The sequence below is a fragment of the Lygodium microphyllum genome, chromosome 23 (assembly GCF_053477565.2).
Source record: "Lygodium microphyllum isolate KBCC chromosome 23, Lygodium_microphyllum_v1.1.10, whole genome shotgun sequence".
NCBI lineage: Eukaryota > Viridiplantae > Streptophyta > Polypodiopsida > Schizaeales > Lygodiaceae > Lygodium > Lygodium microphyllum.
The window spans coordinates 132,731,655-132,803,743 of record NC_141157.1 but is presented as its reverse complement, the minus strand read 5'-3'; the positions used below and the strand labels follow the sequence as shown (position 1 = coordinate 132,803,743).

Genomic DNA, 72,089 nt, shown 5'->3' with positions numbered 1-72,089 from the left:
AGCAGGATTACTTAGCTCTAGCTCCTTTTCTTCACCTGAAACGAACTCATAAAGGCCTTTCTAACAAGGAAGTTTGTCATACAAAATTTTCATGATGGGTAATCGTTTTTGTCTAGCTTCTCAATGATGGAGTTTCCACTATTCTCTGCTATTTTCACAAAATCGATACAAAACAATAAACAAGTCTTCTACAACCTTTTACAACAAGTACATAGTAATACACCAAGCAGTATCTTTCACTAACTACTCAATAGTACATGTAATCTTGAACTTATTTGCAAATAAAACTTGTCTTTTCTTCTAGGCAATCACCTCAAAACTTACAAATTCGAAATCTATAACATGTGCACTCACTTTTAGAGTCAACACAACCAAAATCGTTGTATATCCCAAAATTGATGTCCACAACCTTGGAGGTCTAAAACGGGGCCCGAAATGGCCTTAGATGGCCAAAAAATTAGGGCAAGCCCAAAAGGCTTACTTGTAGAATATACAATGCTCTGGTTGCATAGCGAATCTCATAGCAATGTCCTACTTCTAGTGCCACCATAGGTACTATCCAAGAGAAAGAGTGGAAGAATGGGAGAGCTTCTTACCCATTGCTTCTTACTCTTTACTTCAGCCTTCAAAACTAGTCTCTCTTAGTGATACCACTATGACATCATGTCAGGAATTGCATGGTGAGGAGACTTGCTGGTGCACAAATCGGATGTTGTACGCTCGCATAGTGAATGCCGGAAGGTCCCCAAGAACAAAAGAACTCTACTTTTTGCACAAAATTCAAGGTAAAAAGCATGCACAACATGAACAAGAGATCAATTGGGTGCAATCTCCCCCCATGCCTTGTGTGAGCACTCCACAAAGCATGTACTTTATATATTAATCATCTTCAAGCTCAAATAATAGCCCAAATTACAAAATAGCAAGCTTTTGGCTTTTAAGTTTGCTTTAGCACAAAATAGAAATAAAGCTAATGGGCGGTGCCCAAAGAGTCGGGCGTACCCAATACAATGTCCAAGTACAAATAACATAATCGTGCACCTATGCGCATACAAAATAATAAATAAATATCCAACGCCTCAATAAATAGGCGCGACAAAATATAGGCGCCATGCCTAAGGTATGCGCCCATCAAAATATAAGTGATAACTCGAATACACGCTATCCTCCAATGCTTTCCTCCGCCACTTCTGCTAACTCTACACATCAACTGAAGCATTCACAATCGTTAGTAAAATAATACAATTAAACTGACAAAAGTGAATACCTAGCAGTCTTCAGCTACATAAATAAATCAACTGGTTAGAAATCAATCCTAACCTTAATTTATTACGAGTGCGTACTCTAAACTCATAAACGTTTATTAATTTAATATGCATTTTGCGGAATCGCCCGCTATGGAATCACCCATGTACACACTAAATTAATGAAACGCCCGAAAAGGATAGACGTCCCCATCAACTTCTCGCACAAAGAATCCACTTTGTATATGAGCCCCGGTCAACAAAGTTTACGGAATCCACTGTAAAACCTCACGGAATCCACCGTGAAATATGCCTCCTGGCATCATACCCTCGGGGTGGGATAGCAATTGACCTCAATTGCTATTAGCTCAATGTGGAGCTAACAAAGTGGGGAATTTCCAGTGAGGTGGTAATTCTAACTTGAATGCATTGTCATTAATTTTGTGAATAATCTTAAATGGTCCATAGAATCTAGGTGCTAATTTCACAACTGGGTGTCTATCTACACTTTGTAATCTACATTTTTCTATTCTCAACCAAACATAGTCATCAAATTTGAAATTTATTGCTTGTCTTTTCTTATTGGCTTGTTTGGTATATGATTGCTGGGCTTTGGTAATCATGTCTTTAACCTCATTAAAAATAGTAGCGTGCATACTAGCAATATCATCAGTACTCTGAATTTTATTTGATAAAGATGCAACAGGTGTAGACAATCTATAACCATAAATCACTTCAAAGGGTGCTTTCTTTGTAGATGTGTGTGGTGTATTGTTATATGCAAACTGTAATAAATGCAAATGTGTATCCCATGTCTGTGGTTTAGAAATAGTGTAAGCACGTAAAAGATCTAAAATAGTACTGTTAGTGGCTTCTATTTGTCCATTAGTTTCAGGATGAAATGCATATGAGAAATCAATTTTTGTGCCTAGGTTAGCAAACAAAGTAATCCAAAAGTTATTACAAAATCTAGAATCACGATCAGAAATAATAACTTTTGGTAATCCATGATTAGTGAAAATAGTTTTCAAAAACAATTGTGCTGCCTGTGATGCTGTTAAAGTTTTCTTACATGGAATGAAATATGCTTGTTTACTAAACCTATCTACTACTGTCCAAATCATATCATGGTTAGCTTTAGTATTAGGTAAACCAGTAATAAAATCCATAAAAATTTGTTCCCATGGTCTTGATGGAATAGATAAAGGCATAAGTAATCCATACTGTTTACCATGATGCCTCTTAACTCTTTGACAAGTCAAACATTCAGAAACAAAGTTAGATACATTAGTGTCCATATGTGGCCAATAAAAATCTTCAGTTAATGTACGTAAAGTAGATATGATACCTCTATGACCTTGATATGGAGGACAATGAATCTCATTCAAAACAAAAGATCTAAATGGAACTGTAACACATAATCTCTTTTCATAAAACATGAATCCATCATTATAAGACAGTGAATCAATAGGAATCCAGTTATTTCCAACTAATTTATTCCAATCAGCATGAAAAGTAATGTCCTGATGATAAGTATCTTTCATAGGAGTTAGAGAATCAAATGATATAACAGAAATATTATGAATGGTGGGTCTTCTACTTAATGCATCGGCCACTATATTTTCTCCTCTACCTGGTTGATATTGGATAATCGGATGAAAACTCTGAATAAATGCTGCCCATTTGATATGTCGGTCAGATATTTGGGGTTGGCTAAGTAAATGTCTAATACTTTGTTGATCAGTCTTAATCGTAAATTCAGAACCCATTAAGTAGTGTTTCCATTTTCTTAGAGTTTGTACTACAGCTAATAATTCTTTATCATATGTGGAATATTTAAGTTCGGAGGGTTTCAGTTTACAACTAGAATAGGCTATGGGATGATTATCTTACATAAGTACGGCTCCTATTCCAAATCCGCTAGCATCAGTAACTACTAAAAAGAATGGTCTATTAAAATCAGGTAGTTGTAATACAGGAGCATGGGTTAATGCATGTTTCAATAAGTCAAAGGATTTCTGTTGATTATCAGACCAATGATAAACAATACCTTTCTTTAAAAGTTTAGTCAAAGGCAAAGCAAGTAATGAAAAATTTCGCACAAATTTCCTGTAAAAACTAGCAAGACCTAGGAAAGATTGTAACTCATGCACATTTTTAGGTATAGGCCAGTTCAATATTGCTTCTATTTTCTTAGGGTCAACCTTAATACCATCTGATGATACAATATGACCTAAATATTCAATTTCTGTTTTAAAGAACTCACTCTTTTTCGGATTAGCATATAGTTGATTATCTTTTAATAACTTGAAAACCAAGGACAAATGTTCATAATGTTCTTTCTCATTTTGACTAAACACCAAAATATCATCAAAGAATACAATAACACAATGTTGATATTTCAAAAATATACGGTTCATCATTCTACTAAATGTAGCAGGTGCATTAGTCAATCCAAAAGGCATCACTAAAAATTCATAATGACCAAATTGTGTTCTAAATGCAGTCTTGAATATGTCAGACTTATCTAATCTCACCTGATGATAACCAGATTTAAGATCTATTTTACTAAATATAGCAGAACCTTGCAGTTTATCCATAAGGTCATCGACTCTAGGAATTGGATATCTATTCTTTACAGTGATCTTATTTAAAGCATGATAGTCAATGCACATACGATAAGTATTATTCTTCTTCTTTACCAACAAAACAGGTGCACCAAATGGAGAACTACTAGGTCTAATCAATCCTCTATTTAGTAATTCCTCAACTTGATTTTGAATTTCTTTTTGCTCTATCTGGTTATGCCTATATGGTGCTTTACAAGGTGGTTGTGTACCAAGAATTAAATCTATTTTGTGGTCTTCAAGACATGAAGAAGGTAAACCAGGTGGTAGATCTTCTGCAAAACAGTCTTTAAATTGTGCAAGAAATTCTTTATGCCTAGTATGCATATGTTTTTCTTTAACTTGCAGTTCACTCACCCAAATTAGATAAGATTTACTACTTTTGCGTAATGCACGTTTAGCTTGAGTATGAGAAAGCAGTGGAAAAGCATTAGATGCATGCATACCATACAATGTAATATGTTTTCCTTGAAATTGAATATTAATTGAATGCGTGGAATAATCTATATCAGGGTTATGCTGATGATACCAAGGCATACCTAAAATAATATCACTGCACTATAATGGTACAACTAGAAAATTCCTTCTTTCAATATATTCACCAATTTGAATTTCTAAATCATGCACTTCCTATGTTCCATTATACCTAGTGGCTAAGAATGCTGCTTTAATGCGATAATGCGTAGGAACAGTCTGTAACTTCAATTCTTTCACTAGCTTTGCAAAAATAAAATCATGAGTACTACCATCATCATGCAAAATAATCTTTTCCTTTCCATGCACTAAACATTTCATTGTCAATAAAGAATGTGGAGTTGACATACCTGGTAAAGTATCTGGAGTGGTAATGTAGTCCTCATCTTCCGTGAAATCAGGCATTTCTTCATGTTCGTCATCTTCCATTGCTCCAAGGTAGTTGATTTGGACAGGTGGCTTCTTCGAATGGCAATTTGCTGCTAGATGTCCAGGTTGGTGGCATTTATAACACACTATAGGTTTGGCTTTGGTTACATTGTTTGCAATGGCAGGAAGTCTAGGGATATTAGGATTTGGCTGTGGAATAGGCTTGGGGTTTTGGTTGGTATTGGATGGTAAAGCAGGTGGTTTTGCCCAAGATTTACGGAAAGATGATGAAGAAAAACGACCTTGATTAAATCTTCTAAAATTTGAGTTGAATTGCTTAGATCCATAGTTACCATTGGTTTGAAATTGATGTGGCCGCTTGTCTCTTCCTCTAAGCTTGTCTTCAGTGTCATGAGCTAAAGAAATTGCGTCTTCAAGAGTTGCAGGCTTGAACATATTAACTTCAGCGTAGTAATGCCCAAGTAATCCAGACATATACTTGCACTTGTGTGTCGCTTCAGGTACATCTTCAAGCATGCGTAACTGGAGTAATGCATTCTAAAAACGTTCGGTGTACTGAGAAATAGGCTCACGATCTCGCTGGCTGAAGAAGGTCCCATTGCTTTATGGCTTTTTCATGGAATTGTGGAGGAAGGAAATTCTGCATAAACTTCTTCTTGAAATTCTCCCAAGTAGTGGGACAATCTATACTCTTACGAACCAGGTCCACCAAAGAGATGCTCTATCCACTAAATGATTAGTGACACACTTGATTTTATCTTTTTCTACGTATGTTTTCTCATGAAAATAATCATCAAACTGACTGATGAATGCAAGAACAGTTTTTCCATCTCGAGTGCCATTGAAAGTACGGAATTTGAAATTTCTTTTACTTATCTTTGTTTCCTTGCGGATGGATTGAGCTTCGAGAGTCGCATCGATGGTACGTCAAATAAGGTCTTCAGATTGAGGTTCCTGTTTGTCGGTAGTCGATCTTTGTAAATTAGCCAATTGAACTTGTAATGCTTGCCTAGCTCGTCGTTCTTCATCCAACTGCATCATAATTAAATCTAGCTTTTGCTCCATCATAGGTTCAGGTAGATCGCCTTCAGCCATTAAATCATCCATATGTGATTCCGTCATCCTGCAAAACTTCAAAAGACCTCACACTCTCAAAATCCAATTAGCAGGATGAGCGTAGCTCAAGATCGGGTGTACAAGGCTTATATATTTTTGTGTGTGGCTTTCACAATCTTCGTCTTTGACTATTGCGGGATTTGTAATCTTTGAAAAATATGCGTTTTAATCTTCTGCGCGTGCGGAAACGGGTTCAGCAATCCTGCGTATGCGAACAATACCTTCCAATGAACAACTTTGCAGTTCGGAGTTTCTGCGTAGGAATAACCCTTTTAGGAGTTTTGGGCACAAGTCAGTTTTGATCGAGATGACTTGACAGACTTGCAGAGTTGCAAACTTACGAAACTTGATCAACTTGATAGATTCACGTGATTGTTGACTAACAGAACTTGCAAGATAAGTAATTTTGAACTTGAAGAGTTGGGGAGCCTTAGTAAACTTAGTTTACTAAGAAGCTTTTAGCTTCTTTAACAGTCGACGATTTTTAGGACATGAATATGTCCTCGGCGGAATTTTCGGTGCCCTGAACGTCCTGCCGCGCCGTTGATCAACGATTTGAAGCTTTTTTTAAGCTTCAAGTTATGCTAAGCTTTAAAACTTAAAAACTTAAGCTTGAAGCTTAAGAGAAGATATGGCTTATCTCTATGTATCCACGACTTGGAGAAGAAGATGTAGGAGTGGTCCTCCGCCGTTGCAGGCCGGTCCTTCGCGATCAAAGGCTGAAAACAGAGGTTCTTGACCCGCCAGGAATCCACTCGTATTGACCGTTCGCGATGAGATTGACCGTAGAGCTCGATCGTTCCAGGAGCTCCGCCTTCGCTCAAGATGGGTAGCGATTGGAAGCTCTCAATCTCAGCTTCGCTCTGATACCACTGGTGCGCAGATCGGATGTTGTACGCTCGCCTAGTGAATGCCGGAAGGTCCCCAAGAACAAAAGAACTCTACTTTTTGCACAAAATTCAAGGTAAAAAGCATGCACGACATGAACAAGAGACCAATTGGGTGCAATCTCCCCCCATGCCTTGTGTGAGCGCTCCACAAAGCATGTATTTTATATATTAATCATCTTCAAGCTCAAATAATAGCCTAAATTACAAAATAGCAAGCTTTTGGCTTTTGAGTTTGCTTTAGCACAAAATAGAAATAAAGCTAATGGGCGGTGCCCAAAGAGTCAGGCGTACCCAATACGATGTCCAAGTACAAATAACATAAACGTGCGCCCATGCGCATACAAAATAATAAATAAATATCCAACGCCTCAATAAATAGGCGCGACAAAATATAGACGCCATGCCTAAGGTATGCGCCCATCAAAATATAAGTGATAACTCGAATACACGCTATCCTCCAATGCTTTTCTCCGCCACTTCTGCTAACTCTACACATCAACTGAAGCATTCACAATCGTTAGTAAAATAATACAATTAAACCGACAAAAGTGAATACCTAGCAGTCTTCAGCTACATAAATAAATCAACTGGTTAGAAATCAATCCTAACCTTAATTTATTAAGAGTGCGCACTGTAAACTCATAAACGTTTATTAATTTAATATGCATTTTGCGGAATCGCCCACTATGGAATCACCCATGTACACACTAAATTAATGAAACGCCCAAAAAGGATAGGCGTCCCCATCAACTTCTCGCACAAAGAATCCACTTTGTGTATGAGCCCCGGTCAACAAAGTTTATGGAATCCACCGTAAAACCTCACGGAATCCACCGTGGCATGGAATCCACCATGAAATATGCCTCCTGGCATCACTTGCTTGAGTTGTTGCACCGAACACACACCATACACACAAGAGGAAGCTCACTCAAGAACACCAGAAGAGAGATGGATGTTTTCTTGCTAGTTTTTTCTTCTTTTTTCCCACACAAGACAATGCACACAAAGTATAGATAAGTTACAACATAAAGAAAAGTGGCTTGCAAAGTCTCAAATAGTGTATAACTGACTATACTAATCAAGTGGCACTATAACTATGCCAGCTACACATTGGTGAAACAAACTAAATATAATAAGTGATAAGTTGTGGCCATGTGAGAATTATAATGACTACAAATGTGCTAAGTAAAGACACTGGACCCATCTAATGAGGTGGTCCATCATCAATGTTCGCACATGTTGAGCTTGCCATCTCAACAAATTGAACCCTCATGATGAGAAGCTAATAGGCACAAAGGCCAACATCTCAAGGTCAACTATAGATTTTGGGAAGAAGGATGTGTACAAGAAAAGGGTGCCTTTATCGTTTCATTGTGGACTAGTCAAAGAGAGGAGACATGGATCAATGGACAAATCACTATTGACTAGGATCATATATAGCATGAGATTAATAATAATCCTATATAGCATGAGATCAATAGTGACTTTGTGACAAAGCTCCATGAAAATCATGAGCTCCTTGTTCTATCTAAACACATGTTCTATGTGTGGGAGTGTGACCACAAGAGTACTACTTGGCAAGTTGCAACAATTAAGGATAAGTTCTCAAAGACAAGAGAAGATAATGAAATCATTTATTCTATAATCATTGATCCCAAAAGAGTGGTAGAGATAGCTCTTCTTCAACTTTGCAAACATATGAATTTGCAAGTATCACAAACTTTAAATCTTTTTATGTAGAAATAATTAAAAATGTTAAGGTCATTTAAATGGTCTTATAAGCAAGTTTAATTGAAATATTCCATGAAAAAAAGGGCATTCAATAAAAGTTTTATAAAAGAACTCCCAATTTCTTAGACTTCACCCATTTAGATTCCACTCTTCAAAAGCTATCTGTTGATGTATAACATGATAGGGTTTGGACAAAAACAAGAGAAGATTCCTTTATGCGTGGAGAATCTTAACATTACAAGGTCATCTAGACAACCATCAAAAATTCCTAATTTGGAATTTTGAAAAGAGGGAGATAGTCTTCTTTTTTTTGTGGTTCCTTTGGAGGTTAATCATGCTCTTGTAGTAAGTAGCTTGTAAAATGAGATTATAAATTGTGCCAACACTTTGGTGTAAGTTGTGATTTGTATATTTGAGGTTTTCTTAATACATGTGTGAGGAAGAAATCCACAAACGTACATGGCATTAGTACCCTCTCACATTATGTTAATTTAACAAACTTGTCTATAATGTAAGACTACACAAAAACAAATCTAAAGTTTATAAGCTATTTATACATAGTATCCATTGGTTGTAAGTATATGGGTGTTATTTCTACAAGGTTCAAATATCTCGGGCTCTCAATAAGAATCTTGAGAAAGCATGGACAGAGAGGAGCTCAAAAGTTTTGAGGAGAAGCAAAATGAGGAGTTAGGTCCTCAATATAGAAAGCATATAGACAAGGCTAATTTCTACCCACAATTTGGATTTTATTATTTATATATGCTTTATGAAGAGTCGTTGGTTGTAGAATTATATTATTATTGACCCAATACTTGGTGACAAATGGAGGGAGATTGTTTGCCTTGAATTGGGGTCCTATAGTTGTGCCACTTTAGAAAAGTTAAACTTGCTAGCTTTGAATGATGCGCCCATTGATAAAATAGGTGATTTGGTTGTCTCTATTGGAGGAAAATAAAGGCAAAAAAAGCTAGAGACAAGAGAGTAGTTGTGAATCCTTTGGAGGGAAAGGAAGGGAAGGGAAACACAAAGATGTGAGTTCTTAGCAACTGTGAAAGCTTGACTTCTTTCATATGGCATTAGACGTGTTGTATGTAGGTAGTCTAATGCCACTCACTCAAAAAATAGATTCTCTTGTGTTAAATTGCATTTTATCTAGAAATATTTCATATTATTTGTTAATATTGTTCTTGTTTTGAAGAGAAAGGTAACATATGGAAATTCTGCTAGTTTTGAGTAAATGATAATCTTTAATTGCATAAGAAGAGACTTCTATATATCCCCCTACCATGCATTCTTTTGCCTAATGGAAATTGAAAAATTGTCCATGGTGTTTGGACATGGAACCTTTCTATGGATCCCAATTTTAATTGTCATACATTTGCATGAGCTCTCAATTTCATTTTACTTTTTGTTAATATAGGCAATTCTCTAGGTGCCTTTGCATGTGAAAAAGGACTAGGTTGAGAATTTGGGATGTAATCATTATTGGATCATGGAAGACCTCTTGGGCTATGCGATGTTGGTTGTTATCCTTTTTCATGTAGGAGGTCAAGAGGACTCTCTTGTGCAAGTTTTAGGACTAAAATATGTAGGAGGTCAAGAGGACTCTTTTGTGCAAGTTGCCCATTAGAAATGTTGGTTTATGGTTTCTCCACATGATAATTGGATCACTTTTTGGTCAATTAGTTATTGGCTTTTGAATCATTTCCACACTTTTCTTATGTAGACGATGAGTGTGACTCTATTTAACAATATAAAGTACTAATACTTTCAATATATAAGCATCTCTATTTAGAACTATGTTCTAGGTTCTATTTGGAATAATTTTCTAGTTTTCCATGTTATGCTTTTCAATTGATTTGAAAAAGTCACTATAATGGAGAACTTATTTCCTCATCGCATATAATTATTTATTTTCTTTCTAAATTCTATTCTAGTGAAAATGTTATGTGGCTTGTTCCTAAAATAGTCAAAGTATAACGTTTTTGGCAAGACTACTTGATTTTTTGGCCTTGCTCGAAAAATGCTACTCGCCTTTTGGAAGTACTCACTTAAAAGGAAATACAAAACCAAATCAAATAGTAGAGATATGTAAAATTGTGAGTATCAATCACAGTAAAGGTTATTGTGCTCTCTCTAAATTGGGGTTCAAAAACCTTAGATACCATAAAATAAGTGCATTTGGTTTGCCTCAACCCCTTGTAGTTTCAATCGCTAAGATAGCCATGAATTGTAGGATTTTCACTGTTTTTGGGGAATATATTCATATTGAAGGGTCTTTGCCCTATGAAAGATAGAAAATAAAAGCTCTATTTGAATAAAACACATTTAATAATATTTGGGTTGATCTTAAAAGAAGCACAAATTGCAATGATCCATATTTATAAATTAACTATATAAGAATGCAGTTGTATTTTGAAGTTTGTGCCAAAGTTTAATAGATTTCCTTTCTTAGTCGGATTTCAGTGAGATTTTGGTAGGTGTGTATAATGGTTTTCTTGATGCTTAGCTCTCTGTGATATCAACTCGATATCAATGACCAAGACTCCAATAAGTGGCCCTCTAAATCCTCCATGGAGTTGGTATATAAGGAAGTGCTTACCTTTTTACTATATGTGAAGTCCTAGATCACCTTCCAAAGGATTAATAGAAGCAATTGGCACTCTGAAGCCAATGGATGTAGGGACCACATTCATAATACCAAGATCAGAGCCTCCTTGCAAGCCTGCTTACCTTTTTACTATATGTGAAGTCCTAGATCACCTTCCAAAGGATTAATAGAAGCAATTGGCACTCTGAAGCCAATGGATGTAGGGACCACATTCATAATACCAAGATCAGGCCTTCTTGCAAGCCTCAATGGCTACAGCATACTCGGCCTTGATAGTAGAGAGGGCCGTGCATTTCTACACCCTGTACATCTAAAAGAAACAACACCTCTAGCAAAGGTGAAGACACATCTAGAGGTGGACGTCCTATTGTCTACAAGTCCTACATAATCAAATTTAGTGTACCCCACAACTCATGTATCCCTCATGATACCCTTAATGCCATCCCAATGTCATCTACTAGGTATAGCCATATAGTGTGCCATAACTCCCACTGCAAATGCAATGTCAAGACAAGTGGTTGTCATGGAATATATCAAACTGCCCATGATGGATGCATAAGGGATCCTGGCCATCTTGGCCTTCTGCTCGTCAGACTATGGACAATGTGCCTAACTAACCTTCACATGAGAAGGTAGAGGACATCCAATAGACTTACCATCTTACATATGAAATTGCTCAAGGGCTTTCTAGATATACTCCTTCTATGTGACAAAAAGGAGTCTCTTAGAGCGATCGTGTGTGATGCATATCCCAAGAATATGTGAGGCTTGTTCCATATCCTTCATCTCAAAGCTCTTCTCGAGCTGAGTTTTCAAGGTATCCAATCATGAGCACTCCCAACAACAAGTATATCATCCATATAGAGTACCGAAATCATAAGGCTACCATGACAAGCTTTCTTCTACATAAACACGGATTCATAGCAGTACGGCTATATCCCTATGAATGCATAAAATCATCAAACTTGTAGTACCAACCCTTAGGTACATATTTAAGGCCATAAAGGCTCTTTCTCAACCTGCACACTACTTGTTCCCTATCTTTTTCCTCAAAGCCCTTAGGTTGCTACATATAGATCTCAACATGCAAGTCTTCATGTAAAAAAGCCATTTTTATATCCATCTAACAAAGGTCTAGATCTAGGTGAGCGACCCATTCTAGTACCAAGCATAGGGTCATCATTTTGGCCACAAGAGAAAAGACTTCATTGAAGTTAACACCATATTCCTGCTTGAAACCCCTTGCTACCAATTTAGCCTTCTAAGCAGCAAGATGGAGCGTCTAAAGATACTTTTTAGCTTTGTATATCCACTTACATAGCAGTATCTTCTTGCCACTAGGCAGAGGAACGAAATCCTACCTATGGTTAGTCTATAACGAGTCAAACTCTAACTATATAGCCTTGTCCCATGAGTAACTATCATCTCTATGCATAGCCTCATCTCATAAGAGAGAGGCTCGCTTGCATCTATCATCATAATGTAATTTATGGAGGGTGTAAAGCGCTTAGACAGACATCTAGCTCTAGTAGAGCATCTCAAAGCAAGCTAATCCTGCACAACTGACAGGGCCCCTAGTCTATTGGAGCATTAGCTATTGCACGCTATCTAACTGGTTGTATGAGAGTAAGAGGCTTCTCTTGAAAGATCACCTTGCATACCTCAACCACCTACTCAGGCTGCTTATGCATCTTTTCCTAATGAAAAATGGCATCATGGATGCAGATAACCTTGTGAGCTGATGGATCCCATAAGTGATAGCCCATCTCACCTGCATCCCTATAACCAAGAAAGATGCATTTCATGTACTTAGGATCCAGCTTATTGCACTTGTCCTTGGGACCATGACAAAATGTCTCACAATCAAAGATGCACAAATGAGCATATGATGGGGGTTTTCCAGTCCATACCTCCTCTACAACCTGGCAATCAATAGCAGTGCACTAGGTGGACCTGTTAATCAAGTGTATGGCAGTAGTAACTGCCTCATCACAAAAGTGCTAGGGCAAGTCTACCTAGCTAAGCATATTGTGGACTCTCTTATGGATTGTCATGTTCATGTGTTCGGCAATACCATTCTAAGGAGGGGTGTAAGGGGTGGTCAACCAATGCTTAATACCCCAATCATCACAAAAATTCTAAAAAGCTTTTGAGACATACTCATCCCCATTATCTGACCTTAGGCATTTCAACATATACCCAAATTGGTTCTCAATAAGAACAAGCCAATGTTGAAAGGTAGTCAAGACATCATATGTGAGTAATCATCAATGAATGTGATAAAGTACTTCGCACTAGCTAGCGATCAACATGGTATGGGACTACATACATCTGAATGAATAAGAGCCAATAGCTCACCCATGCACTTCATGCCAAACTTCTTATACATATTGTGTGTATGCACGTCATATAAACAATGATCACAATACTCCAAACACTTATAGTCTAGGGGGTAGAGGATACTGCAAATTGGTAAGCATTTTCATTCCTTTCAAAAATATGTGTCCAATGTGACAATGCCAAAGAGATACATGCAGAACTGCAGCCACACCCAAAACATGGTCAAGTAACCTAGATACAAGCAAATGATAGAGGGTACTAGACTTAGCACCATGTGCAATAACAAGATTTCCACAAGCAATATTCCATGAGAAATCACCAAAAGAGACAACATAATCTCCATCATCCAAGGTGCTAGCAGAGATAAGGATCTTCATGAGAGCTAGCATATGATATATATAATGAAGAGTGAATATGTTGCTTGAACTAAAATGTAGCTGGACATCACCAATACCAACAATCTCTAATGCTAGGGTATTACCCAAACGGACAAATCTAGCATGCTCTGATAGGAGTGAAACCACTCTCTATGAGGGATCACATGAAAGAAAGCCCCTAAATCTATCAACAACCAACACTGAGTATATCTTGACAAAGCATTAGTTAGTTGTGAAGCATCCAAAGAAAAAGATGCCAAGATAAGATCATCAAATACATCAGGCTGCACCACATCAATCTACTCAATCTTGACAGTAGACTTCCTAGGCACAATGTTGCAATCATCATTATTGTCCTGCACTTTACCCTTTTCCTTTTCCTTACATTTTTCTTCATGCATTTTATGGCACTATGACAGAATATGACCTATTTTCCCACAATAATGACAAGTAAGAATGGACTACGACCACGAGACTTGCTGCAAGAGTATCCATGTGTCCTAGACTAAGACTTGTTAGAGTTTCTACCATGGCCACTTCCATCTTGCTAGCCTCTCACAGTTAATGCATGGGACATATGAGAAGCATCCACATTCTTTTTGTTCACCTATTCTATCAAGAGGGCGCTCTTAACATTCTGCAATTTTAGCCCATCCTTAGCATAGGGAGCCATACGAAAAGTGTCCCATGACTCAAGTAGAGTACCAAATGAAAATAAAGGATGCAAAGTATCCTTGAACTCGATCTCCTGTGAAGCTAAATGGCTGATGATGGAGTGAAACTCATTCAAGTGTATAGACATAGAAGTCCCCTCCTTCCTTTGAAGGTCCATCAACTATTTTAGCCAATACATTTGAGATGTAAGACTCTACTTATCACAAAGATTCTTAATCTGTGTCCAAAGCTCATATACAAATTGATTATAGCTACAACATTGTATTGAACCTGCTTAGAGAGTGATACAATGATTGTGGACTTTCATAGCTCATCCAATTCATCCCAATCCTCAGCCGCAATGTTTCTCGGTTTGGCATCCCCATTCTTGAGTGGTCTAACTTGCAATTTTTGCACTAACCTACCATATTTGGATCTTCCAATGGTTGTAATTCGTCCCATCTAGTTTCTCAATATTGAAGATAGCACTATTGTGAGAATCACTAGCCATAATGAGACCAAGAAAGTATAAAGAAGAGAAATATGGGCTACTATAGTATCCTGCAAATCAGCCCTAAAACCACTACTAAATCAAGTGAGAGACAGGTGATACTGCCAAAGTAATGAGTTGTACACAAACTGTAAGCAAAAGACTATCAAGTCCAGGTGACTGCCCTCAAATAGAATGCATAAAATTGAATGACAAGTTGCTGTAATAATATGTCAACAACCAATTGTGAGCAACCAAGAAGGAAGAAGCCAAGAACAACTAGCACCTAAGACTGACACAACTACACTATGATCAGAAACCATACATGCAATAGGCATACACATCATGCACATGGTGTTGAGATGGCAAGCTCAACACGTGTAGACATTGATGATGGGCCACTTGGCTAGATGAGTCTACACATCTACACTTAGCACATTAGTGGTCATTATGATACTCACATGCCCACTGACTTATCACTTATTATATTTAGTTTGTTACACCTATCTAACAGCTGGCAAAGATACAGCGCCAGTCGATTGGTGTAGTCTATTATGCACTGTTTGACTTAGTAGGCCACTTTCCTTTATGATGTATCTTATCTATACTTTGTGTACATTACATAGTGTGTGGAAGAAGAAGAAGAAATTAGCAAGAAAACATTTTGGCCTTCATCTCTCTTCTTGTGTTCTTGAGAGAGCTTCCTCTTGTGTATACAGTGTGTGTTTGGCGCAGCAGCTCAAGCAACCCCTCCACCACACGATTCTTGACATGGTATCAGAGCTGCGCCACTGAGAGAGGCTGATTTTGAAGGCTGAAGTGAAGGAGAATAAGCAAGGTTCGAGCAAGCAAGCAACAGGTAAGAAGCTCTTCCATTCTTCCACTCTCTCTCTTGGATAGTGCATATGGACGCACCAAAAGCAAGGTAGAGTGAAAATCTCAAATTGCTGTGAGATTTGGTGTGCGAGCAAAGCACTGTATATTTTGCAAATAAGCCCTGGCCATTTCAGGCCTCGTTTTAAAGCCGCAAAGTTGTGGGCAACATTTTCAAGGTACAGTGTGATTTCGGTTGTATTGACCAAAAGTGGGTGCAGGTTACAGATTTCAAATCTGTAATTTTTGAGGTGTTTTCCAGGAAGCAAACATAAGGTTCATCTGCAAAAAAGTTGTAGATTACATGTATTATTGAGCAATTAGTAAAAAAGGTTTCTTGGTGTATTGGTATGCACTTGTTGTGAAAGGCTGCAGAAGACTAGCTTGTTGTGTTGTATCCTTTTTTGTGATAATGGCAAAGAACAGTGGAAATCCCATTATTGAGAAGCTCGACAAGAATAACTACCCTTCATGGAGGTTCCGTGTGACGAACTTCCTCATTGAAAATGGCCTTTATGAGTTTGTTTCAGATGAAGAAAAGGAGCCAGAGCTGGGTATCCCTCCGACTGCATATGAATTAAATGAATGGAAAGAATGGAATGTAAAAGACAAAAAGGTGATGTATTGGCTATCTGTAGTCATTGATAATACGGTGTTGGGACATATCAGGAATGCAGAAACTTCACATGCAGCTTGGACAATTTTTGAGAATATGTTTTCAGTAAATACAAAGGCATGGAAGATTCAACTCAAGCAAGAGTTGAATACCTTGAATGTCAGTTTGGTAGGCAGGCGAGACAACCCTTCTCGCATGACAGAGAAGTGAGCATAAATATACTTGATGTAATGCATACATATGTTTGGGGGCCTACACAGAATGTATCTCTTGGTGGCAGCAAATACTTTGTCTCATTTATTGATGGTTGTTCAAGGAAGCTAGGGGTATATTTTATTTAGGAAAAGAGTGATGTATTTGAGCACTCCAAATCTTTCAAGGCAGCTGTTGAAATATAAACTTGAAAGTAAAGTGCTTGAGATCAAATGAAGAGGGAGAGTACCTCTCTAATGAGTTTAGCGGCTTCTTGAGGACTCATGGGATAAAGAGGCAATTTACTTGCAGATATACCCCACATCAAAATGGGGCTGCATAAAGAAAAAATAGGCGTATTGTAGAAGTTGCACGGGCATTAATGGCTGAAAAGAATAAGCCAAAACATTTTTGGTCTGAAGCTATCCATACTGTTGTCTATATTATGAACAGAACCCCCATAGCTGCAGTTCATGGGATGACTCCTGAAGAATGCTTTATTGGCAATAAGCCTGACATATCACACTAGAAGGTATTTGAATGTGTTGCATATGTTCATGTGCCAGATGAGCTACAGAATAAGCTTGATCCAAAGACTGAAAAATGTATCTTTATTGGATAAACTTTAGAGCAGAAAGGGTATCGTTGTTATAACCCTGTCACACAGGTGAGTTCAGAGTGAACATGGATATTATTTTTTATGAGATGAACAGTTGGTATGCACTTGCTAGTGATGTATTAGATGACAATAATGAGCATGATAGCTATGTGCAGAAAGAAAAGCAAGAATCACGGAGTCTTAGTGGACCAGAAACATCATCTGGTACTACACTTACAGTGAGCCCTTGGTCTAGGAGACTAAGGAGTAGCCCCACATCTTCAGGTGTATCTATAAGTGTTGCAGGCAAAGACAAAGGAAACAAGAAAGTGTTGGATGGTAATGATGCATCTACTAGTTATTTGGGATTTGATGGAGATTCTAGTGGTTCAGAGAGTTTGGATGATGAGATTGATATTTCTTCAGTCAGGACACCAGGTGTACAGAGAGCTCATAGTAATGTAAAGGCTCCATTGAGTGATCCAGTGGTACGCAGGTCTAGCAGGGTCAGATACCCTGTTAAAAGGTTTGGCTTTGAATGTTATGCAGCTCACCATTATGCTTATATGGTGAAACTAGTTGAGGACGTTGAGCCCACTTGTTTTGAGGATGTTGTTGGTCATGCTCATTGGGATGCATCAATGGATGAGGAGATGGCTGCACTAGAAGCCAACAAGACTTAGGATTTGGTACCCTTGCCTAAGGGTAAGAAAGCTATTGGTTGTAAGTGGGTTTATAAAGTTAAGCATAATGCAGTTGGTTCAATTAGCAGATATAAGGCTAGGTTGGTTGCAAAAGGCTACGCTCAAACATATGGCATAGATTATAAGGCTAGGCTAGTTGCAAAAGACTATGCTCAAACATATGGCATAGATTATGAAGAGACATTCAGTCCAATTGCTAGAATCGCAACTGTTAGGTGTGTGATTGCCTTGGAAGCAGCCAGCAGGTTATGATGATTTAGTGCATCCCACGTATGTGTGAAGGTTAAAGAAGGCACTCTATGGGGGGCTGAAGCAAGCACCTAGAGCATGGTATGACAAGATTGGAGAGTATCTTGTTAATATTGGATTTTGTATCTTGTTAATATTGGGTGAGCTGAGATACTTTCTTGGTATTGAAGTGATCAGATGTGATGATGGTATATGGCTATCCCAAAGGCAGTATGTCTTAGATATGTTATCCAAGTATGATATGATAGCATGTAAGCCTCTTTCAGTACCATTGGAGCAAAATGTGAAGTTGAGTGCCGACGTTGGGGATGAGAAAGAAGACCCTACTCTATTCAGGAGGATAGTAGGGAGTATAATTTACATGACTATCACAAGGCCAGACTTGAGCTATGCTGTTGGCCTTGTTAGTTAATTTATGCAGATGCCTAGAAAGCCTCATTTGGATGCAGTTAGACGTATATTGAGGTATGTGAAGTCCACTTTACATTATGGACTCTTTTATGAGGCAGGTAAGGATGTATATGTCCTTGGATACACAGATGCAAATTGGGCTAGTAGCGTGTCAGACAGAAGATCTACTCATGGATTCACGTTTTCCCTTAGTAGTGTAGCAGTTACATGGAGCATCAAAAAGCAACCTACTGTTGCTTTATCAAGTACGGAGGCTGAGTATAGAGGTGCTACTATGGCAGCATGTGAGGTGGTATGGCTGCAAAAGTTATTAGGTGATTTGGATGTGCAGGGAGATGGTCCAGTTGTCATTCATTGTGACAACATGAGGAGCATACAGTTAGCTAGGAATCCAGTGTTCCATGCTAGGACAAAACACATTGAGGTGCACTACCACTTTGTAAGAGAGAAGGTAATTGTAGGAGAGATTGACTTGGTATATGTCAGCACATAGGATTAGATAGTTGACATTTTTACAAAGGCATTGGATGCAGAGAAGCTTCGAAAGTTTCAAAGCCTACTTGGAGTTGCAAAGATAGAGTTGAGCTTGGGGGGGAGTGTTAAGATGGCAAGCTCAACACGTGCGGACATTGATGATGGACCGCTTGGCTAGATGAGTCCAGGCATCTACACTACCATCAATAGTAGTCGTCTATCATAGTGTGTTTGCTTGCTCAATGATAAAAATATGTAGCTATTGAAGAATCCAATGTTCAAGATAAATTTTAGCAATTGTGTTGTGTTTGACTAGATGACTTGAGAGGGATCACTTAGCATCATGAAGGAGGACCTACTCTATATGGAGACAAAGACATTGCTTCTAAAGAAAAAAGTTGATGAGTTGGAGCCAACAAGATTAATTAAGTTGACTAGTCATTTTAGAATTGAAGCTACTAGTGGAAATTAGCTTCCTTAAGAGCAATAGATTGTTGGAAAGTTGGGTTACAATAGTTGCTCATGAGGTGGCAAATTCCTAAAGAACACAACCTAGCATTTGTTTGAGAGAAAGTTGAATGCTATTGATGATGCAAGAAGATCGTAGTAAGGTGGAGGGTTGACTCTTGAAGCTCTTAACATCTTGGAGCTGTCCTAGTGAAGATCTCAAGTGGAAGGCTCGAAGGCCAGATCGAGGAGATGAAGTTTAGCTGGATAATAGGCATGTAAAGCAACATATTTGGAGCAAAAGGTCTACCTACTATCAAAGGCTGCAATACATGAAATCGACACCATGATCATCATCATAAATGAGAGCCATGGCCAACTCAACAAGAACAATTGCAATGCTAGAATCATACTTGATGAAATCATACCTACTTGACTATGGATTCATCAAATTATATTGCATATATAGCATTATCTCTAAAGGCATATTGCATGCATCTATTAGTCTAGAAAGTCTGGGTTTAAAGTAGATTTGATGTCCAAATATACTCTTCATGGTCTTTGCATTATAGCTACAAATTTGAAACATTTGTTATAACATAATAACTTATTTGTTGGAGAAAGGGGTAAAAAGATGATAGTTATGTATAGAATGATGATTAAACTTTGAGCAATTGCTCATGGGGATAGTTTATATGGATTTGGATTTCATGATGAAATATGAAACTTGAATCAATGAAAACATAAGGATTTGCATATTGATTGTGGATCATAGTTATTTTCTTTATCTTTTTCTGTTCTTATTTTTATGAACCCTCACAAGAAGAGATCCAACATCTTCTTTTTACAAACCCTGATAGCAAGAGACATGGCTACAATTGTGCAAATTTTCCCTTGAGACCATGAAGAGAGATATCATTCCACACATTTGATCGTGCAAAAACAACCTAGGATGCATGGGATTAGCTTGTATCATTGTATCAAGTGTTGAGGGGAACATACTTCCACTATTGATAGAGTATTCAGTTGCCCAATTAATCATCATCATTAGCAACCCTTTTGTGAATCATTGGCAGATAGTGAAGAGTTTCTTCACGTATCTCAAGGACATCTTCACTTATGCATGGATTCATGGATTGTGATTTGGTTGGTTATTCAAAAGACATTTTGATAAACCTTTTTATGAAGGTCATTCCTCCATTAGAGTTTTGAGTTAGTTAGCTATTTCTATATGCGATACCTTTTAAAAGATGATTTGTCATTCATTATATTGTCATAGGTTGATATATCTATTAGGATAAACATGTGCAACCATGACCACATATATATTTTTTTCTAGGATTTTATTATCGTTCTTAGATCACTTTGCCATTTTATGGAGCGGGTTTGTAGATCATCTTGTAGGCTATGTATCGATGCTCTTTGATCCATAATCTGGCCTCTGTAGGTATTTAAATTGTCACTAAATGTACTTATTGCCCCTAGTGTCCTAAGCAAAGACTATGGTCAGGGTTTTAGTTAGGGTTTCCTATGATAGTTAAGCTACTTCAGGTTTCATTTTATTGTAAAAAGCCACTAGCACATAAGTTTGACATATTCTTCTTGGTTGCCTTGAGCATTGTACCCCTCTCATTTATTAATATATCGTGACTCATTTTTGTGATAAAGTACAAGGTGGTGAGTAAAAAGAGAAGTTGACAAAAAGGAGGAAGAAAGGGGTCTAGCAACATCTGATACATTGGCTAGCTAATTGTTGAGTAGCTACTAAAGAAGAATCAATAGGAAAGTAGACTTAGGGGATGAGGAAGATTTGCCTACACTAGCATCGTCATCGGGAAGTGCCATTGCCTTAGAGAAGTCATTGTGAAAGCAAGAAAGTCAAGTCTTGCTTAAGTTTGAAACATGTTTGGAGATTGTTTAAAGCAATTGAAAAGCTCAAGGAGAAATATGAAGATATTCTAGATTCAAAATTGGAATCGAGTTCAAGTGATGATGATGATTGGGCATGTACTCGTGGTTTTGCGAAAGATTGAGGGAGAGGGAGTGAGAAAGGATAAGAGCTAAAGAAACCTAGATTCCTCGAGTCCCCCAAACCTAACAAAAGGGCTTACTAAGAGGAGAGTGGGGCATTACACACCTTGCATCAATAACTTGAGAGAGAGAGAGAGAGAGAGAGAGAGAGAGAGAGAGAGTGTGTGTGTGTGTGTGTTGACAAGGATGAACATCATTTCCACCTTTACTTCGGACACGACTTCTTCAACACGCCTACGTAACTTACAGAGCCAGAGAGACTTTTCATCTAGTCTACTACCTAACTAGCTCAACGAGAGAAGCCTCTCAAGCGATAGTGCAAGAGCACGACAGAGGAGGAGGGGGAGAAGGAAGCCGAAGAAGTAGACAGAAAGGAAGCGGGCAGCCATCATGAGCTCTAACGCGGCGCCTGCCTCTGCCGCGTCGTTGAAGCGCAAGGACTCCTCCGCGAAGCTCTTATGCCCAGGCGACAAGCTTGATATCACCCCCCTGGGTGCAGGCAACGAAGTTGGACGTTCATGTGTCTACATGACCTATAAGGGCAAGACTGTCATGGTAACGTGCGCCATCCCTCCCTCCCTCCGCTTTTGTTTCTTTTCCTCTTGTCGCAAAGCACCGACATCGCATCATTTCTGGCAAGGATTCTGCTGAAACCTGCTCAGGTGCTCAGTTTTCTTGGTGTTTCCACTTAGCCTTTTTAAACTTTTTGATTGCATGAGAAGATGGACGTATCACGTACAACACTCTTTTTGTTTTTGGCCTTTTTCCTCCTTTGATTGCATAAGAAGGTGGATGTATCATGCTATGGTTAATTATAATACAAACTTTTTTGGGAAGAAACTTGATATCTGTCATGAATGGTAGAGGTTATATGTTCTTTTAGTAGGTTACTGTAGAGCGCTACACCACCCTGTATAACATACTGATTGTACAACATGTGTTCCATGAATCTATGGCCTCCACCCTATCCTCATGGCTTCATGGTATCATGTCTCAGCACATTCCAACATGGCTCTCCTAGTCCTGTGATCATTGCTGGTGGATCCCTTTTTCCCACTCATTTTGTCTTTTTTGGTTTTTGATTATCATGTATTAGTTAGCCTACTTCCATTATAATTGTGCTCTTCGAAATGATATTATATGTTTAGGTTTGGTGATCTGTCCCAAGTGGCAACTTTTGCAATTGATCACTTTACTATCCATCTAGTGATTAACCTTGTGCACATTTGTGACTATGCTAGTCTAGTGTTAGTTTGCATTCTTGCTGTGTTTGGGCATGCATTGACTTGATATTTCATGATTGTGGGCTTTAAATTGTTATTTCAGCCTCATGTTGATGCTTGGCTATTGTGACATGTGGCTTGGTTGATATGTATGATTGCTTGCAACTTGCAAGTATGAGTCTTGGTGCTTGCCTTTGGAAGGATTCTCTCATTTCGAGTAGTAAGGAGTGAATGCGTAGTAGCTCTTCTGGAAGTGTGAGACTACAGAGCATCTACAATAGAGCACTAACTCTAGAGTTTGGTGTGACTCTTGGCCCTAGGGTTTGAGCCTTACATTGTGCCTGGTTGGAAACAACAAAGCAAAACACTAAAAAACTATGTTGCTAATGTGGCACTTTAAGTCATGTAGATTATTAATTAAAAAGTGAAACTAACATGGAAGTAATAGGCTGTATCAGGTGTCAGCCATAGCTTGAATCAATGAGGATAAGAATGAGATTGATGGTGATTGTTGGGGCTCTGTGTGGTGGTGAACATCATGGTAGATCAAGTGATTAGCAATTTGCATCCTTTAGTATTTCTATTTTTACTGAGTTCTGAGGAGTATCAGAGAGCAAATCTAGCCACATGTTGGAGTGTGTGTGATATTGCTTTGTATATTTTAGCAAGGCATTTGACATAGTATCATGACATCGATGTTATCTTGCCATTTTGCTAGCTAGTCATCTCTCGGTTGTGAGCTCCATGAGAGTTTGATGGAGCTCTGTCTATTGTACCCCATTCAGTTTGTGTGCATTTCTTTTTTACTGCATGTTGAGTGTATTCACTCTATGCATGCAACTAGTTATTCAGCTTTGTTAGTGGCTAGACAATTTGTATATTTGCAATTTTGATCAGGTTGGCTTGTCATAATACCTATGTTAGTATTTTTGCCTCTAGGACAAGGGCTGATGCACTATTTTGGCCTATTTTTGCAAGCCAAGTAGTTTTGGTGGGATTTGGCCATTTATAGGAAGTTCACTCTTGGGTCATATCATTCTTTTTTTTGTCTTGTAGGTTGCACACTCTGATTTCGGCCTTCTTGTCTCTCTTTAGTGCTACTATCCTCATTAATCTGATCCAATGCCTTCACTGACTCTTTGGGCTGCGCACAAGGATTGATCAGTTTGCCATTGTATTCAACAGTCATTTTAGATTCAGTGTTTAGACATCCTGCTACCAAAACAAAAAAATCATCCTTTCCTTTGAAGATAGGTGTTATATCTGGTCAAAAAGTTGTGAAGAGTAATGTGAAGAATAGAGATTAGAACCTCATTTCGAAAGGGAACATCATCTTGATAGGTCTTGAAGATTGGAGTGGCTTTCTCCTTCTCTTGCTTCTTTACATGTCTCTCATAGGGCCTGTCCTTTTGGCCCTTGTATTGCCATAATGGCCCCTTCTATACAGGTATCGGTTCTTCCTTTCTTACCCAAAGAAGATCGACTTGATAGGTAGAACTACTCCCTTTGGTCATGCATAGTGGAGTGCATCCTCGCGATAACTTTGATCTATGGGATTTCATGACTACTTCTATTCCTCGCCTTGTGGAGGATCCCACTGTAAACGCCCCGAACAACGTAGTATGCTTAATAATTATGTTATTCGTTTGTTTTCGAGATTTAATATAAAAGAGAACGAACACTTAAGCTGAAAATGAAAATTACTCACAAAATTACAGCCATGAAAATGTAAAAGTAATGGAGACAAGATTGAGGGTTGAAGATGGGCAACCTCCCCCCCCTCCCCCGAAGGGATGTATTTCTGCTCAACCCAAGTCCCTTAGGGAAGAGCTCAGTTACAATCAACCTGAGAGTGAGGAGAAGTAATTCTCACTCTCACAAGATCATACAAAGATGTACAAACACACATGCATTATCTATTATGCAATGATAAGAACTGATTTCTTTACAGTATGAGAGAAGAAAGAAGGGAAATTAGCCTTTCTCCATCGTTGATCAGCAGTACATGGATAGGGCTTGCTTCTTGTTGCTAAAATGGAAGAAAGAGCTCGAGAAGGAGGTGCTGTAATGAATTTACAGGCTTGCTGTCCTGTAAAACAACAGTGATAGAAGAGCGAATATAGAGGAATTTGATAATGGAGAAGTGGGGGATGACGATGGGGATGGATGGGGCCAGTTTCTGGCTATCTGTGGGTGCTGTACATGAGTTTACAGCAAAGAAAAATGATGTTGAATGAAGAAAAACGAGCTTTTATTTATAGGAGAGGGAAGAGCTAGTACAAAAGGGAAAAGTGGAGTAGCACAAGACAAGTGTCCAGCCGCATGTCATGAGGTGTGACAAGTGGTGGGACACTTGGAAACTTGTGTGACAAGTGTCTTGACACTTGTCTCTTCTCTATGGCCTTTCTTTTTGGGCTGAATATTGTCAAGAATAGAAACAACCAAATTTAGTAAGCACATTCAGAGTATAGAATTTACTATTTTTAGAATGACATCCCTATTTTTTAGAACTAGCATTTTTAGGCTAATTCGAGGCTCCTAAAATTTAGGGACCTCCTAAAATTTAGGGACCCCCCAATATGGGTGTCATATGAAAGCTTTTTCCGTGTACATCGCAAAAACGGTATCAGAATCTTCATGTGACTTTCCTATGCAAAGAAATGTGCATTTCAAGCTTTTAGCCCACACATGTACATTGTACAAGCATTTAATGATCATGCCATCTTGTTGATTGTAACTGTCTGTTCTGGCGGATCTAGCCCACACTTCAAGGTATCAATCCTTTCTGTGTGCGAGTCTAACCCTGATATGCGTGAGTTCTGGTCACAGGCGTCCAATCGGGCCATATAGGTGGAAGTGTGAACTATCTTTTCTCTAACCCACCGCGTGGGTCCACCATAACCTGTGACCACTCATCAGTGGCCAGCTCCAATGCACTTTTCTTTATATTTAATTAGTGTAAAGGAAACAAATTTAATAAATCATTATATAGACAAATTAATGAAAAAGGATACAAATTCTGTCTCTATAGAGTTGTGACACCCACTATGGGTTCTACTATGGATGATGCAACTCTATGGGATCGGCTTAATTCTTGAGCTTAGGCCTTCCTTTTTATGAGTCTATAGAATGCTATCCTTGTTCGTGTACGTAGGTTGTAGATGGCAATAGGGGTGTGGATGACGCTATATTATCTCTATTATTAGAAAACCTTTGCTCAATTGTACTACCTTGAATGGATTCAACTCTACCAAGGAATTTGCCGCATGTGCAGGAAGGGGAATAAGAAGGCAAAAAACAGGAAGAAGTAGGATGAGAATAAGTCCAAGGCCTAAGTGCTCACATTTTGGGAAGGGCACTCATCCGAAGGAGAAGTGTTGCCTAGGATTTGAAGGCTATCCCTACTACTAGAGAGTTCGTCTTTGTTCATTTGTTTGAGGTTCAAGATAAAATACTTGCTTCCTTCATTGAGGAGAAGCCATGGCTTGTTGATAGTGGGGGTCTCTTTACATATGACCTACCAACTGGATTGGCTTTAGGATCGTCATTCCAAAGGGGATTCCATCACCATTGGTGACAACTCTTCCATACCCGTTCAAGAAGTGGGACTATTTTCCTTTTGTTCGATAGATAGGCTTCATCCACTAAAGTTCTTTATGTACACAATTTAGGTTTTAACTTTTTTTCTATCCATTGTTTGACATAACTAGGTACTCATGTGGTCTTTACCCAAGATCATAGCCGCATGGAATGAGGAATGGGAAATGATAATAGTAACGGGAAACACAATTGGAATAGAGGGGCCTATTCTAGAACGGGGGGAACAAGATTGCAATGGGAACAGGGAGGCTCATTTCGGGAACGGGGGAACGAGAAATTAAAAAATAGACCAAATTTAGGATTTTTAAAATAATTTTGCATCAAACAACTTTAGGATTTAAAGACACTCTAAAAGCATGCTTTAAACATCATATTGATAATTGCACGTGCCATAAATGATGAATTTTGCAAGATATATTATATTATTAAGGGCAATCGTTGTTGTAAAATTGAAAGTTTCAAATAAAACTTGAATACAAAGTGCATGCAACCAAACAAAGTTAAAACTTTTATGATTAAACTTTAGAGTCTCAAGAGCCATAATTTATAAACGTACTGAACAATGAGTACTCAATAGGCTATCAAAAAGATGCATCACATTGGTAACTAAACTCTAGTCTCTAGTACATAAAAAAGATACATCAATGATCATATATTATACATAATACTTAAAGCTCATATGAGTCATGACATAGAATGATAGATGTCAATGTGGCATAATAACATCCTCACGGCTTAAGTCCTAGCCTCTAGGACCTCGAGACTCATCTGCCATGCCATTGGAGCTCTTCTGCTACCTCCTCTACTTCCTCTTCAATGTCTCCTAAGTGTGGGACTTGCCTTGCTATATGCTTGTCCTATTTCATCTCCCATATAGTAAAAGGATTAGCCTTTACAATCATACTATTGCAAAGCATTCGTAAGTTTGCATTGATGAAGATGAGATCATTGGTCTATAAGAGCTCCACAATTGCTCCAAACAAGAGGAGCTAACAGCCTAGCTCAAAATGTGAATTGCTAGATGTTAAAGCTTTGGGCCATTATATCCATAATCTTGCCACCACACAGGGGACTGCCTCTAGTGAAGTTGTCCACCTTTGCATTATCACAACCATATGAGCCACGTTATTTTCTTTAGAGTGAAAGCTGATCCTTCACTGTGCGACTCATCTCAATGTTAGGAACCATGTACTCCAAGATGTGCCAATAGCCATCACTAATCTCCTTGTTAGTCTCTTACCCACAACCTTAAAGCTCTTGGCATCATATCCATAATCTTGCCACCACAGAGAACTACCTCTAGTAAAGTTGTCCATCTTTGCATCACCACAACCATGAGCCATAGAAATTCCCATAGAGTGTAAGCTGATCCTTTACTATGCGCCTCGTCTCAATTACAGGAACCATGTGCCCCAAGATGCACCAATAGCCACCACTAATCTTTCTACTAGTCTCTTGGCTACGACCCCTAGGTCCAACATATATACCGCTAAATGCAAAGGAGACGCATTAGCATCCCATTGCATCACACACAAGGTGCAAATCTCATCATATTGATCCTCATCTGACACCAACTCCTTTGGCTGCTCGATCATCCTGTCCATAACCTCGCAGACCTTGCCAATACATGTTGTGTCTACAAGGTGTAGTAAGTGTATAACGGGCTGAACCATATCATCAATCTGCTTCACCTCATCCCAAAGTCCCATGTTCTTAGTTGTGTTTATGCTTAACATCCTTGTGGAAGTAGAAGCCGAAGGGGACCTTGTGAAGGAGAATCTCTTTAGACTTCTGTAAAAATTCCTGATGAACATATTGATGGTTAAGCACAAAGGTCATCATCTCAACAACTTTAGTATTGGTCAGCTCAACCCGTGGGAGCTTACCAATATCCTTGAGAAGATTATTTAAACAATGAGCCATGCAAAAATAAACTGTAATGTGGGGAGAGTAGCTCCCAACTATGGCATCAATTACTCTCTTTGTTAGCTTACCATCTACCATGAATGCCATAACATTGTGTGGCCCAACCATCTAAATGTTGTCTATCCACTCATGGGCAAGTGCATTGGCACTCTTGTGTATCATGATTTCTGGAGACTTGCTCAAGCTTCTATGATGAATACACATAATACATGCAAGAAGAAGCTCACTCAAGAACACAAGAAGAGAGATAGAGAGTCCAAAACGTTTTTAAATTGGTTTTCTTTTCATCTTTCTTACAATATAAATTATACACAAAGTAGAGATAAGATACAAGATAAACAAAAGTGGTCTACTAAGTCAAAAGGTGTATAATTGACTATACTAATCGATTGGCACTATAACTATGCTAGTTATAGGTAGTTCTAACTAACCAATCATAATGACTACCATGGCAATTTATCATCAATGTTTGCATGTACTGAGCTTGCCATATTAATACTCCCTTGAATCTCAACTTCATCTCTGCAACTCCAAGTGAGCTCAAAACTTATCTACATCCAATGTCCTCTTGAAAATGTTACTTACTTGATCTTGTGTGTCGACATGTAGCAAGTCGATCTCACTTGCAAGTACCTTTTCTCTCACCAAACGGTAATATATATTTGTATTTTGTCTTAGCATGGAGCATATGGCTCCTAGTTAGTTGTATGTTGCTCATGTTGTCACAACTAATGACAATCGGACCATCTCGCTATACATCCAAATCATCCAATAACTTTTGTATTCATATCACCTCATATGTTGCCATAGCAATATCTCTATACTCAGCCTTTATACTTGATAAAGCCTTTTATTGCTCTAAGTAACCCTTGTACTACTAAAAGAATATGAATCTACTAGTAGATATTTTATCAGACATGCTACTAGCCCAATGTGTATATGTGTATTCAAATACCTATATATACTTGCCAATAGAACCATTTGCATAATGTTGTATTTTATAGACTCACTTACGACCAATAGCTTTTTTGCCCTTGGGCAATGGTGCTTGTGCTAGATCCTAAAAGTCTTGTTGGCCTCTAATAGAATAAATTTCTAAGCCATTGTTGTATTCCAATGGTGCTAGATCCCAAGTCTTGTTGGTCTCTAGTAGAACAATTTCCTGAGCCATTATTGCATTCCAATGAGTATGGCCAATAGCCTTCTCAAACTAAGTGGATGCATTATCCTCACCAACTTCACCATATGCATAATGTTGAGTTGCATGGTTAATCCTTTTTACCTTATAATATATTAAAAACTAAATAATGAATAATAAACATTCAAAAATAGAGGAGATCTACTAGTAGAATGATTGTTTGGATCAATATTTTTACCTATCAAGTGAAGGATGAAGCTTGAGTGGAAGCACGAGCAAGCGAAAGCAAGAAAAGTGCGAGCTATGGTGCGCGCGCGCACACACACACACAGATGTGGGAACTCCTATAGTCACAATGTGTGATCGGCCTTCCCTTATTTATTAGTCACCAAAAGAATAATGAATAAAGTGACAATGATGGGCACCATAGTTTTTTGCATACTCGTATGTTTGAGCAAATGAATGTTTGCTCAAAATTGAATGATTACATTTTGGCATCCCCAAAATTGCTACAATTCAACTCCGCAGGGCCTAGGTGATTTGTTATTTGGCAAAATTCAACTTGTTATCTGGCAACCTTTTTTGTGTACTTAGGACTTTGTTGAGCGCTCTAGTCCACTTCTTTGGATCAACATACTGTTTTGGACTATTTTAGGTTAATTTTTTCTCTGTTCTTTGAATCTGAATTTACGGTGAGTCTATAGGCTTACACAATGTGGCTCAAGTATGTCAAGTTTTCACATTGTAATGTGTGTTTTAAAATGTATATGTATCATGGGAAGATGTGGTTAATTAAATGTATACTAGTAGAAAAGTATGTTTAATTTGTAGGTCACGTATGCTTCAAATTTTGTCAAGTTTTCACATTATAATGTGTGTTTTAAAATGTGTGGGTGTCATGGGAAAATGTGGTTAATTAAATGTATACTAGCAGAAAAGTATGTTAAATTTTCAGGTCACGTATGCTTCAAATAGTACCGGTGAAACATACTTTTTTCATACTTTCATACCCGTATGTGTATGTGTATGAAAAAACTATGATGGGCACCCACCACTTGCAATGTGCAAGTGTGTGGATACAATGTGTAGTGAATACAAGGCGGGATAGGTGCAAGTGCCTTTACCCCCCCCAACTTCTCACTTAAAGGTGAATGTGCCTTGAGTGAGGAGAGAACATGAAAAAAAGTGATAGTATAAATGTACATAAAGTACAATAGGATGAGGAATAGATGTTATCTCATTCTACGCCCATCATCTTCCTAAGGTATGAATCAATAATCACATGTGCAATATTGAACACAAACTTCAAAGTTCAAAATCAAGATTTATCGCTAAAATTTATGTCATTAATATATAAATAGCAAATATTTATGATTTAAAAAACTTTACCTCGCAGTATGAAAGGCAATATGATTGGAATAGAAGAAGCAAGTGATAGTATCATTGATCTCCTCCTCTTGTGGATTCCATGAAGCCTCAAGGGTACTTTGTCGTTGTATGTAAGGTACATTAGAAGTAGATGTCCCAATCTCCAATATACTCTAGACATTTGGGGGACGAGAGTGTAGCTGTAGCCAATATTAGAGAGGGTACAACTAATCCTACTCGTGGAATGCGTGTGGTGGGATCAACAGCCATACGTTGCCTTGATCGAGCCAAGGCATCTTGATTTGCTGTACATGCCTTGAGCTCTTACCTTTCTTAGGTGTCAGTCATGTGCAAAAGTACACCTCTTTTCCTTTCCGCTCCCAAGAAATGAGCACACACCTTATTAACTCCACCTGTGTGCCCATAAGGACAGCTTTCACGTCCATCGATGTACTACACCACGAGTAGGGCACTCAATGTTTACTTCATCCCACCATGACTAATCTTTAGGTGCATTGTGTTGAGTTTGACCTTGGGAGGAACTAACTTCAGCCATTTTAGCGAGCGCGAGAGGCTATGAAGAGAGGTTGTAAGAGAGGTTCCTAGCAAAGGGTCAAAGCCTAAGGGCTGAGAGAGAGAGAGAGAGAGAGAGAGAGAGAGAGAGAGAGAGAGAAACATTTACAAAAGGCCAAATTGGACTATGAGACCAAAATGTTACATATGAAAAGTTGGAATTTCCCAAGTCACAAAATAGCTGTCATATAATGCCATGACTAACTAAATGGAAAATAAACAGTAAACAATAAACAATATGTTGGTCGGCAGTTTTGGTGGGATTGGCTATTTATAGCCAGCCTAGTGTTGGGTTAGATCATTTTTCTTTTCTGTCTTGCAAGTTGCACACTCCGACTTTAGCCTTCTTCTCCATCTCCAGTGCTGCCATCTCATCAGTCCAATCTGGTGCCCTCATTGACGCTTTGGGCTGTGTGCAGGGACTGATCAGTCAGCTATAGTATTTAGCATTTGTTTTAGATTCAATCCAAACTATCACTTCATTCTCTTCTCTTCTTGCAGCCTTTCTCTTCTCTTTCCTCTCCGTGTTCATGTTTCTCTTCCATTGAACACTCTCACAATTGACTCCAAGATATAGGAGTATTATGTCCCAAAATGTGGAATGTGAAAAATTTCTCAACATTTTAATTAACTTCACCTAAGAATCTAAGCTAATAATACTTCGATTTTGGCACCTCCAACTTTGACCATGTGACCATTGCACTTGCAGAATGACATGGGCAGAGTCTAGCCCATGGGGCACAAGGGAGGACCAAGGAATCCATTCCAGAACCTATGAAACATTGGGTTTCCAAGGTAAAAGTGAAACTTTCAAGCAGAGTGGTTTTAAAGATTAATTTTAAAGTTTGGTAGGCCATTTGAAATGTTTGGGCAGCCATGTGAAAGTTTGGGGAGTCCCAAATTTTTATAAATAAGGCAAAAACATGGGGTATTGTGGCATGGCTTTTGGGCACGTAAAACTTTCCATTTCTTTCTTCATCTCTCTCGTTTGAGGCATGCAAGCTTGGGAAAAGTCATGGCTGACTGAGAGAAGTCTAACTTTTGCCATTCTAGAAGAGGAATAGTAATTTCTGGGTACTGAAGAACAGGGGACAGCTTTGTATGAGCTGGTCTAACCATTTTTTCCACCTGGAAGAGCCTCAATCTATCATCTCCTCCATTGAGTTGCTGTTTGGAACAGCAGGGATCAATTTTATGGTGATGGGATGGGCTGGATCAACATTGCAGCGATCTGGGATATCGTATGGAGCTATTTGCACCAGACAGTTGCTGGATTTCTCTCTTTCCACTCTTTTATGTTGGCAAAGAGCTTGCTGATTGACATGCATTCAATATTTAATGGACATACAATCATCATTACGGATGGCATACAAAGATGAGTATATGAAAGCATCTAGCTTACCTTTTGGAGGCATTCGATGCAAACAATGATGGATTGGGAAAGCCTGGGTGGCTTGATATGGGCAAGTGGGAGAAGATATAAAAGAGAAGACAAGTGGAGACAAGTGGAGGCAACAAAAGGAGCCATTGCATGCACAGGTTATTCATGCCAAATTGTCATCCTTCTCCATAGTCTAAAGAAATATTACAAGTGCCACCAAGGTTGTGGCTAATTGGTGTTTGTGCCTTTGAATAGGAAGCTGGAGGATTCCAACTCCTATATTTGTGAGTAATTTGTCTGCTGATTTACTGTTTTAAGTTGTGTGTGGTTGCTAAGTTAATGTTGGTATTGCCCTTTAGTTATTATGGGGGATCCTCACACGTTATGAGTTGGTGATAGACAGGATTCTGTGTGAATGTGGAGATGATCAGAAGAATGAACATTGGTAAAAAGAAAGAACACATGAACACAAGAAAATCAGAATGAATGCTTCCAGGTGAGGAGCCCTGGAACAAACTTTTGTTAGGGAGGCTATAGGCTATGACACCTGCACGTGGAGGACCAGGGCAGCCTGGCATCCGTTGGATTTTCAGGAGATTAGGACTAGGGATTTAGGGAGGAGCTCTTGTTAGCAGATTAGTTAGTTCATGGTTGAGTCTGTACATGTGGTACAGCAGGCTGGGCACAAATATATTTTAGACATTTTATTTGCTAGAAGTGATTGTGTTTTGGCATTATTTGCAGCCAGTCAACCAGCATCAGTCATATTTTAGGCATTTATTTGGCCTATAGATTCTCAGGCTCCCTCCTCATTCATTCATCACCTGACAATTCTTGGGGAGAGGGAGCAGGTGCCAGTGCCTCCATAACTGGTGACTCACATTGCTTCTGTACTGTCTCATGTCTTAGTATATGGATTCCATTTTCCGACCATACATTTGAGTTCTCATCTGTATTGTGTTCTTTCTTTCCCTTTCTCTTTCGTCTTGTGTTTCAGCAGTTTATTATAGCTTATGTTTACGTTTCCATTGCTGCACCACTTCTGACATGGTATCGAATTTCAAGATTTGTGTTTCTGTTGTGTTTTCTTATTGATTTTAGGACTGTTTTTCCCTTTGTTGATCAGGCGGTTGCTGCTCTAGCCAGGTGCCTTGTTTTACCTGCGTTTTTTGTTGACATCAGCATCCGCACAGCTTGTGTATCCATTTCATCTTGCATTTTAGTGTCTTTGCCTCTCCTCTTGGGTGGGCACTTGCATTATCAGGCCGTTTTTGCTGTTTTTGGCAGTTTTTGACTGATTTCTTGACTTCTTACCGCAACTTGTCTTATTTTGATCAGATTTTGGGTTATACTGTATGTGAACTCTTGCTTTTTGAAGTTTGTGCTCGTGTTTTGGTTGTGTTCCCTCTCCAAATGCCTTCTTTTCTTTACTTTTTTAAATCCTCTACAAATGGCTCCTCCATGTACATCCACTGATGACAAGCTCCATGTACCTGATTATTACATGTGGAGTGTGGTGATGAAGGCCTGGTTTATCCAGAATCGGTTATGGTACGTGGTTGGTGGAGCTATGACACGTCCTCAACAGCTTTCTCTTGTCCCATCTAATTTTGATGAAGACAACCATGAGGAGGCAGTGCTTACGTGGGATTCGGATGATACCCGGGCTTATTTGGTATTACTTCGGTGTATTTCCAAAGAAGTCTTATCGGTGGTCTACTCCTGTCGGACAGCTTCAGACGTATGGTCGAAGTTGCAGTTGATGTACGAGGCTCCTTCTACCATGAGAGCCGTTACTCTCTATGGCCAGCTCCAACAACTGAAGTTTGAATCTAAGGATACGATATCATGCCGCTATGGGCACACCGTGTAAAAAAATCTAGAGTGTGGCTTCCTTTTAGATTTAGAGAGCCAATGCCACTTTAGGCATTAGTGTTAGTGTCCATTGTTTAAAATAGTAGATTTTTTTTGGACAAGTTTTTAGCCAATTTTTGATATTCTAGATATTATATATTGTAAAAATCCATAAAACTATAGACAACTTCTAGATTAGGATGACATGTAAAAGAAAGCATGTAGCTTTTAGCCAATTTGAGAGGATTTTATGTAAAAAGAGAGATTGACAAAATTGCACGACGCGCAATCACTGTTTTTCAGGCAGTGAACAATACTCCAAAGTGGGAGATGAAGGAGTGACCTGGCAGAATTCTGGCCAGGTGTCTTGGTATTTAACCCCCCTTTTGGAGCCAATGGAAATATTAGATTGGCGATTTGAGCAGCATAGAGGAAGGTATTATTTTGTACACGTTTTTGTCTATTAGAGTTATATCTTCTCATAATGCTGAAAGAAACTGACAGGCTTCATCTTTGTTAGTATTCTTCTACATTTTCTAATTCTTTTTTTTGCGTATTCTTCTACGTCTGCAATTTCTTCGAACCCCTTCTCTTTCGTCTACTCCTCTCTCTAAATCTACCCTCTTATCTCTACCATCTCTAGAGTCTAAGCTCTTGAACCCCCATACATTCTTCTCTTGCTAAACCCTTGTGGTGACCTTCAACTCTACGTGCTGTGACAACGATTCAATCATTCCTACTTCGAGCTACCCAACTCCAGGACCAGCTCTGCACTATGCAGTCTGCCCTATCAGAGGCACATCTTGTTGGTACGGTACTCTACAAGCTTCCTTGGGAGTTTGATGGAGTAGTGAATGCTTTATAGGTGCAGACATCTACCACTCCTGTCAGTTTTTTTCATATGTTCTCGATGCTACTTGAGCATGAGGCTACTTTGCGACTACAGGGGAGGCTTCCATCACATTATGGAGGTTCCGGTGAGGCTCTTGCCGCTTCAGAGAGGGGTTTGAAGACAAAGAAATCGAAGGCCTAGTGTTGCCATTGTGGCAAGAAAGGTCATTTAAGGAAGGACTGCAAAGAGTTAGCGGCTTCTAGGAAGAAAAAGGAGTAGAAGACGAAGCGTGATGCGGACTCCTCTGACGAGTCTTCATTTGCCTCAGATTTCGATTCCGATCCTCCTTTGGCCAAGGCGAAGTCCAAGGCACGAAAGGGATCCTCCTCTTCGGATCGTGGGAAGGGCTTGGTGGCCCCTTCCTCAGCTGCTTTCTAGTGGTGGTGATAAGGTCATCCCTCACCACTTTCCAGTGCCAGCTAGGGAGTGTGAGAGGGTGGTGAGATGGGGCAGCCGTGCCCCATCTATATTTCTATACAGATGCACAGGATCTAGAGAGGGACATCCTTGATGCATTGACCAAAGTCTGGTAGGTACAAATCTTAGAGCTAGGATTGACATCTACGTTCATGATGGGTTGGTTCTTTGACAGAGAGCAGGTGGCTTTTGTCTAGAGTTCACATGAGGGGACACTTTGGCGGTTTGGCCAAAGGAGGGGAATTCATGGTCATTTATGCATTGTGGCATTGGTGACAGGATGGTCACATATGCTACATCAGAGGCATTGTTGACAGACATTGAGAGCTACTATGATCTTCTCTATCTTCAGGAGCTGGTACGATTGACATCAACATTAGGTTCTCTCCGAGGCACCTTGGTGGTGGCTTGTGCACCCACTACTTGGGCATCCATGGTTCTACTTTGGTGGATATTGTTGTATGTACTATGATGCGACCTATCATTGTATATTGTATTGTATCAGATTACCCATGATCTGAGAGAGGGTGTTAGCAGATTAGTCAGTTCATGGTTGAGTCTGAACATGTGGTACAACAGGCTAGGCATAGAGATATTTTAGACATTTTATTTGCTAGCAGTTAGTGTGTTGGCATTATTTGCAGCTAGTCAGCCAGCATTTAATGCTGGCCAACCAATCATATTTTAGGCATTTATTTGGCCTATATATTCTTAGGCTCCCTCCTCCTCATTCATTTATCTGTGATTAAAAATTAATCCATATATAAAGTGAGGTTTCAAAACTACATCTCCTCATGACAAAGACACTCTATAGCTCATAACCTCTGCCTTGATCCCAGAGATAAGAGAGTTCGAGGTTCAATATTCATTGCATAGTGTGTTTGCTCACAACCTCTGCCTTGATCCTAGAGATATGAGAGTTCAAGGTTTAGTATGCATAGTGTGTTTGCTGCATTAGCATTGTATATTTATTATTCATTGTGTTCACCGTCTTTGAGTTATCCTAACCCTAACCCTAATTGTGTCTAAGTTTATCAATTTGTGCTTTGTCATACGATTGGTTTTGTGCTTTTTGTGTTTAGAACATTTCGTCACACCAGACACAGATGCTATATCAAATAGAGACGAGAAATCTGCCAATGATACGAGCAACACATGACAAAGCTGAGGTCTTAGTCCAGATACTATCCCTGTACTATTCCATCTAAGATGTATGACATGCTCTATCCATCGATCTTGATTGGGTGAAACTAGATATATGGATATCACTTAGCCACATAGCTAGACATGCACTACTTCATTCTCCTGGTATATTCCCACATGGTTACTATTTTGACTTGTACATCACTTTAGTTCCTTTTCACTGTATATCACTAATCATATTTTAGCATGTGACATTTTGATGTCTAGTGATTGTTAGTATTGTACATGGTTTTGTCTCATAGGCCGATTTTGGCCTTATAAGACGTTAATATCTCTCTCTCTTCCTCTTGGGACCCTAGGTAGGGGGAAAAGGAACAAAAAATAACCCACCCCATGTTTTAGCATTCTCATGGTCTCTATCCCTCATCCCTACAAACCTAACTGGGTATGACTATATAGTGTTGGTGGTTGCGTATTCATAGTCTTACTTAAAAAAGAAAACATGAATCTAGACATATTGTCGTATCATTTTAACCCACCTACATTCTTAGCATTATAAAAGCATTTAAATGAAGAATGATAAGAAGTATTATTATTTTAAAATATGTGATTAAATGAGGTATTAAACATAAAACAATCTTGATTTGTTGATTAAATGAGTCATTCAACAAAAGCAACCATGATTTGTTCTCTGTTCATGTGCTTATCATCTTATGATTTGTTCCTTTTAGTTTTGCGAAATCTCAAAGAGGCCTTTCTGCATGCTTATATGTCCTTTTTAGTATAAAAATCTGCTTGGTCTTTCTCATTGAGCTAAACATGACCTTTTAACTTCCAATACCTTAGCTACCTCCTTTATTAAAACACACATAGATACATATATAAAACACACTAAAGTCCACATGTGAACAAACATATGTACATACACATGCAAACATACAAACATATTTGCTACCTTCCTCACTAACCTACGTGCATGCAAAAATACATATGTACATTTTGCTCATATGCTCACATGCATGAACATAAATAGGTGCATACATATACATATATACAAAACAATCTATTTTTATTTAGATCACTTGTCTATAGCTAGACATGCACGTGCACACACCCACACCCCAAACCGACTCACATGTAGGCACATGTGCATGCAAGCCATAGATGTTTGCATCTAACCCATGAAGGTTTTATTGGCCAGACTAATACAATCAATACATGCTAATGGAGTAAGTTTTTAATGCCTTTGATAAATGTATTATCATTATGCATCTTCTTGAAAGAAATGAATGTTAAGATGGATGTGAAGACTTTTATCAAGGTCTCCCATTCAAATTTATTTAAAATTCTTTTGAACTCTGTCCTAAATTTTAAGGTGCTATTTGATTCCTCAAAATTCCCACTATATATGGAAAATCAGTTTCATGTGCTGTTTATTTCTGACACTTTCTACTGGGCTTACTATGACCATTGCGTCCTCAAAAACACTTAGCTAGGTAAGGCCTTGTCCTCAAAAACACTCAGCTCGGTAAGCCCTTGTCATTGTATCACCTTTTTTGGAAGCCTTGAAGCATTTTGATTTACTAATAGTATGAAGAAAGTCAGCAAGCCAGCAAATTTACCTATCTATTGGTTAGTTCAAAGATGGCCTTTACTAGATTTGTGGTTAGAAAGTGCACTTAAAAGGACTTTAACTTGTTTTTGTCTAGTTTGATTGTGGAATTCATCCAGCGTACTCGGGAATGGCAGCCTTACCTTATTTTGATGAAATCGATCCTTCCACTGTTGATGTGCTTCTTATTACTCAGTAAGGTTCTACTTTGGAATCTCTGTGCTGTGGTAGACTTTGTGCCAGCACTTGAACTTAGTGGCGAACGTTATGTGTACCTGCATGCAGAAAAAATATCTATCAGTCACATACTAAGCTCTAGGTACAGCTCATCAACTAAGCTCTAAATACATTTCATCACATGTGCAGCTTTCACTTGGATCATTGCGCCTCTCTTCCATATTTTATTGAGAAGGTAGTCCCTTTTTTTTCCTTCCCTTTCTCTCTAGTTTGAACCTGCTGGATTCCATAGAAAATGTAATGAATATCAACATACTGCAGACTACTTTCAAGGGCCGAGTGTTTATGACTCATGCTACCAAAGCTATTTACAAACTTCTATTGGCAGATTTTGTGAAAATAAGCAAGGTTTCTGTGGAAGATACATTGTATGATGAGCAGGATATTTTTCGAACTATGGACAAGATTGAGGTGTGTGTTTTGCTGTTGATTTTATGTCATGCCATATGAATTGATCCAATGCTATCAGTGCAGCCTATGAGACAGCAAGTAGACTTGGATGCATGCAGCAGAGAGTGTTTCTTAAACCTGTCTCTGATGCTCGACTTATTAAGCTTTACAGGTCATAGATTTTCATCAAAATGTGGAAGTCAATGGCATCAAGTTTTGGTGTTATACAGCAGGACATGTCCTGGGTGCTGCTATGTTCATGGTGGATATTGCTGGTGTCAGAGTTCTCTATACTGGTGATTATTCTTGTGAGGAAGATCGTCACCTCAGGGCTGCTGAGATGCCCCAGTTTTCACCTGATGTATGTGTGATTGAGTCAACATATGGTGTTCAAGTGCATCAGCCCCGTGCAGTGCGTGAACGGAGATTTACTGACACAGTACATCGGACTGTGGCACAAGGAGGCCGTGTTCTTATTCCTGCTTATGCACTTGGCAGGGCTCAGGAACTCCTCTTGATTCTGGATGAGTACTGGGAAACACATCCAGAGCTGCACAATATCCCTATTTATTATGCTTCACCTCTTGCCAAGAAATGCATGGCTGTATACCAAACTTATATCAATGCCATGAATCACCGTCTGCGCAGCCAGTTTGAGGTTTCAAATCCTTTCAATTTTAAACATATTCAAGCTCTTAAGAACATAGATGAATTTGATGATATCGGCCCATCTGTTGTTATGGCTAGCCCTGGAGGTCTCCAAAGTGGACTTTCAAGACAGTTGTTTGACTTATGGTGTCAAGATAAAAGAAATGCTTGTATTATACCAGGATATGCCGTCCAGGGTTCACTTGCTAAAATGATATTGAACGAACCAAAGGAGGTGACATTGATGAGTGGATTGGTAGTTGCACTTAATATGAGTGTGGAATATATATCCTTCTCTGCACATGCAGATTTTAAACAGACGAGTACATTTCTGAATGAGTTGAGACCACCTAACATTATTCTAGTTCATGGGGAGGCAAACGAAATGGCACGTTTAAAAGCCAAGTTGCAGATTCAGTTTCAAGAGCATAATGTGAATGTTTTGTCCCCAAAGAACTGTCAGACTGTAGAGATGTTCTTCAAAGGAGAAAAGACAGCAAAGGCAATTGGCAGGCTAGCAGAGAAGCCCCCCAAAGAGGGAGATTCAGTGAGTGGACTACTTGTGAGAAAAGGTTTCACCTACCAGCTCGTGGCTCCAGAGGACTTACATGTTTACACTCAGTTGACCACGGGTAGTGTAATGCAGCGGCAGTTAGTTCCTTACAAAGGTGCATTTTTGGTTTTACACCACCGCATACAGCAGATGTATGAAAGTGTGGTGATGTTGCCAAAAGCAGAGATGCCCTCCCTAAGAGTGTACGACAAAGTCACTATAAATCAGGAAGGTTCAGATTTCGTTGTCTTGCAGTGGGTCTCAGATCCACTCAGTGACATGGTGGCTGATTCCATTGTTGCCATCATTCTGAAGTTGAATGCATACCCAACTTCTGGATTGGAAGTTAACGGCAATGGGTTTAAGGGTTCTGCAACTGATAAAAACAGCTTCAAGATACTGCATTCTTTGCTTGTCTCATTGTTTGGGGACGTGACAATTGATGCAGAGCATCAGAAACTAATGCTTACAGTTGATGGTGTGGAGGCCAGCATCGACTTTGCTACCAAGGAAATTGAATGTGACAATGAGGACCTCAGAAAACGTGTTAAGATGGCCCTTAAAAGGTTACAGACAGCTTTGCATCCTATTGTGTTGTAAACACAGGAACCTCTGATCATTGTCAATGGTGAACTTTTGACCTTTACAGGAAGTGTTACCCAGGGTGTATGTGTATGTGAAAATGACATTTTATAAAGATATCTTGGAAGAGGGTGTGTTCAGCAGTCAACCCAACTCACGGTGTGTTATGATGAGATACAATATAAATTATCACTGCCTCTTCCAGGAAGTATTTGGTTCAGTACATCAGGTTTTAATATTCCCTGATTAGAGACACATTGGACTCCCCTTCCGAGATTCAAACACTGAGTTGCACTGACCTTGCAGTAATTGGTAGCAGTGGGTATGCTAGATACAAGACAGTGGACATGCATGATAAACACATCCTGGACCACCAGTACCAGTGGATTGTCTAGGGCTGTGGAAATAAAGCCACAAAGTAATGCAAAGTTATGATTCCTTTTCCTGGAGTCTTTTTGATTATTGTCATACAACACCTTTTATTGCTAAAATTTGCAATTGTATTGTAGTTGGTAGAGAGAGAGAGAGATAAGCATCTTCATAAGGCCAATGTGGCCTATGAGACAAAGTCCAAAGTACATCCATGTCTAATGCCATCTCATTAGTAAGGTGAAGATAACATTAAAATAAGTGGCCTATGAAACAATGCTACGAATAACTTTACGATGTGACTATGCTAGAGTAGAACCATGTCTAATGTTGTCCCATCAGCGGAAAGAAAAGGACACCCAAATTTAACATAACTATGTATAGAAAAATGTGGAGGAGATTGTAAGTTGTAGCTGGTCTCAAGGTTGCACACAATCTCAGTCATGATGTGGTCCTCAATTGCTCCATTGGTATGCCTACTGGTAAGTCTTCGATGTCTTGTGATAATGGCTCTAATCCATGTATGGTGCGGCCTCCTTAAATGTGGTCTTGGAAGGGGTCGTCATGCTCGACAAAGTGAAATGGCGCTATACAATGTGACTCCATGGTATGGAATGGGAGGTGTTTGGTGGGGCGGCTCTCTCTTTGCAATGCTAGTAGTGTCAGTAGGGTTGGACCTATGAAAAAGTTGTCGTTGCTCTTTGTGTGGGTCTCTTTGGGTGAGTTGGCCTCTTGTTTTGTAGTAGTGCTATTCAATGTCTCTGGAGCTCTAGGAGGAAAGGACTTGGGAATCTTCGGTTCTCCTACTCCATGACACGACCAAGAGATCCAAAACCATCATAGAGAAGGCAATGGTGTCATCCTCATATCTCGTAGTATACTATACATTTGCATATAAAATACTTCTTTGTCTTAGGCTCTCGATCACAAAGTTGGTAAGTCCTATTCTCTACTGGAGTATCTATCCATCTACTTGTCTCCATTTGTAGCTTATGAGAGGAGGTACGAGTTTGTTTGATAGTAGTATGTATGTTGCGGGAGAAATGGGTGTCCATGTGTGTTGGTTGAATAGTGAATCCATAATCAAAGAGAAACAAGAAGTGACTCCGGTAGAATTTCATCCCTAATCATCTTGGAGAGAGTGGTGGGTAGATTCATGTCCTTGTCTCAATCCTCAAGATATCAGTGCTGATTACTTGGTCTAGCTTTGATTAACTAAAAGAAAGGGTAGGGCAATCCAGGTTATCATCAAAAGGTGGAAGGTGGTCCATATCCAAACCTTGTAGGCTCATCTAGATAGTTATATGTGAAAATTGATAGTTTTTCTTGCCCTCTACTACTAGTTGTCTCTAGATGAAGTTAGTGCTAATTTGGAGTATCTTTGATATGGGAGCTCCCATAATTTGTGTCAAAAGGTCACTGCCTTGATGAGTACTTCGTGACTATAAATGTTGCTTCCAGGTTTGCTCTAACAATGGGAGGTAGGGTGGAGAGCTTACTTCTAATCATACGTACTATCATCATGACCAGTGACCTTTCCATGCTATCCTAGCCATCATAATAATCTCTCTGTGTTTTGATCCGATTAGCGAGGGTTGAGATGCTTGTGTTACAAGTTGCAGCCCTATACCTTTGCTCTATATAGTAGTGTAGGTGTGACTAGGGTGTCAAACAACCATAGTTTCGTGGGAGGCTCTTGGAACTGTATGTGAGTGTGAGCACATTGATTCTCGAGTGTTCCTACTATTGCATAGCCTCATGCCAAATTCTTAGATAAACATGTTCCCTCACATATTCCATTATGTCACCTCCAAATATGAATTGGTACATAGATCTAGTCACTCATGTTGTTGAAGTATTGAAGGCCATGGTTTTGGTCTTTCCAAGGTTTATTGTGAGGTCTCTGTCTCTATAAAAGACGTGTAAAGCATCTAGGTGTGTTGCAATCCCTCTGGTGAATTGGAATAAGAACAATGTCATTTGCATATAATAACATCGATATGAAAACTCTTGCTAGGTTGGCTTCAGCTTCTCTTCCATCAATGCAATTAGACACTTCATCTATATATAAAGCAAACAATGTGGGTGAAAGCGGGCATCCTTGTTTCACTCCTGTGGTAGTGTCACTCCTCTTTGATAGCCCCCAAGTGTCCATACATGACTTGTCATTGCCTTATATAATGCATAGATACCCATCGTATACCTTTTGGTACTCCAATATCTTGTAGTCCATGCATAATGTATGTATGAGGCACTATACCAAAAGCTTTGTAGAAATCTGCAAAGTAGCAATAGATCCACTTGTCTCAAGCTCTCAGCGACCCTCCTCGATAATGGCGTTGAGGCGTGTGAAATATGCCTATCATTGTGCTTGGCTTTTGCCAAGTCCCTTGTACATTTCTCTAAGGATCTACTTAAGTCCAATGTATGTAAACTATTCTACAAAGAGCCATCATAGATGTGTGAGGTGTCTTCCACAAAGTGGTATTTGGGATGTTTAGAGAGGTGTGGTGCTTCATGTTTCATATGTCTGTAAGAGAGCATGAAAGTCAAAATAGCATGATCTCTACTATGCCAATTGGTCTCTTAGATACCTTAAAGTTTTGGATGTCTTGTGTCAATGCTGGTGAGTCTATTAAGTAGTCCATAGTACTTGCCTCTCCTTTGTGATTCCAAGATGTTGAAGTGTAAGACCCTGGCCATTGTGTTAGAGCATTAAAAGATACCTAGTATCTTAGTGTCAAATCCTGGCCATTCTGTTAGACCGTTCAAGATGGCTAGGCTATGTGCACTTCCCAAAGATAATAGATGTGTCCATAGGTACTTACTTCTTTATCTTGGGCTCTCTTGCGTATGTCTATTTCATGTCAATCTCTTTAAACTTGGCATTATCATGCATATAAAAGTCACTCTCTCTATCTCCAATGCATGCATTGAAATCTCTCGCTCTAATAATATGTCCCCAATGTTAGCATATCTCATAATATCCTTGTAAAATACATCAAAGGGAGATCAATCTTGTGTGGCATGGGTTGAGTTTGCAGGAGGAAAGTAGCATATTGTGATAAATATATACGTAGTCTTCTTCCATGTATCCTAATCGGTCTTTCTAGTATAGTATGGCCACACCTCTAGAACTCCGTAGTGCTTCCTGGTTTTCTAGCTACTAGAAAAAATGCACTTTTTCACATGTATCCCTACACGTCTGGTAGTTGGCTACCTTTACATTGGTGTGTTTTTGTGTATATGGCTATTTCTATGTTTCAAAAGCTATCTTCAAAGTAGCTAGCATCCAAGTGTAGGGCTTCATTACAATTCCATACTAATATTTTAAGTGCCTCGCAAGTCTTGTGCCATCACACAATCCTTCATCATCGATGATGACGTGTCCATCCCTATAAATGCCCATTTCCCCTCTTTGTGGGCTTCCAACACTTTGGGCATGTGCTTTTTGCGATGTGCTATTTGTGCTAGGTTAAGATCCTCATTGAAATAAAGCTTCTCACCTTTGAGGGCTCTCCTCTTAGAGAGGAAGGTCTTATTTTTTCTCTTTGTCTCCAAAGTGAAGGATTAAAGCCTTGGACTTAGAGTCCTCTTTCCATACTCTCCAAGCATTAACTATAGATACATCTGAAGCTCCAATTTTGTTGGTAAGTGTCTTAGCATCTTCATGTGGGCTGCTCTTCTCCTTCCATCCTATTACCCATGCATGTAGTACCGTAGCTCATCTCTTGGCCTCCTCTTCTAAAGTAGCATTCATTACCTTAGTCTTGTTCACTAATGTTTCTTTATTCTTCTTACTATCTCAATCCATGGGCTAGCCTCTTCTATCTACTTCTGTGTTGTCTTTGCCACTTCTACCCATGAGTGAACCTCCCTTTCACATTGCCTCTTTCACTTTTTGTAGTTCTTCTTGCACATTTATTTCTTTTTCCTTAAATGTGTTCAATTCTTCCATCAATTCCAATATTTCAAATTTGCAAGAAATTTGTGTTTTCAATTCATTTCAAATTAGTCCTCATCAAATCATTTCAAATTGCATTTGTGCTTGCAATTCATTCTTAATCTTTATATGTATATCTTGCATTTTTACCTTATGGTCAGCCTTGACTTGCTCTTGTATTTCTTTTTCCAACTCCTCTGTCATAATTCATCGTTCAAAGCGAACCCTTTGGATTCGCTATTAGTTTAGAGAGAGATATGGAAATTGGGGAGTTCATGAAAAGAAAAGAGAGATTTGGACTTCTTAGTTGGTTAGTCATAAGGGAGGATGAAATGTGTGGTGGTGGTGGTTGGCTCCATGGTGGCAAGGTGGATGGGCTATGGCATATGCAAATATGTCTTTTGTTTTTTGAAAAAACACTAGTAGTTTATATTAAATTAGAGAGATGCAAATATGTACAATAGAGGGGGCACTACCCATTTCATAATGACCAAAGGTTACACAACATTTCTTCTACACAAGAAAAGTGAGGAGATTTGATGTTATTCATCCGAGGAATAAAAAATTAGAAGAAGGTTTCCAAAAGCACAGGCTATCTCAATGACTTGCTCATGCATTCTCTCCCTTTTCAAGGCATATAGAGGAGTTGATGGAGCATGTGCATAGATGAAGTCATGCATATTTTGCAAGAACTCAACTACCCCTTCCTCTTTTTTCTACGAGATCACCTCACGCTCTTTCTTTTGATAGTAGACTTTCATAGGTTGTAGTACTTGTTTGTTGGCTTCTTCCCGAGCTACCTTTGTTCCCTCATTCATGACTGCATAGAAAAATGGTAGATCATGCTCCCTAATTTTTTAGCTTTGCGAGAAAAAACAATCGCATTTGTGTCTAGCTAGATATTCTAAATAAATACTCCCCTTATAAATGTCCATAGAATTGGTGGTATGTTGTTATCTTCTCTTGACACAACATCTCTTTCTAGCTAAGTTTGTAGGGGTGAAAGGGAAAAATTAGGGCATGGATCCATCACAGTTTATCCAAAATTCTAGGGTAATTGATGAACAAGTGGGGAATAGTCTCTACTTCCCTATCGCACCTTGCACAGGTGCATTGCTTATGCCAAATTTTAGTGCATTTTCTTGCATCTAGATCACTTTATATAAGATCATCCACCATAACAAATAAGAGATCTTAGTAGGTAAGCTTTTAGTCCAAACTTGTTGAAATCTATACTCCCATTGATATTTCTTCCATTGGAGTTCCTATCTTTGGTTGAGATGAATGATCACCTGCCCATTTGACACGATTAAGTTAGAAAATGGAAGAAAAGATTTTCTTTGATCACCTATCCATTTGACATGACTAAGCTAGGTAATAAAAAAATGGATTTTCTCCCTTGCATTGCTAAAAGGCTGGGTTAGAATCGTTCCAAACTTCCTTTCATTTAGCAACTGCAAGTCTTGCCTACTTAGCCTATATCTTACTCTCAAACAATTATTGTCTATCCAGTTCCTAGTCCTTGGATCCTAGATGTTCTTCCACACTTTGAACCCTTTTTTGTTGAGTTTGGATGCTTCCTTGAATTGATCCTCCTCAATTGAATTAATAGTTAAGCTCAACCATAATCCTACAACAAACCAACTCATCATTTTTGGTGTCTTCTTGTATGTCATAAGGGACTTATACTTTTGTTAGGCCTTCCATAAGTGCTTGACTAGGGGGAAAGATCTTTTTGGGCAAAAACAAAGAAAGGGTGAGTATGACTATGTGAATTAGGAGATTTTTCCACCTAGGGCAGGTCGAGGGTCGAAATTTGTTGAGATTGCTAAGGATGAGGATGGCCCAATCCTCCTTTTTGAAGGCATTGTAAGATCCATTTATTGGCTAACTTATCACGATGCATGATGTCGATGATTCCCAGTCTCCCAAGTTTTTTGGATATAGTGCAAATATTCCATGATACCTTAGGTATCTTGAATTGATTAGAATCACCTTCCTACAAAATATTCTTGCATAGAGCCTCCAATTGGTTTAAACTAGTTTTAGGCAGTCTCTAGCAAGCCAATAAATAAATGCATGTTGGGATAATAATATGGTTCAAGAGGACAATTAGAGGTAAAATGTGCCTAGGTTGGTTTGGATTCTTTGCAACACTCATTCCCATCTTTGTTTGAGTGGGACCTTAAATCCCATAGGGATTCCAAGAGGTATGAAGATTTTTCCTTCATGGATGGGTTGACATTTTGCTACAAGGATCCAATTAGGGGGGTCCTTGATGTGAGTTTTGATTCTTGTTTTCTTATGGTTAACTCTTGATCTAGATGTTAGGCATAAGGTCTGCAAACATTGACAAAATGCTGCAATGGATGTGGGGTTATTGTTCAAAGTAGCATTTGTGTCATATGCGAATAGATTTAATATCATATCTCTTTGCCCATCTGGTAGCTTAATGCCCTTTATGTTTCCTTTTAGTACTTGTCTTGAAGTAGCCACCCAAGATCATCAGTAGCAATGGCAAACAATATGGGTGCTAGAGGGCAACCTTGTTAAATCATCCAAAAGAAAGAAAAAAGGATAATTCCCTAGTGATTGCCACATTAGTTGTAGCATTTCCAAGCAGGATAGAGATGAATTTAATGCACCTTCTCTCTTGATTCCTATATCAAGTAGGGATTAAGGACAAAATCCCATCCTAACCTATCATAGGCTTTATTAAAGTCAATCTTGAGGAAGATATAATCTTGTTTGTTTTTTCAGCAAATTCTAGTCTCTCGTAGAGGCCAATAATGGCATCTAAAATATACATTTCCTTTATAAATCCTTTATGTCCTTTTCTTATCTATCTATCGAGGTGGATTGAGAGCCTACTAGTTATAGTTTTCATGAAATATTGTAGGTTGAATTAAGGTAGGCTATTGGTCTCCAATTTCCTATACTCTCTTTCTCATCCTTTTAATGAATTAATTTAATGATCCCCTCATTGATGAAGGAGGGGAGAGCCTTGTAATGCACAACTTCTTTCATATTGAAATTAGAGGGGGGATCACTATCGCAGAAAACTAATGATAGAATTCGTTGGGGAACCCATATATCTTGATGATTTACCTCTTTAGCTAAGGACTTGATGGTAGCTTCAAATTTGGCCTATGGAGCTATAGTTTTGGTGAAGATCTTATAGGCCGAATTAAGGTAGCTCAATGATCTCTAGTTCCTTAAACTCTCTTTCTCATATTTTTTGTGAATAATTTAATGACCCCTCATTGATGGAGGGGAGAGCCCCCTAATGCATAGCCTCTAGACTAAAATTAGAGGGGGGATCATTATCTCACAAAACTGTTGGAAGAATTTGTTGGGCAACCCATCCATTCCTAGTGATTTACCTTTAGCTAAAGACTTGATGGTAGCTTCAAGTTTGGCCTCCTCGAAATCTTGGTCAAGGACTTTAGCTATCTCAAGGGGCATTATTTTTTCCCTACATATTGGGACCTTGGCCTTTGCTTTTGTTTGTTGGGTAGTAGGGGGGGTTGGTAGTGCTGAAGATCTCATATAAATATTGACGTGCACTCTCTAGGTTTTCCTCTTATGTGGCAGTTAATGCTCCATCCTTCTTCCTAAGCATAGGTATACTCTCATTTATTTGCTTTTGTTTTAGTGCCTGAAAGGCCTCATCAGTGGTTTTATCACCTTTGTTAGCTCACCAAACCTTGAGGTATTACTGGAGACTATCGGCTTTAATGACCTCCTCTTTTCGTAGAGCTACTTTGGCTACAATAAGTTCTTCCTATAGGTAGCTAGCTTCATTATCTATTTTAGCTTCTAGTCTAATGACTTGTTGATATGTTTGTGCTCTCCTTTGTTGCCTAATCTAGGTAAGAGTATGTTTGGAATTACTAAAAAAAGACTTGGAATATTTAACTATCATGGTCCAAGTCCTAGCAGGATTCCTTGGATTGGAAAGTGTTTGTTCCAAATTTCCTACATTCAACCTAAAGGTGAGTCAGCATGAAACCAATCCACCTTGAGCACTACTTGTGAAATTTGGGATAGAGTGGTCAAAATGGCCCTATGTTTAGAGAGTACTATGGTTTGCAGGATCTTTTGCTAATCCATGTGGGTCCCTAGGAGTCCTTAAGAGACGTATCAATGATCCCATAAGGCTTTGTAGAGATGGTTTTTTTTGCCGCTAGGTGGGGGGGGGGTTTGTTAGTTATTAGCCCAAGCAAAGCTCCCAAAATGATTGGCATCTCTAAGTAGAAGGAAGGCTTTTAGACTATCCCATTCCTCATTTTCTACTCCTTTTAGTGCGAGGCATCTCCTCTTGAACAATGGCTTCTACCATGTTAAAATCCATGGTTAAGATGATAGGGCACTGGATGGTTTTGGATTTGGGGGCAGCATCTATATCATGTTTTGTTGCTATAATAAAATTGTAATTAAAGGTTGAAGTGCTTCTAAAGGCTCGTAGAGGGTATTTATATGGATTTATGCATTCCTATTCATGTGTCTTGTTTACAATGGTGCTATCTATTATCTTCCATTAGTGGATTGATGTATGCATGAGATTTTGAGGTTTTACACATAACTTTTAGATTATGTTCAGTAGAGATTATTCATGTATTAGTGTGTATACTAAGCCATAGTATCAGTTTGTGTTGGGCTATCGTCCCAAGTGTGTGCATGTGCCTTTGTCTTGGGCATATCTATAAGATCTCTTAGATGCATTGCAAATTGATTGCTTTGCTAAGCTGTATGAAATGAACTCACTCAGTTTCACCTCTATCCATATCCATTAAATCTTCAAAATTCTAAATTCTCTTTCTTTAATCTTGTTCCATCTCTCAATCTCCCTACATCCTTCTCTTCATATTCTCAAGCTCATCATTGCCAACTCCTCTCTTGCATAGGTAATGATGGAAGTAAGATTGTGAGTGAAAGGCCATGAACATGGATCATGGAGTAATGCTTATGAATGAACGTCGTAAGTATTGGTAAGTCTGCTCGATACATTTTCTTTGAATCAATCTATCATTTGGTAGGTTGGTACCCATGTGAGTATACTAGGTGAGGGGTAGCCTTAGGCTTCATGCATCGAGCCCCTTGAAATAATAAGAGTGTGTCCAAGGGTTTCATATTGAGCTCATAGAGTGTAACATGAAGGGATAGTCCAAGTCATTGGAGTGGTTGGGACTCAAGGGGAATATTCACTTGAGCATATGGGTGCTTAATTGCAAGTGATGTGTGTGAATGGTCCTTTGTGTGCTGGTGATCAAGTGACTTCCTTGGGGAGAGACTCGAGTGAGAAGGGCTCAAGTGTGCTCCATGCCTTATTGCTTGAGTTTGTGCTCAAATATACATTTTGCATTAACAAATTTCAATCATTATCCATTTTCTCGTGCTCAAATATGCTCTATTTTCTTTCTAATCATATGTAGAGTGCACACATAGCCTTGTTTGACAGTGATACCCACTCTTATAGCATCTATCCATCGCTTGAGCCTCTATGTTATGGTAGTGTAATGGGTTCTCCCTTCATTGTTGCACATGTAGTAATGTCTATGAGTGTCACACTTGCAAGTGGTCCTATCAAGCACTCAAGGGATCATGCAATTGATGGGTGTCGATTGTGAAGGATGCAAGCTCAAGTGGCTAGACTCGAGCGGCATGCTTTGTGGTGGTCAAGGATTTGTTGTCAATGGCTAGTCACTTGATCGTGCTGATACTTTAGCAAGGTTGTAAGGTTCCCTAGTGATCCTAAAGGTGCAAGCTCAAGGGCCAACTCAAGAGTGGATTATTGATTGAGTGCCCTAGCACTCAAGGGTGAGGACCTAGCCTACAAAGATGTAAGTTCAAAAAGGTGCAAACTTGAGCGCTCACTTGAGGGCGGTTGGTTTAGTTGAGCATGGGTCTTGAGCATGGGTCTCTCACTGGTGGTCAATCACGTGGGACTCAACTAAACAATTCTTTAGCCATTGCCAAATCTAATATTGTAGTAGCCTATGCTTCGAGTTGATGGACTCAAGTGTAGTTAGTTGAATGCTCTAATACTCTAGCTCAATGCTCTATGCAAATGGGACCTAGTGCTCAAGTGCACGATACTAGATGGGGATTTGCTTTCCAACTGAGTGAATGAGTGCTCAAATGGGATGCATTCGATTAGTGGGTTGGTCTAGTTGTGAAGCACATGATGTGGGCTACTCGGTTGCTTCAATTTGAGGTGTTTTGGTGTGCAGTCAAGAGGTGGATACTCAAGTCGAGGGTCAATCTAGGTCATTGAGAGTGATTGAGACCCAAGGAAAACATTTGAGCACATCGGCATTCAATTGTGAGTGATGCGCATGAATTGTCCTTCATGTGTCCCAAATCTATACTCCGATCAATCCTCACTCAATACACAAGCATTATTGCATTATCTAACATTTACCTCCTTCCCTAACCATGCATGCTTTGAAGATTGCAAGCATCCAATTCCTAAGCACGGTGGAGAAGTGCGTGCCTTGGTTGGTTAATTTTGTTTGGTCTTGGCAATGAAAAAAAAAGGTCAAGGCTTCAACCTCAACAAAAAGACAAGAGGGGAACTCTTATTCATTCAGGAGTACAACCTACCTCCAAAAAATTGAGTTTTACACTTTTAATAAAGTAGGCAAGCAAATCAACAAATTTGAGAGTGGTCACCTTGCTCCAAGTGCGTGATCTACACTCATAGCTTGCTCCAAGCTCAAACCGCATTGCAAGGTGAAGAACAAGACATGTATGGCAATGGAGATGCTAGAGCTAATGGAGTGCTTCACTCTTAGTTCCAACCTCACTCAGTCACTCACCCACAATCCCCCCCCCCCCCCCCCCCCCCCAATGATAGAAAGCTAGAATGCAAAAGTGAGCAAGAGAGTGCTTGAGAAAAATGTTCACACATAAAAGAATGATCCTTCGTTCCTCTTTTCTAGCGTTTATACATGGCCTTTTTTTTGGGATACCCTTCTCCATTGGGCACCATTTTCTAATTAAGCCTTGAGTTGACCCTCTTCCTTTAAGCACTTAATGATAAGAACTTGCTTCACTGGATAGTCTTGCCTAAAATTCTAATGGAAGCTCTTTACAATTTGCATGAAAGTGAGCCGAGATCTCACAAAATGACCTATATAAGGCATTGATTACATTGTGACCTAAATAATCACCATTAACCTTAGAGCAAAATGAAATGCCAAAAAATGACAGCTAAAATCGAGGCATTCATGGCTTTTGCTCCTTGCTCTTTTTCTTCCATTACTGTTGAGGGTTACCAATTAGAAATTCAGTAATTCTCTAGGACAAACCAATCCATGAAGTGCTTGGACTGAGAATGGGTTTTATTTCATAGGTCGAGCAATAAGAAAAAAAAATCAAAGAAGCTGCATAATCATTTGTAAGTAGTGAAGATATTCTTGTCCAAGCAACAAAGAAAGTAGATGCTCTAGGAGAAAGAGCTCAAAGTAGTAATTGAACTTGCCTCTCTTTGAGATATCGTATGATAGGAGCTATCAAAATCATGGATCATTTTGAGCCATATTGCTTTTGTAAAAGAGTTAGACCACCATACAGTCTTGTAGAAGGCATTAAAATTGCATTATAACAAGTCTACACACTTATCACAGTGCTTATCTATAACAGTTGTGGAAAATAGTAAAAATGTATGAATATGCGATGCACAAGATATGTTGCAAAACATTAGGACTTAAAAAGAAAAATCATTGGTGAACAATCTTCAATCTAGATAAGAGTCAAATGCTAAAGCCTTCCTGAGGGAAGCGATAGTTCAAAAACTGAGGCCGGTTATACATCAAATGGCAGATGCCCACTTTGCAAGTATTAACCAATCAAAATACTTCTTTAAAGGTTGGGTATCCGCAATCCTTTACACATTGGGGAAGACATGACATATTGTTTACCTATTAAGTAAGTGAACCCCCCCCCTGTAAGGGCTTTGTAGCTATACCATGCCGTTGCTACCGATTGCACCTATATAGGGAGTAGTAGTGACTCAAAGCCCTGCCTTATTTCCACTCTACGTGTGATTCCTTATGCCCAATGGTGAACCCTCTTATGTGCGGCGTCACGAGGGTGTAGTCCTGGGATGTGTCTATGTTGTCCCGCTTTTGGATTGAATAATACAAGAGTATACCTTGAGCTCATATCGTGTTACCTTTCTGTGCCGTGTTGAGTGCGTAACGAGTGCAGGTTTATCACACTTGGTATCAGAGCAACTCTTGCTCGGAGTGAAGGAGTGCTCACGGAAGCAGGAGGAAAGATCCAGTGCCCCGAAGAGATCGAAATCGTAACGACCCACAGCGCGACGCCCCGCGTCGTGTCGCCCCACGTCACGTCGCCCCACGTCGCGTCGCCCCACATTGCGACGCCCCCACGACGCGTCGCCCCGGCGTGACGTCCCAACCTCGACATCCCACCGCCTGAAGACGTGACGCGGCTTCCCCGCGGCACGACCCACACCCCCACAGGCGAAACACGGCTTCCCTGCGTCGACACCACCACCAACCACATGGAGGAAGAAAGGGAGAATATCACCCTCTCGACACTGGAGGAGAGGAAGAAGAGTAGGGGACAAGAATGGAGAGTGGCCCAAGAAGAGAAGGTGGCCGGGCTGGAAAGACAATTAGATGGTATGTCCAGCATGCTAGAATCAATATGGAGGAACATGCTGATGAAAGAGGAAGAGGAAGAAAGGAGGAAAAAACTAGAAGTAGAGCAGGGCTATAGGGAATGGGTGAATCAACAACAAGAAGAGGAGAAAAGACACCGAATGCAAGAGGAGATGGATAGAACGGGTAGAGAGGAGTCATCTAGGAGGGTGCAAGATACAAGAAAGGAGAAGGAGAAAGTAGTAGAATTAGGAAGCAAAAAGAAAGACAAGAAGAAGGAGAAGAAGCACCATCTCAAAGAAGAGGAAGATAGCAGTAGTTCAGAAGATGATTACGGGAAATTCAAGATGCCCCAACCCGCCAAGTACAAGGGAGAGAGAGATGGGTTGGTCCTGAAGAAATGGATCGCAGAGGTGGATAGGTACTTAAAGTATTCAAGAATTACCGAAGACAGGAAGGCGGAGGTGGCAGCCATTTACTTGGAGGAGGACGCTGCCAGTTGGTACCTGTTAGAACAAGAGCAGGGCCACACAATCTGTTCATGGAAGAGATCCAGGAAGAACTGAAGGACTACTTTATCCCAAAGCTGGAGAAATTCAAAGTGAGAGATGAATGGAGGAACCTCAAGCAAGCACGGGGAAAAATGAAAGAGTATGTCAGCAAGTATAGGCAAATCATGCTGCAGCTACCAAACATGGACACCGACACGAAGCTACATGGATTTTTGTTTGGGATGCAAGAATGGGCTAGAAGAGATGTGGAGAGACAGGAGCCAACAAGCTTAGCAGAAGCCATGAGGATGGCCGAACGACTGGTAGACCTGGAAGGCAGAAGAACAACACAAGGGAATCAAAACAGGTTCAACAACAATTTCAACAACACCTTCAACAACAACAACTCCTAGAACCAGAGGCCCAATGCTCCTAGAGGGGCATTCACAGATACAAGGAGTCAAAAGACCACTAACACCACGGCCGTATCCCAAACCGCATTAGTACCAAGAGGAGCAGCAGGGAGATGGGGAAACAATCACTACAGGCCAACCCCTAGCACGTCATATGGGACCGCAGGATCAAACACATCATGGTGGAGACCCCCAGGACCGTCCACCGGCATCAGATGCTTCAAATGCGGGGGTCCACACTACCAAAACAGGTGCCCAATAGAAGACACAGCTTCATCAAGCGGATCAAGGGTGAATGCAACTTGTGCATACGGAGGAGAAGAACCACTACCACCACGGATCCAGGAAATTCCAAATGGGAGTGAAGAGAGCATGGATCACCCAAGGGTAGGGTCAGCTAGTGCCCGACCTCAATGCATGGCAGCCAGGGTAGCGGCAGTCCACCATCTATACATCAAAGGCCGGATGGACGATGGAAACCAACCTATCATGGTGGACACAGGAGCAACTCACAACTTCATGACACCACAGTGTGCAGTAAAACATGGATTGAAGCTATCAAAAGCCCCAGAAGGATTACCAGTAACATTCGCACAAGGAGAAGCCAAGGAAGTGAAGCAAGTCTTTGCAGTCCAAGTGGAAGCCGACAAGTGGAAAGCGAAACTCAACTTCTTAGTAATCCCCATGGATGATTTTGAAGTGATATTAGGCTTGGAATTCTATGACAAGTATGTCATTGCAATGTTTGGTAAGGGGGTGAATGAAATGATGCTAGATATGCAAGGAGAAGGCGTAAGAGTACCATGCGAAAGAATGCAGCTACCTGCTAGGACCCCAATCAAAGTACAAATGAAGGAGAATAAGCCAGGAGTATCATGCCAAACAGCAAAACCAACAACAAGCCAACCAAAGGGCCAAACCCAAAAAGCACCGGTCCAAGGGACCGTCATCAGGCCACGTATCATGACATGCAGTGCAAAGCAAGTCGAGAAGTCAGTCAAGCAAGGTGATATGGTCTATTTGTGTATGATCAGACCAATTGAAGAAGAAGAAAATGGCAAGAAACCCAAACAACAGAAGAAGAACACAGAAGTGGCAGAAATACTTGAAGAATTCAAAGATGTAATGCCAGCCGAATTACCCAAGGGTCTACCACCCAGACGAGATGTGGATCACAAGATTGAGCTAATTCCAGGGTCTGCCCCACCGGCCCGAGCTCCCTATCGCATGCACCATACCGAGCTCATGGAATTGAAGAAGCAACTACATGAACTAGAAGAACAAGGATTTATCCGCCCTAGCAAATCCCCCTTTGGCGCTCCAGTGTTGTTTGTAAAGAAGAAGGATGGGGGACTTAGACTCTGTGTAGATTATAGGGCTCTTAACAAAATCACCATAAAAAACAAATACTCCATGCCTCTAGTGGAGGACCTCTTAGATAGACTGCACGGGGCCAAACACTTCAGTCGGATTGACCTTAGATCAGGATACCACCAAATCTGCATAGCCGAAGAAGATATCCCAAAAATAGCCTTTCGTACTCGATATGGTAGTTTTGAGTGGTTAGTATTAGGGTTCGGCCTAAGCAATGGGCCAGGCACATTTTGTGGCCTTATGGATGGAATTTTTAGACCGGAGATAGATATTTTTGTCATTATCTACATAGATGACCTCCTAGTTTACAGCAAAACCTTAGAAGAGCACAAGGAACACTTACGTAAAGTTTTTGAAAAGTTGCGGCAACATCAGTTATATGCCAAGCCGGAAAAATGTGAGTTCGCAGTGAAAGAATTGGAATTCTTAGGCTTTATTGTAGGAGCAGATGGAATCAAAGTGGACCCTAAGAAAGTGGAAGCTGTTCAAAAATGGCCCGTACTGAAAACTGTAAGGGAAGTGTGGGAGTTCCTAAGCTTCACAGTATTTTGTCGAAGATTCATCAAAGATTACAGCCTTATCACTACCCCCCTCTCCCACCTCACCAAAGAAGACCACTCTTTTACATGGGGGAACAAGCAGCAGGAAGCCTTTGAGCAGATGAAGAAGTGCATGAGCCAAACTCCCGTCCTAAGGGTGCCGAACTTCACCAAACCCTTTGAAATCTCTACAGATGCATCTGACTATGGCATAGGGGGTGTACTGGTCCAAGAGGGTCACCCCATTGCGTATGAATCAAAGAAGTTTACCGATGCTGAAACAAGGTGGAGCACACATGAGAAAGAAATGTTAGCAGTCATCCACTGCCTTAGAAAATGGAAGCACTATGTTCAAGTCAAGCATACAGTAGTCTTCACCGACAATATCTCCCTCAAATACTTCCAATCTCAACCCAAGTTATCGGCAAAGCAAGCCCGCTGGCTAGACTTCCTAGCCAAGTTTGACCTGGAGATTAAGCACAAACCCGGCTCCACTAATAAAATAGCAGATGCCTTGAGCCGGAAAGTTGACCTGAAAGCTGTCAGTGTGGTCAGCAGCAACTTCATAGAACTTGTCAAAGAGGCCCTAGAACAAGATCAAGAAATGCACAAGATAATCAAAGATGTGGAAGCAGAGGAGACACCCCATGGAATGTACACCTTAGAAGAAGGTATTCTATTTTTAGGCAAGAGATTATATATCCCCAACAATGTGGAATTAAAGAAACTCATCCTGCATGAGATACACGACGGCAAGATTGGAGGCCACAAAGGGCAAAGCAAAACCTTGGAGGCCCTTAGGAAGCAGTTCTTTTGGCCGAACATGAAGGAAGAAGTGATAGACTACATCAAGACTTGCCCCACTTGCCAAATGGTCAAAGCACCAAGATCAAAACCAGCCGGCTTACTACAGCCATTACCCGTACCTAGCCGCCCATGGGATGTCATCAGCATGGACTTCATTGTGGAACTACCGGAATCCCATGGACACACAATCATCTTTGTAGTGGTGGACTATTTTTCCAAACAAGCCCACTTCATCCCGGCCAAACCACCACTGAATGCCAAGGAGGTAGCACGTCTCTTCTTCACACATGTATTCAAACTGCATGGCTTACCATTGGCCATTGTATCAGATAGAGATGGAAGATTCATGAGCGACATGTGGAAGGAACTCTTTAAGACTCTAGAAACCCAACTGAGATTCTCATCATCCTTCCACCCGGAGACAGATGGACAGACAGAACGAGTCAACCAAGGCATCGAAGATTACCTCCGCAGTTATGCTAGAGTGGATTAGAAGGATTGGGCCTTGTACCTTGATGTCTTGGAATTCCACTATAATAGCTCCATCCACTCGGCTACGGGGTACACTCCCTTTGAGTTAGCCACAGGAAAAGAAGTCATTACACCACTGGCCTTAGCATCCGGAGCGGCCAAAGCGGAGGATCAAGATGCCGAAGAATTCTTGAAGAAATGGAGAGATCGCAATGCAACAGCTAAGCAAAGTCTCGAGCAGAGCAAGATAACAATGATAGAGCAAGCAAACAAGAAGAGAAAGGCAGTACTATTTGCCAAAGGAGATCTGGTCCTAGTAAGCTCTAAGAATATGTCACTTCCCAAAAACATGACCCCCAAGTTCAATCACCGCTACTATGGACCCTACCGCATCACTCAAGTGCTGAACGAAGTCACCTACAAGCTGGACCTGCCAGACAGTGTTTGTGTTCATAATGCATTTCATGCTCGTCTTCTGCGCAGGTTCTATCCCGACAACCAATGGGGACGGCGCGTACCAATGCTCCATTCCAATGGTCCCTTCGAAGTAGAAGCATTCCTCCGACGCCGGGAACAAAGAGGCTTTCCCGAATACCTCACCAAGTGGCACGGGCGTCCACTCAAGGAGGCCACTTGGATCTCAGAAGCGGAGGCCCGTGAATGCGGAAAGGATGCCTTCGCCCTTTGGCTCGAGGAGAACCCCCTGGCTCCTTCTACCGACCCTTGAGCCGCCTCAACACTTCAACAAATAATGCGGTTTTCAAGCATAGACCCAAACATGCCCCACTCCTCAAATGTAATCGAGTCGAGGGTGGACCCGCATGGTAGCAACCATCCAAAAAACAACTCCAATAAATAAAAAGCCCCAATGTCCTAGTGCAGCAGACACTGGCCAGTCTAATAGCATAGACTGTGTTAAAACCCCGCGGTCCTTTAGACCGGCAGACACTGACCAGCTTGATAGAAAAAGCTGCGTTAAGACCCCGGATGAGTCAAATAACAAACACTACCCTTAGATTGCTGAGGTTAGCAATCCAGTAAGCGGGGGTGAGTGTAAGGGCTTTGTAGCTATACCATGCCGTTGCTACCGATTGCACCTATATAGGGAGTAGTAGTGCCTCAAAGCCCTGCCTTGTTTCCACTCTACGTGTGATTCCCTATGCCCAGTGGTGAACCCTCTTATGTGCGGCGTCACGAGGGTGTAGTCCTGGGATGTGTCTATGTTGTCCCGCTTTTGGATTGAATAATACAAGAGTATACCTTGAGCTCATATCGTGTTACCTTTCTGTGCCGTGTTGAGTGCGTAACGAGTGCAGGTTTATCACCCCCCCGCCCCCCCCCCCCCCCCCCCCCCCCCCCCCCCTCAAAACCCCAAAGTTTGCAAGGTGATGAACAAGTGTACACTTTTTGTATTTGCAACCAATAAAAAATTATAAATATAATAAATTTTTAATTTTTTAAAAATATGTCCTTTTAGTGTTTAAAGTCTTTGAGCCCATGTCTCTGCCTAGTTTCAAAACTTACATGCCAACACTCGGGGACCGGGGCAGGCGGGGAGGGAGGGTTTGGGGGGTTCGCTATTTGGTGTGTAACCAGCTTGAGACCCCACCGCAAGGACAACAATTTGAAATCTTAAGAGACATGAAGGTGTCACTGTATCCGTTCCAGAGAGAGTCCAAGCTTGCTTAACGGATCTATATGGCTTCCGTTCTCTGGTTATGGAAGCGCGTCTCAATACCACGTGTAGGCAGAGAGCGACCAAAGATTTTCTGCTCGGACTCCTGTTGATCGATGGCTATTTCAAAAGCATCCAAGGAGGAGAGGACTGCCGAGATTAAAGAAGTAACAGACGCAGAGAAGTTCTATGTATGGAGTAGAAGCAGGAAGAGGAAGAGGAAGAAGAAGAGGAGGAAACGATGGGCAGTCACAGCAGCCAGCAGAGATTGCAGCAGGATTTGCGGCGGCCATGCACGATTGTGTCCATATTGAAGGCTTGTGCCAAAGAGAAAGATTTGCAAAGAGGCACTACCATACATGCTGATATAGTCAGAAGGGGATTGCTGGAAAAAGACATTTTTCTGGGTAGTACCTTGATTACTATGTATGCCAAGTGCGGCTCTCTTGCCAAAGCACGAGAAGTGTTCGATAAACTACCGCTTCGGGATTTGGTGTCATGGAGTGCACTTCTTGCAGGATATGCTCAACATGGGCATGGTGATCAAGCATTAAAGTGTTATTACCGAATGCAAATTGAGGGACTCTTTCCAGACGCAGTTACTTACATTTGCATCTTGAAGGCATGTGGCAGCATAGGTGCTGCAGACAAGGGCATAGAGCTGCATGCAAAAATTGTCGAAGAAGGGCTACTGAAAAAGGATGTGATTGTTGGTACTGCATTGGTAGATATGTATGCCAAATGTGGTCTGGTTGAGAAAGCACAAGAAGTATTTAACAACCTTCCGGCTTGGAATGTGGTTTCTTGGAATGCACTCATGACAGGATATCTAAAATATGGATGTGGTGAACAAGTGCTGAGGTGTTTCAAAGGTATGCAAGATGAGGGCTTCTCTCCAAATTCAGTCACTTACATTTGCATCCTCAAAGCCTGTGCTAGCATAGGAGCTATAGACAAAGGTATAGAAATACATGCTGACATTATGCAGAAGGGGTTGCTGAATGAGGACATTGTAGTTGGTACTGCAGTGGTAGATATGTACACTAAATTTGGCTTGTTGGCAAAAGCACAACATGTATTTGACCAGCTTCCAGGCCGGAATGTTGTGTCGTGGAATGCACTAATATCAGGATATGCCCAACATGGGCATGGGGAAGTAGTGTTGAAGTGTTTTGATCGAATGCAACTTGATGGTGTTTCTCCAAATGCAATCACCTATATTTGCCTCTTGAAAGCCTGTGGCATCATGGGAGCTGCAGAGACAGGCAAAGAGATACATGCTGCCGTTCTTAGAGAGGGGATGCTGGAAAAAGATATAATGGCCGGTACTGCATTGGTAGATATGTATGCAAAATGTGGCTTGCTTGCAAAAGCACAAGAAGTCTTTGATGAGATCCCAGTTCGGAATGTCGCCTTGTGGAATGTGCTAACAGCAGGATACTGCCTTCATGGGGAGACTGAAAGTGTCTTCTACCTATTTGACAAAATGATAGAAGGTATCAAGCCAGACTCCATAACATTCACAATTTTGCTGAATGCCTGCACTCACACAGGGCTATTAGATAAGGCGCAAATGTACTTTGAAACAATGAGCACAAGATTTGGCATCATTCCAAATGTTGAGCACCGCAGTTGCATGTTTGATCTCTTTGCCCGTGCGGGGCACCTAGACAAGGCAATAGTAGTGATGAAGAACATGCCATTTTCTGCTGACCTTAGGATATGGCTCATTGTGTTGGGTGCTGCTTCAAAATGGGGGAATGTAAAGCTTGGAAGGCTGGCATTTGAGCATGCCGTGCAGTTGGATGAGAAGGATCCTGCAGCTTATATCTACATGAGTAAGATCTATACAGCTGCTGGAAGGCATGAAGTTGCTGACAGGGTCGAATCTCTAAGGGTTCAAAACCAGACACAGAGTGAGTCAGAATAATGCTAGTGGGCTCACCTAAAGGGGACTTCCATTCATATTTCTACTCAAATAAGAAGCATCCCAAAGCAATAGTCCTGCTAAGCCAAAATTTCGGCCCACAAAATGGCATGGCAAGCATTTCTCAAGCTTGCGTTCCTGACACCAAATCTGACAGATGGCTGGAAGGAACGTGCACTATGTGGGCACAGCTAGAAGTTTGCCATATTGCTTCTACCCTTATCAATGCACCTGAATGGGCAACAATAATGTAGCCAAAAACACATGAACTTGTGAGGATGGCACATTATTATCAACAAAACCACAGAACTTGTGTATTTATTAGAGATTCAAATCACCACTGTACTCCTGGTAAGAGTGCCACAAATCCAATAATACCAACTTAACACTGCAATTTACAAATTTTGTAATATGCAGAGAAGCACTAGAGTTCCAATCGTCCTTGCTTGACTTTAGTGGAGGCTCACAACCAGGAGATGGACACAAAAGAAAACAGTCAAACACAGGTTTGCTAACATTTTCTCCAGAAAAATATCAATTTGGAGTGAAATGATGAGTCTACATTGGAATGGAATCAACACCCAAGCTCAATTATGCTAAAGGTCAAAACTGAATAGAATGTTCTATTCTTGTGGATGCAATAAGTTCTCTTCTTTTATCCTCTTCTCTGTTCTCTACTGTTACTTGAGCTTGAGAGGGAGGACATGTGAGGGAATGAGCTTGAGAGCTTGAGAGATAGAGAGGGTAATAATTCCCATCTTCTTGACTTTCTCTTCTCTTATTCTCTTCTATTGTTCTTGCTTGCTGGTGGAGGATGGACAAATTGAAGGTGATGGGTTGAGGAGAGCTTGGAAGCGTGCTTGCATGGATCGGAGACAATGTTAAGCTTCTTTCCAACCAACCAAATGATAGTGGGCAAGGGAGTCACGCCGAGTCTTAAAAGATGAACCTTTTGCTTTTGTCTTGTGTGCTTGAGGTAGACAAAGTAGAAAGGTATGAGTAAATCAAGTGGGACTAATGTATCTTAGTGAGAGATAAAAAAATATAGGGTAGAGAAATAGCTCTTGAAGGAATAGGACATAAACAAAGTGCCCATTGTTGTGTGAGTGTGCAATGGAAGAGAATCATGAGCATGGAGAAAAAAGGAGAAAACAAGAGAAAGTAGGAAGAGAAGAATGATCTCCACTGAACAAAGAAGAAGGCTGAATAGAATGAGGACTGATCAGTCCCTACACGTAGCCCAAGGTGCCAATGAGGGCATGAGATTAGGCCGAATAATGATGGCAGCACCTTTGACGGTGATGGTGACAAAGGCAGAGATGGACTGTGCAGTCTGCTGTCCATGAGGGTGATGGAGAAGACTGTAGCTAGTTGACGGAGAAAGTGGAATACATAAAAATGAATGATATGCCCACTGTTTGCGTTTGTTATATATAGTAGAAAAGCTCAAAACTGACTGATTGAGGCTGGCCAACTGCATTAAATGCAGTTTGACTGCATTGAACTACATTTTATGCAGTCTGCAGAAATGCTGATGTGGCACTTGGGCAGTTGGGAAAAAATCGCAGTCGTGTTGGGGGATTAAAAATCATTTGGCAAGGCAACACTATTGACCGACACACCAAAATTGAGAAGAAAGACAGAGTGATAGCTCTAAGTATCCTTGTTAGACTTTGCCATGTGGCTCATAACTAAGAGATAATAGACTGACAAAATATAACACCCTCATATCCTAGGAGAGTTTCAAGACCTAATGATCTCATGTGACAAAGCATAGAAGCCTTGGGTAGAGGCTTCGTGAAGAGGTTTGTCTCATTGTCCACTATAGGATAGTAGACCACTGCTAACTCGGAATCCACGATCCATTCCTATACATAATGATAATGAACCTTTATGTGCTTCATGCAAGCATGAAACATGGGGTTCTTGGCCAAAGCTAAGGCACTTTGGTTATCCATGTATAGTTGAGTGGGACTTCTCTACGGAAAGCCAATCTCTGCCAACACCCGACAGGGCCAAACTACCTCCATAGTTATGGAACAAAGGGCTTAATACTCGGTCTTTGTAGAAGAAAGTGCCACAATGGTTTGCTTCATATTGCTCCATGAGATAGCTCCCGATCCAAAGAGAAAGCATAACCTTTAGTGGGTAGTCTTGAATCATATGACCTGCCTAGTTTGAATCACTCCATCTAGAAACAGTGGTTCCCTCTTTGTATATGATCCCATAGGATCGAGTTTCTCGTGAATAGTGCAGAACATGTAAAGTGGCTCTTTAGTGAGTATGAGTAGGAGTCTTTGTAAAAGAAGACAACGAAGCATTTGGTTGAGTGTGAATGAGCCAAATCAACAAGCTACCAAGGCACACGTACCAGTAGCATTTGAAAGGGGATCACTAGTCATTAAAAGCTTGGACTTTGGGTCCAGGGGCAAAAAATTGGTCGACACTCGGCCATATCAAACATCGAAAATAACTCGGAGATATACTTGTGTTGGCATATGAAGATACCCTGTACCATTTGATAGATCTCCAAGCCAAGGAAGAAGTGTAGGATCCCTAGATCTGTCATGTTGAACTTTTGTCTCAAGATCTCCCAAAGTCCGATCAACCACTCCTTGTGATAAACAAGTCATCCACATACAAAATGATGAGCATACATGCCACCCTCAACCTTATAATAAAGGTTGTGGTCATGATCTAATCGACAGAGGCCACTCTGTAAGAAGAATCAATTAATCCTTAGGTATCAAGCTTGAGGAGCTGGCTTCTAGCCATAGAGGGCCCTTTGCATCCAGTAAACACCCTAGTGCATTAGAGTATTGTAGTGCATACACTCCATGCACTAGCCCCATACTTGCACACTAACTCTAGTGCACTACACCCTAGTGCACCACTCTAGTGTACTATCTTAATGCATTATAGCCTCATGCACTATGCCATGTTGCACTAACCTTAGTGTCGACTCATCATTATGCATCGATGTACCAACTGCTATTGCATGTATCACTTGGCACACACACACCTTTCTACACCTTATTACAGATGCATCAACAAACCTTACACATACCATTGTGCACATATCCCAGCACCTACGTGCACACCTCAAAGCTAAGTTAGCCTTACACCTTACGCCCACCTTACTACACTATGTACTAGTAAATGTGCAATGAGCACTAGTATATCCTAGTGAACACACATCATGCACACCATTCTTGAACCTAGTCCAACACACATCATGACCCCTACTAGTGGACAAGTGCAGTAATCCCACACCTTGCACATATATGAGGAAACACTAACACCATTGCATACTAGCGCATCTAATAGTGCACATACGTAATGCATGTCATCATTGCACATTGCTCTATACACCAGTGCACTATGTGCAAATTCCTTGCACATTGTACCCAAGTGCATGTGTACTAGTGCACTCATCTTGCACACAAACCAATGTACAACACTTCATACTTAGGAAACCATGCATCGCACATGTATCTTCTAGCACCTAGACCTTTGTGTACATGGCCTTGCTTTATATGTAGAGATTGATAGGCATACACTCCATGCAAGAGAGTCTTGGACATCGTCCCAATAATGCACTCATAGTAAGCATTATGATTCATTTAGAAACACCATGCCTTAACACCTATATCCTAGTGCACACATACATAATTGCACTATCTTAAGGCATACATCCTAGCGTACATCCCAACGCACAATCCACCTAGCAATGCTAAATACTCCTAGTGCATAAATCCTTGTATCATATTACATTGTATGCACATGCAACTATGCATCTTGCATAACCCCACACTTCATAGAATATATGTGTACTATTGCACACACATACTAGTATATCACCTTGCACTTAGTTTTGTATAGCCTTTGCTTTATATACCTTTAAGTCCATTGCGATTGTCAAGATCTCAACTTTGCTTTATATACCTTTAAGTCCATTGCTTTATATACCTTTGCATGGAAGACCGGATTCTTGGCCAATTGAATAGCACTCATAGAATTCAAATGTAGTGTAGGGACCTCATTAGTAATACCAAGGTTTGTCACCAAACCGCCTAATTAGAGAGCCTCCTTGCAAGCCTTAGTGACTGCAACATACTTTGCCCCAGTAGTAGATAGGCTTGTGCATTTCTATACCATAGATATTCAAGAAACAACACCTCCAGCAAAGGTGAAGAGATAGCCAAAAGGTGGAGTTCCTACTATGTACATGCCCTACATAATTAGAGTCAGTGTACCCCACGAATCTTGTATCCTAGCTACCATAACAGATGCATGTAACTACTATGACCTTTAGGTACCTCATGATATCCTCGACGACATCCCAATGTCGTCTTCTAGGTATAGCCATATAGTGTACAACAAATCCCATTGCAAATGCTATGTCCGAATGAGTGGCTATTATGGCATATATCAAATTTGCTCATTGCGGATACATAAGGAATCTTAGCCATCTCGGTCTTCTACTCATTATTAGATTGTGGATAACTAGCTTGACTAATCTTTGTATGAGAAGGTAAAGGACATCCAATAGGCTTAACGTCTTGCAAATGAAATCGCTCAAGGACCTTCTGGATGTACTCCTGTGACAAGTAAAGGAGCCCCTTAGAGTGATCATGCGTAATGTATAGCCCGAGAATATATGAGGCTTGTTCCATGTCCTTCATCTCAAAGCTCTTCTTGAGCCGACCTTTTAAGGCATCAAACTCATCATGAGCATTCTCAACAATCAAAATATCATCCACATGGAGGATTAAAATCATAAGGCTGTCATCACGAGCTTTCTTCATGTATAAATACGGATCCATATCACTGCGGAAATATCATTGTGAATGCATAAAATCATTAAAATTGTGGTACTATTCCCTAGGTGTGTGCTTAAGGCCATAAAGGTTCTTTCTCAATCTACACACTAGGTAGTCCATGCCAAGTTCTGCAAAGTCCTTAGATCACTCCATACAAATCTCATCATGCAAGCCTTCATGAAGAAAAGATGGCTTGACATCCATATGATAAAGAGCCAAGCCAAGCCAGGAAACCAAAGTTGGTACCAAGTGTAGAGTAGTCATATTCACAATTGGAGAAAAGACTTTATTAAAGTCCACACACCATACACCTGCTTGAAACCTTTAGCAACCAATCTGGCCTTGTATGCCAACTTGGGGCGTCTAGGGATACTTTTCAACTTGTACATCCACTTGCATGGCAAAGCACGCTTTTCACTAGGCGAAGGAACCAAATTTCACGTGTGATTTTTCTACAGCGAGTCATACTTTGATTGCATGGCTCTCTCCTAAAAGTGACTATCATCTCTGTTCTTGGCCTCATCCTAAGCAAGAGACTCACTAGCATTTGTCACCATAACATAATCCATAGAGTGCTGAAACCGCACAGGCTGTTGTCTATCTCCAGTAGATTGCCTCAAAATAGATTGTGGAGCTTGCATATCATGTGGAGCATCAAGGACTTGGGCAACTAGAGCATCAATTGCTGCTGTAGGCTATTTAGCTGGCTGCTCAACAGTAGGAGGCTTCTCCTGAAATATCACCTTGCATACCTTAATGAAATTCTCAGGGTGCTTATGCATTTTCTTCTCATGGAGAACAACATCATGGTCGAGGATAACCTTCCAAGCCTGCGGATCCCATAGGCAATAAACCATCTCACTTGTATCTCCATAACTAAGAAATATGCATTTTCTAGACTTAGGATCCAACTTATTGTGCTTGTCCTTGGGAACATGACAAAAATCCTCATAATCAAAGACATGCAAATGAGCATATGAGGGAGGTTTTCCAGACCATATCTTCTCTGCAACTTGATAGTCAAGAGCAGCACATGGGGATTGATTTATAAAGTATACGACATTAGTAGCTATCTCAGCCCAAAAATGGTGTGGTAAGCCCACTTGGCTAAGCATACAACGAACTCACTCTTGAATTGTTCTATTCATGTGCTCATCTATATCATTTTGGGGTGGAGTGAATGGGGCAATCAATTGACGCTTAATACCTCTCTTATCACAAAACTACTCAAAGGCTTTAGAGACATACTCATCCCCTCATTATCTAACCTTAGGCATTTTAGACTATACCCAGATTGGTTCTCAACTAAAGCAAGACAACGATGAAATGTAGCCAAGATATTTGATTTCTAATTAATAGGGTATGCCCATACCTTATGTGTATAGCCATCAATGAAGGTAACAAAATACTTTGTGCCACCTAATGACTTGCAAGGCATAGCACTGCATCTATCTGAAAGAACAAAAGTCGAAAGCTCACCCATGCATGTCATACCAAACTTTTTATGCATATTATGTGTTAGTCAGTCATATACATAATGATCATAAGACTCAAAGCACTTATAGTTAAGGAGTGGAAGATATTGCAAGTGTGTAAGCATTTTCATTCCTTTCGAGGACATGTGCCCAAGAAAATGATGCCAAAGAGATACATGTAGAATTGAATCCATTGCCAAAACATGGTCAAATGACTCAAATACAAGCAAGGGATAGAAAGTATGGAACATACCACCATGTGCAATGATAAGGTTCCCATGGGTAATCTTCCATGAGAAATCACCAAAAGAAACTACGTAATATGCATAATTCAAAGTGAAAACAGAGATAAGGCTCTTCGTAAGAGTAGAGACATGATGTATGTCATGAAGAGTAACGTGAAACCTGAACCAAACGACATCACCAATACTAATTATTTCTAGTGCTAGGTCATTACCCAAATGGACAAATCCAATCAAACTATGATAGGAGTGGAACCACTCTTGATGAGGGGCCACATAAAAGGAAGTCTCTAAATCTATTAGTCGATACTGAGTATACCCTGATAAAACATCAATTAGCTATGAAGTATCAAGAGAAGAAGCTACAAGTATAAAATCATCATCAAAATTGGTTTGGATGACATTAATCTCTTCAATCTTAACATTTGACTTGCTAGGAACAATGTTGCGGTCATCATTTTTGTCATGCACTTCACCCTTGTCGTTTTTTTTGCACTTGTCCTCACACATTTTATGGCATTGTGGCCAAATATATCATGCTTTTCCATAATAATGACAAGTCAATGAGGACTTATGGCAAGGGGACTTACTGTGAAACTATCCACGTGATTGATAATGAGATGGTTGAGAGTCTCCCCCACGATGGTCATTACTACTCTTGCTATTATTTCATCTAATTGCCAAAGCATGAGAGGTGGAAAAAGCATTGATATTGTTTTTGTTAATCTCTTCATTAAAGAGTGCACCCTCTATATCCTATAACTTTAGCCCATTAGTAGGCATGTTTATACATAGTAGTACAAAATATATTCCATGATTCAAGCAATGTAACCAAGAGGAACAAAGGGGGGAGATTGCACTTGAATTCAATCCCTTATGAAGACAAATGGCTGTGAAACTCATTTAAATGGGTTGACATGGAAGTGTCTTCTTCATGAGAAGGTCCATGAGTTGCTTCAACCAATACATTTGAGAAGTGGGGCTTTGCTTATAAACATTGTGAATCTTATACCATAAGTCCCATACAGATTGCCCATCAGAGACAATATTATAGAACACCTACTTAGAGAGGGACAATATGATGGTGGTGGACTTACATAATTCATCCAATTCAGCCCATTCCTCTATATCAATATGTTCGGGCTTGACACTCTCATATTTCAAAGGCTTAACGTGCATTTTCTGCACTAAAACTTTCCAGATTTGGGCCTTCCAATAGCTATAGTTGGTGCCATCCAACTTGTCAATATTAAAGATAACACTATCATTAGAACCACTACTCATAATGAGATTGAGTAAATGCATAGAAGGGAAAAATAGGTTGTTGTAATAACCTACAAATCACCCCCAAAACCACGCCAGATCAAGATGAAAACAAGGGGTACTGACTAAGTAAAGAATTGTCCATAAACTCAATGCAAAGAACTGTTAAATGGATGTGTTTGCTTGCATAAAGAGTGCAACAAACTACTATTACAACATGCTAACAATGAAGTACAATAGTAAGAGATCAATGCCAAAGAGGGGCAATCATTGATACAAGGAAAATTGCAATTGCCAGGGAATAGCTCCAACTAGCAGTGAGTGAATATGCGATGGGCATTGAGAATTATCAAAGGATTAGTGTGTCAACAGATTGAGATACATCCCATAGGCACAACCATAATGCGTAGAGTGGGTCTCACAAGTAATAGAGGAGACCAACCAAAGGCATAATGGAATAAGCAATGTAATGGAAGCTCAATACATAGACGACCAAGATGCATACATCACTGACAACATCATGATAGGGATAGGTACCAGCCCAAAAGTAATGGCTGATCAGTCCACTAAGCATCAACTATGTATATAAAGCATGACGAGAGCATGTACATGTCATGAAGTCCCACAGTCTCATTGTAAGATGCTCAGGCTCAATTGTATAACAAAATTCTCAATGTAACATTCAAGTGGAATGCCAAATGAGCAAACAAAGCTCAAAACATAATGTGTAAGGCATCCATACATCCAAGATCCAAGTAGCATATATTCAAGAGCATCCAACCCAAGTAGTTTGCAAAGCTATTAGTGTAGCATGCAATGACAATACATAATAGTGAATGACAACCAATGTCAAGAGGCAAAGCTCCAATCTTAGCTCAAAAGCATGTAAAGAGCCTAACCAAGTATGTAAGATCAATGGTATACCCCAGTGTAGCTTCCAGAGATCTCGGGAAGCATCCAATAGCAATAGGCATATGAGATCCTTGATAAAAGAGTATTCAACTATCCTACTTGTTACAACAATAAACAACCTCTATAAAACTGAGAAAATGAGTGCTCAGATGAGTCTCATAGCATTCCAATACATTGGCATAACATCCGAGATGATTCGGCATCAAATAGACATCCCGAGAAACATAAGTGACCTCTAGAGTTGAATTGCATGACCACAAGTTGTCACAAATTGTGAATCAATGGTTGATCTCAAGAGCTTAAATTGATGTGTAGGATTACAAGATCAATGTTGGGGAAGAGTGAACAAGGTGCCAAGTGCCAAGAGTAGTGCCAGGAGAGCTAAAGGATGGGGTTGAGAATGTTAGGAAGTGGGCATCATCAATAGGTGAAATTCATGCTATTGTTGCTCTTGCTAATGGTGTTGAAGCTTTGGAAGCACTCTAAGGTGCTCTGGTAAGCTGAATGATACCCCAGAACAAGCCTGAAAAGGGGCGAAGAAGCTGTGTAGAAGATAGGGCTCAATACGTACCTTAGGGTGAAGAATCCATGGCTGCCATTGAAACCGTGAGCTAAATGTATTATCCACAAGTTGAAGAAATGTTGGGTAGGGGCTTGAGCTCTTGAGGAAGATGGATCTGATACCAGTTGAAGGGAGTGAACCGTGAATCATGAAGTGGAAGTAAAAGCTATGGTGGAAGGAGTAGTGTGGCAAGAGAGAGAGATACACAAAATATGGGAAGTCCAACAATCACAATGTGTGATCAACCTTCCCTTTATTCAAATGTCACTGAAAGAATGAATAATAAAGTGACAATGATGTGCACACGCCACTTGCAGTGTACAGGTGTGTGAGTAACTAATACATGATGCGGGTATTGTCAATGTAACTAATAGATGGGTGGCTAGACACATGCGCCTTTACCCCCCACACTTCATAATCCACCTATGCACTTGACCACATCATAGCACTTGTTTCACTGGACACATACACATGTACACATGTACATGCACACTAGTCCCATGCACACATGGACTAGTAAAGCCCTAGTGCAACAATTCTTTGCATGTGCACACACCTTATATACACTAGTGCACCACTTCTACATACCATCCTATGTACTTCTCTTACACACATAAGCTAGTGCACACTCAGTATGGACATGTGCACTTGACCATCACAAGTCACCTACATAAGAATATCCTAGTGTACATGCACTAAACTAGTGTAAAAGTGCACTCATACATGGCCCTTAGTGCACTATCCGCGCACATGCGCACGTGCACTAGTGTACCATAACCCCAGTGCACCATGCTATGCACACAATCATTGCACATTGATCCATGTATGTGCACATTGATCTAGTTGTAAAATATTACACAGCGCAGCGAACAGAATCTGAGAAAGAGATAAAGAGTACACAACAGATAAGAGGAGAATCAGTAAATTCTTTAACTTCAAACAACTGATACAAAGATGGCTCTGTCCACCCGTGCGCTTCCATTGTGTGAAGCTTAGATGGTGATCTAGACAGAAGATAGGTGAAGAGCTTAAGGCTAGCTGGAACAACAACTCTGACTGGGTGAAAGATAAGTGAGAGATGGCTGCGAAGG

General features: G+C 40.1%; 2 protein-coding genes across 7 annotated transcripts; both read left to right on the top strand.

Moving 5' to 3' along the window:
• The first annotated feature begins 21,706 nt into the window (after positions 1 to 21,706).
• Positions 21,707 to 41,835, top strand: LOC148016764 (cleavage and polyadenylation specificity factor subunit 3-I-like). 6 transcript variants are annotated; one of them, XM_087664632.1, is made up of 6 exons: positions 21,959 to 22,097; positions 32,080 to 32,165; positions 38,767 to 38,864; positions 39,036 to 39,081; positions 39,168 to 39,317; positions 39,469 to 41,835. In XM_087664632.1, exons 2-6 carry the CDS (start codon positions 32,145 to 32,147, stop codon positions 41,095 to 41,097), a joined length of 1,944 nt encoding a protein of 647 aa, XP_087520758.1. In that variant the 5' UTR covers positions 21,959 to 22,097; positions 32,080 to 32,144; the 3' UTR covers positions 41,098 to 41,835. The 6 variants fall into 6 exon arrangements, with proteins under 6 accessions (XP_087520757.1, XP_087520758.1, XP_087520761.1 ...); XM_087664631.1 differs by lacking the exon at positions 32,080 to 32,165 and having other exon boundaries at positions 21,707 to 22,097; positions 39,469 to 41,834; XM_087664633.1 differs by lacking the exons at positions 21,959 to 22,097; positions 32,080 to 32,165 and adding an exon at positions 32,565 to 33,035.
• Positions 41,836 to 59,704: 17,869 nt separating this feature from the next.
• Positions 59,705 to 63,364, top strand: LOC148016763 (pentatricopeptide repeat-containing protein At4g33990-like). Its single transcript, XM_087664691.1, has one exon. It carries the CDS (start codon positions 60,036 to 60,038, stop codon positions 61,722 to 61,724), a length of 1,689 nt encoding a protein of 562 aa, XP_087520817.1. The 5' UTR covers positions 59,705 to 60,035; the 3' UTR covers positions 61,725 to 63,364.
• Positions 63,365 to 72,089: the final 8,725 nt, after the last annotated feature.

Coding starts and splice junctions, on each gene's coding strand:
- LOC148016764 (XM_087664631.1), top strand. CDS start 21,933: ATGAGCTCTAACGCGGCGCCTGCCTCTGCCGCGTCGTTGAAGCGCAAG. Junction 38,865..39,035: donor GATGTGCTTCTTATTACTCA/GTAAGGTTCTAC, acceptor TCACATGTGCAG/CTTTCACTTGGATCATTGCG. Junction 39,082..39,167: donor TTCCATATTTTATTGAGAAG/GTAGTCCCTTTT, acceptor AACATACTGCAG/ACTACTTTCAAGGGCCGAGT.
- LOC148016763 (XM_087664691.1), top strand. CDS start 60,036: ATGGGCAGTCACAGCAGCCAGCAGAGATTGCAGCAGGATTTGCGGCGG.